We start from the raw sequence: 72,089 nt of genomic DNA, 5'->3' as shown, positions 1-72,089 counted from the left end.
TTGTTTAATTAACTTTTCAAGATTCCCTGACTCAAGGAGTTTCCATTGAGCATCAGCTTCCATCTCTCTTTCTCCACCCTTGTATGTGTTTAATATAAATTAATGCTGCTTATGCGTTAGCCTATCACTGTATATGCCTTACTTTAATGTCTTTCCATCAAGTTTTAAGGAAATTAAAAGAAGAGTCTTTTATCTCTGCACCCTCAGCTCCTAGCACATTGTATTGTTCATAATAAGGACTGTACATTGATTTGTCGGTCATCAACCTAGTTACTTATCTATCCATCTATTTATGCAATTGTGTATGTATTTATTTGTATACTTGTTTATTTATTGTTCGCAGATTTATTACAGGGTCAATTAGTTCATATAAGTACGTAAAATATATGATACATTTGTCAGTTATGTAAAAGGGAGTGAACAGAGAGACATCTTTACTGAAGATAACGTACATCCAAGTCTACCATACTGACTCATATACCCATTATGACAAATGAGATTTGTCTTTACACAATAACCATTATCCATAAGAAAATCAATATTATCAAGCTGCTCAGTGAGAACTCTCCTGGAGCTCAGAAGTACTGAAATCAATAAAGAACACCCTCTTCCATATGCTATGCTATGTTTTAACACAACCCCAGCTATTCTATGTTACCCAGCAGTTAGGTGAAGACACCTGAGTTCTGTTCAATGTAATAAGGAAAGAAGTGAAGTTTATCCAATCTAGGTACGGCCCCTAAAATACCTTTCATAGCACCTCCCATGCTCTCCCCTCTCCCTCTAGCCCAGATGGGGAGCATTCCGTCAGGGGATTTTGAGGCCCTCCTGGTGAGAAAGCCACTAGATAGGATGAGTCTACGTCTCTCAATCACCAGACAGAAGGCTGCCCAACTAGACTCAGATGAAAGACATAAATAAGCTTTTATTGTGTTAACTAAAAAATGTTTGTTTTTAATCTTATACCAATTACCCAATTTTAGCTAAAAAATAAAAATTAAAAAAAGGTCACATTCGATCCCTCAATGAGTGCCTTAGATTTTTGTTTTTATCATAATATTTGTCATACAGTAATGGCAAAATAATGCATTTTTTCTGGAGAACCAATAAAATCACCAAGTGCACTGATTTCTGGTGATCTAGTGCAGCCAAAGAATACTTCGAGCATATAGAAGAGTTGATGAACTGACTATATTTTTTAAGTAATCATCTCTTAGTAGTATGTCTCTTGGCTTGGCTTTTGATAAATATTCAGTGACTATGAAGTACTGGGGTACCCCTTAAGTTTAAATGAAAGAGTAAATTAATTCAGTACATCTCATTTTTCCCCCTGTGGCTCTCTAGTTAACAGAAAAAAAAGAAAATGATGGAAACAGAATAGAGGTAAAAAAATCTTCCACATATGAAGATGAAGCACCTGGTTGAAACAGAATTAAGAACAGAATTCAGGAGTGGTTTTCCTATACCTTAAAGCCGTAGCATTAATCCTTCTGCTAATTCTGATGCCAACTGTATCCATAGTGTAAACTCTGAAATGCCTTGAGGATATAAAGGGACCTTAAATAGAAATCTAGCTAGTGATTGGTGAAAATCAGGTTTCTCTTCTACTAGCAATCCTAATGGTATTATACACATTGAGATAATGGGTAATGGGTAAATATCCTAGAAACAGCAATATCCTTATGTAACTTTTGTCCAAGACACTTTAACAAAGTAACTTGTGTATTTTGGAGAACACTGATGACTTAAAACAAATATAGAGACACAATTCCCAAATAGCCACTGTAAATAGGTACAAATCAGGAATGAAATTATTGGTAGGAATCCTTTTATTAAAGATTAGTGATTCAGCTTAATATGGTTTCAGACTAAATTTTGTATTCTTAATCAAAACATTTTTACCACAACCATCACCTCTTTCACCAAAGTTAATGCTGCGATTCTCTCACTATTCTGATTTTCTCATGAGATTTTGAGTACGTGCTGCTTCCAGTTAATAATCTGGGTGTCATAGGAGGTTCTTCCCAGTGTTCCACCTGTTCCCTTTCTCCTGGAGAGGCAAAGGAGGGGCGGAGGCTTGTGGAAATAATAAAAAAGTAATGGAAAAATGAATGCCAATAAATAGTTGCTATGTTTCAAGTAAAGGATTGGGTCAATTTTCAGTTCACTGAATGTAAATTTCTTTAAATTAAAAAAAAAATCAGCTGCAAGGACTGTATGGAGTCCCAATAAAAAATGCAAGTTTACATGATGGGACCTGGGGTCCTGTCATCCTCTTCGTTTATCAAAATTGAACCCCCCCCCTCAAAACACACGCACACATACTACAGCTTTTTTTCTTTAAAAAATGCTATAGGTTCAATTACTTATCTAGGCCATATTTAAGTAGGGTGTATAAATTTGTGAAAGTAGTTTCCATAAATCATCCTTAGGGAGCAATCTTTTTACCGTCGCCTTACTGCCTTGCCTGAGGGAATAAAAACATATACAAGTCATTGTCCCCCCCTGTCCATTTAAAGTACCAGGTATGGCCATTACCTAACCAGCCTGCCTCTCATTTGCAGGCGTCTGGGCCTCCGTTTCATTAAGTTGTCAGTGTCAGGCTAAAAGGAACTGTTCCTTATCTGAGCTGATAGATAGCAGGGGAGCTCGTTCCCTTGTGTCTGCACCTTTCAGTGAGAGAGCAAGATTGGGAAGCAGATTTATAACAATACACGGATGCGCTTAATTAGAAAAGACAGTTTCAGAGCAATGACATGCCTCTCTCCCCCTCTGATGTACACTCCGCCGAGACATGTCAAATACACTGGACTAAAGCTTCCCAAGTTTGAAAGCACTTCCAACTTCTTTCTTTTGCTATTTTTGTTGTTGTTTTCATTTTCCCTTTGTTTGTTTGTTTGTTTCTATTTCCTCTGAATAAGGAACACCCTTTCTAGATTGCTGTGTCAGGAAGATTAAGATTATAAATGACAGTTTCCACTCCGACATTCCACCCCTAGTTACTAAAAGAGGAACAGTAACTATGTGTCTTAAAGGAAAGCTTTGCAAAAAGGCAAATCTCTCAGTCGCATCAGCAGAGCAGCCCACGTCTATCAAGGATGAAGCTGCAAGAAGGAAAACCCTTCGAAAATCATTCCAAAAGCCAACTTACTCACTTACTTGGAGGAAATGAAATTAAGTTCAGTCGCTTTCAGTTTTTCATCTTTAAAGGCAGCATAATGAAATAATGTGACGCATGATACATTGTACCTATTATTACCTGAGTCCACAAGTTCTGTCCAAGTATTAGGGTTATTCGATACTTAGACATGACGACACAGATTTTATTTAGCAGGTATATTTTCCTAAGTGAAATCAAACTAGGTAAATTTCTACTTGCTGTCCAGGAATTTTCTGGACTCCGCCATTCCCTCACTATATGGACCTTCTCAATAATATCCCAGAAAGAGTGCACACAACCCGTTTACCATTCCCACCATGGACACTATAAACTGAAAGGCAACACAGAGTCAGGGCATGTAGGTGGCTGTGGGACTGATAAGGACCTTCCTGTGATATCCATTGTAGATCCAATTTGTGTTGAAATAATGAAACAACTGTCACGAAGTCATCACGCCTGTCTCCCCACAACTTCTCTGTACTCTAAGCACATTCATTCCAAAACACTTATCTGAAGTCCACTGTGGCCTAAGGTTGTGGGAGGTGGTAGAACCACACCGGTGAGCAGCACCAAACTCCCCCCGCCCCGTAGAAACCATACAGTTTAATTTAGGGTGCCAAAATCTGTAGGTTATTACAAAATAAGGTGAAAATAATGTGGTTTGTAATATGATAATGATAACCACAGATCGATATGTGAATATATATATTAAATACCTCATTTTCTGCTAGAATATCTGGGAAACTTTCCTGAAAAAAGAATGCTGCTAAGTGACGAATAAAAATTAGGCAAGTGAAAAGGTAACGCCAAAAAGGAAAAAACAAAAGCATGGCTGGAACTCAAATCTAACGGGGCTGTCGGCTACTGTGCTAAGCACACTGCAGCGTTTCTGTGTTTATTCAGCACAGCAGTCTCATGCAGTAAGAATGCTTAAATCCTGTTCACACTGAGACTCAGAGATGGAAGCAGAGTATCGGCTGTCACACAGCTAATGAGTAAAATGTCCAGCTGAAGAATGCATTTCTCCCTCATTGGACTGTAATTTCGAGGAACAATGGAAACACTGAACCCGGCCTATACCCAATTTACGATGGTTAAATCAATAAAGATGTGAATGATTCCAAGGCCGTTCATTTATTGTTATGTTACGCTTTTATTCTGCTAGGCAGAGAAAACAGTTTGTGTAAATGCCTGCAGGCAAGGTAAAACGAGATTGATGCTTTTAGAGATCTGAAACTGCTTTAGCTCAACCCAAACTTTTATTTCTTATTTAAACGTTCCCAAATGTAACACAACACATTTTTTTGCTCTTAAATTTTATCTACATTGCATGGTAAGACAGAAGCCTGTTACGTATTATTAGGTGTCTCCCTGCAAATATGATTTAAAAAGAAAAAGTTAGATTTGAGTTTCAGGGGAGACATTTACTAGATGTGTGATCATCGAGAAATAAAAATATGAAAGCTTTCCCATGTGTAAAATGCCATAAAATGCTATCTCTCCTCCAGCTTATTGTAAGGTTTAAATTGAACTGCCTAGGTATAGTCTCCGTCACAGTAGCTGCCAATACTGAGCACTCAATAAATGTTAGTAACCTTCCCGTTGCCCAAGTTTTGAATTGAAGTTATTACTCTCCATGAGTTACTACTATTTTGTTATATCAATCTGTAAATCAGGTGTTTCCAGCCTATATAATCATTACTATAAAGTCCAAATTTTTGGTGGTAGAAAATTACATCAGATAGAGTTGTTTTTGTTGTTTTTTTAATCCTCACTTGAGGATATTTTTTCCCTTGCTTTTCAGAGAGAGTGGAAAGGAGGGGCGAGACTGAGAGAGAGAAACATCGATGTGAGAGGGACGCACAGATTGGCTGCCTCCCGCACTTGCCCTGAGGGCTGGGATCGAGCCTGCCACCGAGGCATGAGCCCTTGGCAGACTGAACCCGGGACCCTTCAATCCGCTGATGCTCTGATCACTGAGCAAACCGGCCGGGGCTAGAGTTGTTTTTTTATAGTATATAAAAGTTCACTTTGATATCAAGTTTTAGTCATGTGATTACTAGAAGGGAAGCTCCAAATTTTAGCTTATATTTGTTTTGAAAACAAAGACCACAAATAATAAACTATACATCCTCAGTAACCATTTACTTCAACAACTACACGTCCTGTTTAATTGGTCCCGGGCACTGTACATGGTGCCCACAGCACAGAACTCTAAGCGAGCCTGTAAGCTAGTAGGGGTTGTATAATAACTAGTGTTGTGTTGGAAAGAAATGACAGAGAGAGGGTGGGAAAGATATTTTGGAATTTGGAATCATGTTATTTAAATACGGATTCACTGTGGTTGTTTTGAAAGAGTAATAAATTGAATATGACTGAGGGTTCACACCTGAGAATAGGAAGAACGGTGGGTTCATTAATGGAGAGAGGGAACCGAGAAGACAAAAGGTTGCAGGGTTAATGATGAGCTTAGTTCTGTACGTACTGGACCATCCACATGAGATGGATGGTATACAAAATTACACATTTGTGATGTTAATTATACAAAAAGCCCATGTGGAGTTTCCTCCAGAGGTGAGAACCTCAATGCTGCTTGAAAAATGCTTAAGTGGCAAATGGGATTTCCATGGGAGAAAATAGATGATTAATTAATAGGTGGGTGGGTAGGTAGGTAGGTAGATGATGATAGATAGATAGATAGATAGATAGATAGATAGATGATAGATAGATAGATAGATAGATAGATAGATAGATAGATAGATGATAGATAGATAGATGATAGATAGATGATAGATGATATAGATGATAGATGATAGATGATGATAGATATAAATAGATAGATATATAGATGATAGATATATAGATAGATAGATGATAGATAGATGATAGATAGATAGATAGATAGATAGATAGATAGATAGATAGATAGATAGATAGATAGATAGATGATAGCTTTTTAAAAGCCAAAAGTAGAACAAAACCTGGAGGGACATTTATACTTTGAATGAAGGAGCCTAAAGAGAAGCCAGCAAAGGAAAAAAAGAAAGGAAGGGTGGAAGAAGGAGCAAAAACTAAAGTAATATTAGAATTAATTAAAGACTGTAGAGAATTCTAAGAAGTTAAAATCTAAAAAGGAACTATTAGATTTGGCCAATATATTTTTGTTCATTACATAGTACTCAGTTTTTACTGCTTATCTCATACTGTTTTAATTATTAAACATATCAATATGAGGAGCATTCAGAGATGTTTGCAAACAGCAAAGAGCGAATAATTCTCTTTATTAGGTATTATTTTCATACTTCCTAAGTAGATGGGCATCATTAAAGCAAATCTACTTACTTTCATTGATCTAACTTTTGGGAATTTTAGGGGAAACTTCAGGGAAAAGGGTATTTTACAGATATAGAATAATAAGTCTGCTTGGTAGTGTGAATCCACTGATATTTTTATATTAATTTATTATGGATTGAATCCTATTTTTATTAGAATTTTTTCAATTTAATATCTTAAGATGTGGTAGAATAAAAGAGTAGTAATATAGGTCAAAGTCAGGAGAAACAGTCAAAATTACGTTAATCATTATTAAAGCAATATCCACTTGAACCTTTAATACATCTCATAATTAAATTACATCTCGTATCCAATGAAGAATTTTTTCTGTTGTTGTTGTTTTAAAAAATCAAACTTTAGCCCGGCCAGGCATGGCTCAGCGGTTGAGCATCGACCTGGGATCCAGGCGATCGGGGTTCGATTCCCGGTCAGGGCACATGCCCGGGTTGCGGGCTCGGTCAATGACTCTCTCATCATTGATGTTTCTATCTCTCTCTCTCCCTCTCCTTCCCTCTCTCTGAAAGCAATAAAGATATAAAATAAATAAATAAAAATTTATAAATAAATAAAAATAAAAAATCAAACTTTATGCAACATTGGTCAACAATTACAAATGATCGCATTCTACTTTATTGCTTTGGCTGTTTAGCAAGATTTTTCTTCCCGTGAAACTTATGTTTTGCAAATCTTTCAAAAAATTTCCCAAACATGCTTTCTTTCAGGAAGTTTTAGTTTTTAATTTGTTGTCCGGTATTATTAATGCTTGAGGAATAATTCAGGTAAGCAGTTTAGAGGAATTTTTTAGCTAAGTATTTTTCAAAATGATGATTTATTTTAACTACAACCCTTTGGTTTATTTGGCAACCTTCACTGTTAGAAATTATGGTATTTTCCACTATGGAGAGGCAGGCCAACACCAAGTAAATAAATATATAGATAAAATAATTAGAAAGTGCTCTACAGGAACTAAATAAGGCAAAAAGGAGATGCTTTAGATGACATGCAACCAGCAGAGTCCTCTCAGGTGAGGTGATATCTACAATGAGATCCCAGTGTTGGGAGGGAACAGTCAATCAGAGGTTGAGGAAAGAATGTTGAAGGGGTAGACTAGCACGCAAAGAAGAAGCCCGGTGGCTTGAATTTCTTATCTGTTAGAGAGGGACCATGATAATCTTTACACACACATTTTGAGAATTAAATAACAGAAAACATATGCAGGACTAACTACACTTCTAGAAACACAGAAAACATTAAACAAAGGTTATAACACTCTCTCAATTAGAATTGCTAAAATAGGAAGTGAAAGCTGTATTCATGTCATGGGCACTGGTGTGATTTTAGATAGTGCTCTAGTTATGAAACCCAAGTCATCTGCACACTACAAGCTCTTAATTTCAGGCAAATTGCTTATTAAGAGCAGAGAATATCAGATTCCTCTTCTGGGTCAGTCCTGGGAGGTCAGCCTCCTAGTCAGGGAAGACAAGGGCAGAGACAATCTGGGGGAGTAAAAGAAAATAATCAGCATAAGGTCATTATCTCAGCTTTACAGATGAGGAGGTTGTGGAAAGAGATTTTATATAATAACCCAGTAGTAGAAGCAGAGTCTGAATCCAAAGTCCATGACAGATTATATGACTGCCTGTCATCACCTGCCTATTTGAACACATTAAATTCTCCTTACAGTAAAATTTAATGCTAAGAGCTACATAGATGACCCTGTATCCATTTAGGAAACTTAGAAAGTGTATCAGGCTTTAAGATAGCAGTTTACAACTTAGGATAGTGGCATGGAGGGGTGTCCCAGGGGACATTTGGCAATCTGTAGAGGCCTATCTGGTTGTCACAATGAGGGTGAGAAGGAGAAGAGTTACAGAAATGAGCATCCAGTGAGTAGAAGCCAAGGACACTGCTAAACATCTTATAATACTCAGGACAGCCTCCTACAACAAAGGATTATCCTGCTCAATATGTCACTAGTGTTGAGAAATCCAGAGTTACAATAATAAAGGGGTACATGTTCTATTAATAGTGGAGGAGGTGGTGTATAAAACAACAACAAAAAATTGTAAGTAATACTGAAAGGGGTGAGATAAAAAGATTCAGGAATACACAGAAAGCAGTTTCCTAAACCACAACAGATCAGCTTTTACTGTCTCTGGAAGCTCTAATCTATAAGAATGGCATGAGGGATGACCTCTATAAATAACTGCTTTTTGATGTAACTCACCCTTGGAAATATGATATTGCTTTTCAGACGCTGTAATATGGAAGAAGGAAGGAAGTTTTAAAAAGTAGAAATTTTGCAAACTCAGAGTTCTTATGCATAACTTTTGAAGTGTGTGATGACAGGTAGATGAAAGATCAATGAGCTCTCTTTCAGGAATGAGGGATAAAAATTCAGAATGTCTATACTAAATCTTATTGAATTTATGCTTCTGATTAGGAATTTGAAAATTTTAATAATTCAAAATCCTGCTTCCATCCTGCAGTGGCTTTCTGTCAGTTTTTCTGGTCATCCAAAAAATGGAAAGTTCTTCTGTGCCCTTACATTTAGGCAGGACATCTTTTGGTGGAATCCATCTGTTTTGAACACTGTGAGCTAGTAAGATGACAATGGGATGGATAGTGAGGGTTGATTGCCTCCACTAAAACTGTGAGTCATAATAACCTTTTTAGGTGTCTGACAGGAAGTAGGAAGAGCCTCAGTTAAAATGGACCACTGCTAACCTTGAACTGAGGCATGGTTAAGAGCGTGAGCTCTGGAGCCAGACTTCCTGGATTCAAATCCAAATGCAGCCTTTTACTCTCTGCTTGTCCTTGAGCAAGTGTCTTAGTAGAGCTCCACCTCATTCTCTTGAACACTAAAATGGGCATCAATAATAGTACTTGCTTCATAACATTTTGGTAAGGATTAACATTATATAATATGTGTAAGGTTACCAGAGGAGGGTCTAATATATTTTCATAAGTGTAGGAGTGAATAGTCAGCTAATGAAAAGTTGGTATTCCAACTTATTGCATTATAAAGTCACATACTCAAAACATGTCTCTTCATAGGGATGAATACAAAATAAAGCTATTGAGTATGTTATTTTAAAAACAGTTAAACAAAATCTGCTGGAATTTAACAACATATTTATTAACAATGCAAACAGAGAACGCTTTCTAACACATGGACCAAAAAGAAGGACCAACTGATTAGAAATACAGGGCCACTCAGAAGAATGACGCAACAGGTGAAAACAATGGCAAATTCTCATATGGGCTCCTCCTTTGTAAATTATCCTTACGTACACCCTGCAGAGTTCTTCCTTTGAATAGAGAACTTGGATTTGCCTAAATAACAACAATGTTCCTAGAGATGTGTTTTGAAAAGGGATAGGACCTTCCTCACTTACAGGTAGGCTAAGGTATGCTTTGGATTGGGAAAAAGAGAGCATTAAAATAGTTGTCTCCTGTTGCTTAAGCCAAGAAGCACATTGGGTGGAGAGGGTCACGGTCTCTTGTTTGCTCTTGAGTTGAGGAGCAATTTCGTGCTGTTTCTAGCTGAGCTGGGGGAATTGGCTATTTAGTGATTCAAACGCCATCAGTTATCTCTCATACCCTCTCCATGACTGGAGAGGGGCTTAGAAAGTTTGTGAATATCCTCCATCAGATCTAGATGCCTGGATCATGCACCTGCCTTTTATGACACAATTGGAGAAGAACAGAGAATTCATTATTTTTCTTTTGAAAGGAGTAACACTTCTTGGACACATTTACAGGGCATTGACTCTTTGGTCTGAGTTTTGCTGCTGGTAATGGAGAATAAATAAGGCCTTACCTAAAATTCAAAGATAAGGAAGTTGGCTAGCAGCAGGAGACTAGAAGGCAGACAGTTGAATTCTAAGAAGACTGGGTCAGCAAGTGCTGGAGAAGTCCTGTGGGGCCACTTTGCCAGAATCTTAGAATCACACAACCAGACTTCTGGATACGCTACAACAAGGCTATGTTTTCACTGAGTGGCTACCTAGTGGGTAGACTCATAGCTAGGATTAGTGCAAAGGGTTCTGACCACAGCACACTAAAGAAACCAGCACCAATAAGCAGAAGTTCTTTTAGTTCTGGTTTCCTCTGAAGTAGAAAGAAAATAGGAATGAGCAGTCACTCCATGATGAATATAGAACATCACAAAATCACTTTCCATCTGCTAGGTAAGTAGACAAATAACCATAAATCTTTCAAATGATAAAAAAAACAAAACCCAAATTGTAGTACATTTATCAAGAGAACTCTTTTGACATCTCCTACCAGAAACCTAAGAGGAGGTATTTGTTTAATTTTTAATGTCTTGGAGGTTTGTTTTTGTTTTGTTTCATTTTTGTAGTGAAATTAAAGGTAAGTTAACTTTTTTTTTAAAAAAGAAAAAAAATATTATTGATCAATGGAGAACTTTAAGTTTTTTCTAATTGTGGTATTCCCTAGGAAGGATGCTTTTAGAATGATGAAAATGTTCTTAGTTCATGGTTATATGATAATTATAAGCAATGCTACTACCTATTTCTGAAATAAAATATATTAAAAGTTTTACATTATTCCTTTATGTATACACAGTATTTTAAAGTCAGATTTATGAGGTTTAATTTACATAACTTTCACCCTTTTAAGTTTATAGTTCTACTAGTTTTAACAAACATACACAGTTGTGCTTCCTTAAAATTTTAATATGGTTTTCTGGAGTCTTTAGGGAGAAATTTGTCCATAAAAGACAAAATCTTAAATTCTCAACTTTTAAAAATTGACTTTGAAGCTTGCTTGAAAATACTTAAGAGCATTTCAAAACTAAACCTTTAAGAGATTGAATATACATATTCTGTTCTCTCATAAAACTGGGGTGAAGAAAAATACATATGTGCATACTAACATTAGAAATACTGTATTAGTGGCACCACAAGCATGACACTTAAAAATGGTCACTAATTATACTTTGACTTTAAAGTTCTAATCATTTTTAAACTTGTCATAGCACAGTTACAGATTATTAAACATTTTCATAATATGTCAATAATTTACTATCTTAATTTAATACACATAGACCTAAGAAAATTATCTCGCTTTAACTAAACATTGCTTAATTATTTCCCCAATATATTTAACTTGGTATGCTAAATATTCAGTGCTGTATTTATCACTTAAAATATGTCTTTCATAGCTTAATGGTCTTAAGAAAAGAACACACATTCTTCATTAAGATCCATAAATGATAAAATTGATAAATTTTCCCAATGTTTTAGGTTGGTTGCACAAGAAAATAATAATGATAATGATATGATGTCAGAATAACGTTATATATTATGGCAAACTAATAACCTCCAGGGAGCTCAACTTCCATGAAATTCATTTCATATCTCATCTATTATGGAGGATCTGTGAAAAATAGTTTACTATTCCCCTTCTGAGATATTTGGCAATGCAGGCCTGGCTCATGAAAGCAAAAAGATTAGATATTGTCATTTTCAAAGGGTAAAAGCTGTGAAAGCTGTTTTCTAATTTAGGAAATGTCTGAGTGATAAAAATCCCTTTATGCAAATAACATGGGAGGAACAAAACCCAGTCATTTTTCTCAGCTTTCAAAATAGATATATTCTTGTTTTAAGCAGTACACTTCTCAGAAGGGCTATCTCGTACAATACAGACAATCAGGGACATAGGCTCACATAGGGAATGTTTACTTCTTGAAAGCATCCACCTTTGGAGTTGCCGAGCCCTCCTCAAGAGAAGAGTCTTTCATCTTTGCACACTGAGGAAGTACTATCAGAATTTAAATCCATGTTGTAGCCAGAATTCTACTTGGTGGTGATGAGAGTCACATGGGACAAAGTAATTGTTTGTGTTTTATCATTTTACTTTCAGACTGTCATTTAGCTCCTATTGCCTATTATCAGAACTTATTGATGGCTCAAGGCCACCTGTGAAAAACCCTGAAACCCTGTGCAAAAATATCCCCTGAATGTGCACGTGTGCATGAGAAACAAGAGCTTTCATTGGTTTGTAACCAATATAATGCACATGCCTTGTAGCTGGTCCTTCAAGAGACCTGAGGTACTTGCCTGTTTCCTTTTTGGCCTCAATTGACATTTGTATCCTCTACAAAAGACGCCTTCCTGGAAATTGTCTTCCATCTTAATATTTCTGGTCTTCTGCTGGCACCCTTCTGCTTCTTCTCCACCTATACAAGTTATGCACAATGCTCTGGGTCCAATTGACACACAATTCCATGCATTAGTCTGTGACATTTCTAAGAATTGAACCTCTCTGTTCCTATAGCCTCATTTCCCAACTATGGCCCCATTTAACACTTGTCTTTTGCCTTACTCTCCTATGCAAGTCTCATCCCCCTTTGCTACGATGAATGCCTGCAAAGCTTTGTTTATTTTGTAACTCCAAAAGTCTAGTTCCAGCCTTGCACACAGTCACAGAGAAATCAAATTGTTTTCAGTTTATTTCAAAGCATCTACTCTTCATGCATTCCATGATGAAGGGGGGGAAAAAAGTAAAATAAAGACTCTTTAATCTGAGCAACCCTTGTTTACCAAGCTTTCTTAGATTGTTTTCTTTCTTCGTCAGTAATTCCTTTTACATTCTTCTGCTACTTCCTCCTTTGGGCAACACTATTGGAGAGTAAGTTTTCATGAAAGCCATTACTTTTTCCTATCTTCTAGTGTCTTGCATGCAGCAGCGCCATAACTTATTGGATGGAAACTTAAGGTTCGACAATGTTTGTTTGTTTTTTTCATTCACTGAATTCAAATTGTAACTACAAGATTGAACATGCCATAGTTTGGTTTTATTGATTTTTCTTTCAGAGTCTTAGCGGATGTGAAAATGAAAAGAAAATAGAGATTCTTACTCATTTGTTACTTTGCTATAACTTTCATGACCACAAAGTAACACAAGTCCAACTGTGTATTTATACATGTGCTATCACTATATTTCTGGGCTTTTATTTCTTAAGAGATTTGAAGACTATCATGCAAAAGCTACACTCTTACTGAGTAGGTAACTGTCCTTCTCTCCCCATGGTGCACATCCCCCAGACCAGCTCTTTCTCAATCTCATCACTTAATGCTGTGAACTTCCTCCCCCTCCACACACTCTTTCATTTCTTACCTCCTTTCCCTCTGTTGGAAGTTTTCTCTACCATCCTCTTTATTGTGGTCTCCTTCCATTTCATAGGTCATTAGCCTCAGATGTTTCATAGGATGATCTCTGAAATTTCTTGGCATAACTAATACTAGCGTCTCCCTTGATTTGTTGATTCTTTTACAAATCCCTTGAGTCTACAACCTAGTTTTCCTGTGTCTCAGGTACATTTGATTGGGAGGCAATCTTGATATTCTCTCAGATCCTACAGACACTTCTTCATCACTAATCTCCTACTTCTCACACACCCTTCTTCGTTGAGGCTTACTTCGTTCGACTATATTGCAAATTACTAGACTACTGTCTCTATTGTTTCTAGCTACAAAGATTCTAATTACTCCCTGTCATTCACTGAAATCTTTGTCACACTGGACCTTTGATTCTTTCCTAACCAAACTTCTTCCATTACTAGACACAATTTTATGTCTATATGGAGGTCCTCCTAGTACTATTTTTTTTATTAAATATTTTTATTGATTTCAGAGAGAGGAAGGGAGAGAGAGGTAGGAACATCAATGATGAGAGTCATTAATCGGCTTCTCCCACACGCCCCCTGCTGGGGGTTGAGCATGAAACCCAGGCATGTGCCCTCACCGAGAATCGAACTGGGATGCTCAACTGCTGAGCCATGTCAGCTGGGCCTCCTAGTACTAATTTTAAAGTTCCTTGAATTTCATTAATATCTACTCCAGTTTAAAAAGCTCTAGGATAGTATGGTTCTTGGAACCAGAACACTTACTATAAAATATTAATAAGATCTTGGCCATTTCACTGAGGATTCACATTTATTTTTAAATATGTTTTTATTGAGTTTTTTAGAGAGAGAGAGATGAAGGGAGGAGAGAGAGAGAAACATCTATGAGAGAAAACCATCTATCAGTTGCTTCCTACAGCCCCCCCACTAGGGATCAAACCTGCAACCCAGGTATGTGCCCTGACTGGTAATCAAACCAGTGACCTCTTGGTGCATGCGACCACGCTCGATCAACTGAGCCACACTGGCCAGGGAGAGGATTCACATTTATTAAATGGGGACATGTATACTTGCTCTGCCCAACTTTTAGTACTTGTGGGAGAATCAAAACACATAACATAAGTGACAATGCCTTGTATACCATGAAATAATCATGAACATAAAACAATATGACATTTAAAACTTTCCTTCAGTCCAGTGTTCACCACTGTGGAAGTATATGATATGATTTTGGGTGGTCCATGGAGAAACCTTGATTTTCATTTCAATGGTATGTAAGTTATTTGTTGAATTTACAACCTAGAGAGATTCTTTATGTCCAAATTAGAGATCTAATGTGAAAATAATGGTGCACCAGTACTGAAATGGCACTGCTGGAGGGGATTTGGCACACTCAGGAATTCTAAATATCAAAATATGAACAATGAAATCACCTTGAAAATCCCTCTCTTACCCAAGAAAGCAAACACAGCTTTTCTCTCAAAAAATATGGCAATATCTCAAAAGCCATACCTAATTGCCATTTGGCTGGTTATCGAATCCAAATTTAGCATGATTAGCAGTGAAAAAAATGCAAAATAAGAGGAGTAAAGGATGTGATTTTTAAATATATATATGATTTTACCTCCTTATATTTTAAAAAATATGGTAGAGATACACTTATTCCTTTATTCACTTATTGAACAAAATATATTCTGTATTTATTGTGTGCTGGGCATAATATCATTTGCTGGAGATTAAATGATATGCATAATCATTCATAATCCCAGCTCTCTTAAAACTTAGTAGTTAATGGGAGAGAGATTAGTCAGATTCACAAAATCAAATGAAAAAGCACTATTTTGACAAAACCTACAGTAGTGTGATTTGACTTGATCGGAGAAGACCTCTTTGAAAAAGGTATAAAAAATAAATCATTGTTTAGTAGGTATAGAGAGGAGAAAAGAGCATCTAGGTGAGGTAATGGTAAGTGCAAAGGTCTTGTAATGAGGAATCACAGGAAGTACTAAGGATTGAATGACATTTAGATTCCTGTAAAACAGAAAGTGAGGGAAAGCGCAATGAAAGAAGAAGCGAGGAGAACTAAGGTATGGACTATACAAGGTCTTATAAAAGTCCATGGTGGGAGAATATTGATTTAATCATTTTTATTTTATTTTAAAATAATAGATTGTTTTAATTAGGTATATATATTTTTTAATATATGGCAAGTGATTTGTTTTCCCATTTGCTTTCTCCAACCTCTGTTTATAGTAATAATATAAATTTTCCTTTTTAAATTTTTAAGTGAAAATACTGAGTCAGTTTACAGAAAATATAATTTTGTAAATAATACTATAGGCTGTGCTCAGATACACTAAACACCATAGAGGTGTTACCAAAATGACTACAATTTGGGAAATATCTCTTTAGTCTAATATATGAAATTTTGAAGGAAAGGATTGAGTTTGCAGAGATTGTTTATCATCAAGGTTGGAATTTTTATTACCATCAGTCAAATTTGTTGAAGGAAAATGAAACCATAACAGTAATGCTGACAGAATTTTAAAATGCTTGAGATCATTTGTAAATAGAACTTCTCCATTTCCACACACTTCGCTTATTTATGACATGAAACACTGGACCAGACATTGATCCCTTTGTGTTCTTAGAGACACCTTGTTTCATAACATGTATATTCCTATGGAAGTATCTGAACGATTCTAATCGCAGGGTCCTGGTTTACGGCAAACGTAAGTGGCAAGCTTGATCACTAAGTATGCTACCTCTAGAAGGTGAGAGTGTTCACAAACTTCTAGACTCTTCTTTACAGGATTAGTGGCTTGGAACAGAATTTCTCAGGCTCAATACAGATCATCCAAGGAAAGGAAAGAACAATACTGACAAGAGTCTGTTCTGAATTTAACCCTCTCCCCCATGCATTCTCAGTGTCTTTTTATATTATACTCGAATAATTTTTTATTTTTTTATTTTAATTTTAATTTAATTTTATTTATTTTAAATTTATATTTACTGTTGAAAGTACTTCAGATGTCCCCCTTTCCCTCCCCATTGATCCCCTCCACCCCACATCCACCCCACCCCCAGGCCTTCCCCATACCAATGTCTGTGTCCATGGCTTATGCATATAAGCATGTAAGTTCTTTGATTAATCTCTCCCCACCCACTCCCCCCTCCCCACCTTCCCTCTGAGATCCCTCCGTCTGTTCTATGCTTCTCTGTCTCTGGATCTATTTTGTTCATCAGTTTATTTTGTTTATTACATTCCACATATGAGTGAGATCATGCGGTACTTGTCTTTCTCTGACTGCTTATTTCGCTTAGCATAATACTCTCCAGTTATTTTTAAAAGCTGCGGCGTAATGATTCATTCTATGCCTGTGGTATCACTTGCTGAGTATTGACTGGGTGCAGGAATTGTATTAAATTCTGTACATTCATTAGCTCAGTAGTCACAGCAAAACTATGAGGTTGGGGTTTTATTATTCCTATTTTAAGATGAGATCATTGAGAATCAGTAAGTTTCCATAATTTGGCCAAGTCTGCATGACTAGTAAGCACCAGAGCCAGAACTGGAATGAAACCCAGGAAAATATAACTGTTAGTGTCTGTGCTCTTTACCAGTGTGAGATGCTGGCGAGCTCATCTGCACTCCATCCCCTCCCAACAAACACACAAACACACATATTTCCACAAACTCATGTATATACATATATATATACATATAAAAATACTCATATAGGCATTTACAAAAATATGAACATCTGGAAATAATAGAAACGGGTATCTTATAAACTCATGACCTCGGGTGATTCAATGAAATATATAAAGAAGGCATGTAACTGAAACTGAATATGCTTCAGATATCATTTATCATTTCACTCTCTTATATGCTGGTTACTCTGGGATCTATTCCCCACCAATTAATTACACAATATCAAGTGCTCATATTTCTACTGACCAAAACACAAATATGGGCACCAACAGTCTGAAAATTACTTGTCAGCATATAGATCAATAAAAGATTATAAATTCCTAGTACTTTCAGGTTGTTAGATTCAGGAAGGACAATTGCCAGAAAGCCACATTGCTTGGAACAATTTCTGAATTACTGGCACTGGATATCAATTTATTGATTAAAACAACAACAATAATCTGCAAGCTTAAGTGGCATCTGAAATAAAGAGTGATTTCTTGTGCTATTAATTGTGCAGGTAGATTTTTTTAATATAAAATTATTACCGTACATTTAATTATTTTTGTATAAAGTATCTTTTAGGGTGTTTCAGAAAAACTCTAAGGTTGCAGTGATGCTTTTTTTCTTTGTTACTAAATTGATTTTTTTCATGAAGTCTCTTTAATCAAACAATAAACCACAATACCATTATCACATGTTAAAAATAATTCCTTAATATTATAAAAATTTCCCAGTCGTTCAATGCTTTAAGTTTACTTTGTTTTCTTGAGAACAAAAAGGAGGGCTATAGTTTATGGTTAACTGAAATGTCTTTTAATGCGGAGTTTACTACTTCATCTCTTTAATATCTCTGAATATTTTGTGTTGAAGATTCGTATTATTTTTTTCTGTAGCGTTTCCCATATTCTGGGGTTTCCTGATTGCATCCTACCAGTGTCTTTAGCATGATCTCCTTTCCCTGTATGTCCTGTGCTTTGGCAATCTGAAGGATTGATCAGATTTCTTTCAGTGTTTTTGGCAAGCGTACTTTCTGAGTGGTGGTGTATATTTCCATGAGGCACATAATATCTCTCTCTTTGTCATATTGTCAATCATTGATGATCATTGCCTGTATCCTTTATTTCACTATGGATTGAAAAATGATGACATTCTAATTTTAAAATTCATCTTCTTTTATTGGCAAGAATTGTTCTTCAAAGGAGGAACATCCTCATTTCAACTCTGGTTAATTAGAAGTTATTTAGAAAAGGCAGAATAAACACTAATTCTTTCCCTTTATTTACAAGACATTTGGTTCTTCAGCATTTTTAAAAGTGACCAATAAAATTTTTGTTTGTTTTTTATTATCATTATGAATCCATGGATTTAAACATTTTTAATGTACGATAATTACATTACTGTAACACAGTGCAGTTATCCTTAACATTGCTCAAATGATTCCATCTTTGGCTAGCGGGGGTCTCTTCAGGTTTGCTCCTGAGTCCTAAAAACATTATCCTTCTAGGCTTGGCTGACGTTTTTGCTTACAGTTATGACAAGAGGGCTTGTCTTACACATTTCCTATCTCAAACCTGGAAGCAACCTTTTCTCCAAGGAACCCTAGATCCTTTCAAACAGCAAAATGGTATTGAAAGACCACAATGAGGACATTAAAGGAACTTATTCCTATTGGGTTTCTCATTGATTCTAGATATTTTCAGTGGCAAGAAATAGGAAATATATGCATGAATGAGTGTGTTTTTAAAGAAAGAAAATCCTCATTATTGGATGATATTTCTGTTTTTAAAATCTTTTTAAAATTTACTTCTGCTGTATAATTATAGAGTAAATTTACATAATTTCAAAGTTCAATATATAAGTAGGATATATGCAAATAAATTCAGCTCATATCCGTCTCACCTCCATCCTATTCTCTCCCTCCTCCACTGACCAGCTTTTTAAAATTCTGTGAATTATACCTTTGAGATAACCTGCCCCAGAGCCTATATAATTTTCTCCATGTCCTGATAGTCATTGCATGGACTCGGTACTCTTTCCACCTCCATCGTCTTACACATGGTGGTTTCCTTCCATCATTTACTCAAACAGTACAATACTGATGGGTATTTGAGTTTGCTCACTTTAAGTGCTTTTGTTGTTATTGCAAATAGTGCTAAAGTAAATAGCTTTATCTAAATAATTTATTTTGTATTATTATCATTCAATGACTTTATTTTTATAATAATCATTTTAAAGTAGGTAATTGGTCCACTTAATAAAGGAAGATAACTATTGGCTAGAAAATGAAGTGCTGAGAATATAATTTTAATTGATTGGCCCATTGATTGATTGAGCCAGTCAAATAATTGTAATGCATACTGATGAAAAAAAATTAAGACAGAAAAAAGGGTAACACCTCTTCACATTTAGTTTGTCAGAAGGTAAAATCTCAGATCAGTCACAAAGCCTGTGATAATGCACCCTGGGTATGATGTCCTTCCACATCTTCCCGAGCTGACACATCTCTGATTCTCTGATATCATGCCTCTGCTTTCATTATGTTCTTCTGCTTTGTCTTTTTTTCCCCTTACACCTGCCCCTTGCTCTTTTCTGTCACTTGGTGTCTGTAACACACCATTTAAGAGAAAAATTAATGTTTAATAATTTTAGGACTTGAGCTATAAAGTGAGGTATAATTTCACATTACCCAAGTAACTTGGCACAGGTTTAAGGTATTAAATAGTCCTTCAGGCACTCCCCCATAGTGATGGGATAAAGAAATCTTTTTAACTCTTTAAAACTCACCTGTCTGCTATCCCTGTTCACCTGGCCTAGCCTAGATAGCCTTCTCCCTTACACAATCCACTTTCCTCAAAGAACTATTGTGCTTAAGTACATATTTCATAGGGCCATATAGCTTCCCAATTTGCCTCAGAGAGTCCTTATTTGTCCCTTTTCATGACATTTTAAATTATTTAGAGTGTAACATTTGTATTGTGGCATCTATCACTGTTTCTCTTCGGGATTGCCTCTGAATTGACAGTTCATTTTTCAGGGAGAGTGAAGGTGACTTTTAAGGCTGAATCAAGGATCTGATTTTCATACTGTTAGAGTGCTCGCATGGAAATATGAGACATCATATATGAATCTGTGAGTCCTGACTTCTCCTTGGTCAAGCAGCAATTCATTTCTAGAGAATCACCAAAGGCAGGGTTTGTATCCAATTTAATCTTTTTTTTTTTTTAACAGAGCAACAAATAGGTATTGTTTAATTCTGGTGTTGTGTGGCTTTCCTCCTTCCAATATATGATCATTTATACATGATTTTTACTCCTATGTGAATCATAAGGAGATCAAGGATTGTAAGGTAGAAAAGTTGGACAGAAATGCTTTTACTCACCATGACGTCCCTCCATCTCACACCTGCTCCCTTTCCTTTCCTGCTCTCCTGTAGATGTTTGTGCCAGTCCCCTTCTGTTTCCTCACCAGGACCAGGGGCCGTTATGAGCCACTTCCATTGCTATACTCAAATGTAAAAACAGATATAAGTAACATCAATTTTGCTATCAAATCAGAAATCACTTGGCTTGTCTCAATATTTCATGCATGATACAGACATAATAGTATTCTTTATAGTCAAATTACTTGTTTTTTATTTACTTTTAAAAAATTGCTTGCTTTTAGAAAGAGTCTAATGAAATGATTCCCAACCTTGACTGCATTTTATAATTCCCTGGGGAACTTTTCAATAACCCAGGAAGCAAGACAAGCCAGTTATGTCAGGATCTCTGAGGATGTGATCCAGGCATCAATATTTTGTAAAGCTCTTCAGATGATTTCAATGTCTAACCAAGGGGAGAACCATTGAAAACATGCATTTCTCTAAGGCTCATACATTTGCAGTTGAGAATCACTACTGAGCAAGTAAGCCGTGGCTAATAAGGAAGTTTGTCATGACCCTGAGCAGAAAAGTTTTGTGAATCAGTGTCATTAGATCATTCATCAAAACCTCATTAACCAATCTATTACTTATAATTAAAAACTAGGTAAGGTAAAGGTAAAATACTATTTTGAAGAATAACATATAAACTGCTTCTATATTCTTTTTTTTTTTTTTAAGAAAGAGAGAGTTAAGTGCTAATATTTAAACTACCTTTTCAAGATACAGAATAAAAACCCTAGAAATAATATTCGGCTTACCCAAGGAATTTGACTAGTGTAGCATTCATAATAGTTATCCTCCAAATCCATTTAGACGCCGATATTCCATTTTATAAAGTTTCACTTTTATCCACATACAAACTTCTTTAATGGAAATTGCCCATATGCTATACAATGCATGGTTGACTTACTTTACATTTGCTTAACAGCCTTACTCCATGATTTAAGGGGACTTTTGAAAGGGCAAAACAGTCAAACAATATCCTAATAACATGATGGTTTTAAAAGGGCACTCAAAGGCAAAATGTGAATATGACATTTTAACATTGATTAGTAACATGAGTATAATGCAGATATTTCATCTAAAAACTATATTCAGAACATCAATTTTCTTAATGATATACACAGATTTCTCCTAAGCAAATGGTAAGATTTTATTTATAAGGAAAATGACTTTTTTACACATGAAGATTAAGGTAGCATTTGTGTATATTTATGTGTATGTCAGAATTTGAAAAGTAAAGTCACTTTCAATTCACATCATGAAAATACTAAAATTTATATATTTTTAATTTGTAAGAGGTGATAGCAGCTGCTTCATTATGCATTGTATGTGTTCAGGGACTTAACTCATATGCCTGGAAGCATATGCTTTTTGGAAAACATTTTAGTAAACATTTGGATGTTGTCATACTTATAACTCTGGAGAGAAAATACACTCTATTGTTTAAATTATATTTTAGATGTGGCTTATGTTATTATATTTCCTTTAAGAGTTATATTGATGTATGACTATTATATATAAGTAAATAATAAAAGTATATATGACTACACACATATCTATATGTATACATATGCATTCATATTAAAATCCTTATAGAGATATAAGCAAATATGTTTACTGTAATAGTTATATCCAATTCTTATTTCCTTTAGGATAGTAATGATTTAATCAACTGTTGAAATTGACTTAATGACATAGTCTGGTTTATAGATATAGGTTTAATTTAGTTACAATTTTTTTTTTAAAAAGATACCTGAAACATCACTAATACGATTCACAAAGACACAATCTGTTGCTTTTGAAGGTCTGTTTTGATACCAAATATGCTTGTGTTCCATAATTTTTTAACAATATTCTATACCCTAGACTTCTGCAATATGTGAAATTGAATTTAAGTACTTGGCATGTGTTCAGTTTCTGTGAAGTTCACATTTTCTGTAACGCATTAACAAGCAGAAATATTGCTAAAATCTCATTCAAGACTATGGACATAGGCAAGCATGACAAACAGGGTTTGTTGACCATGTTACAGCACAAGGCTATGAGGGGAGAGAATCTGTAAACAAAACCTCTTACTGGAGCAGAGCAAATACTAGGAGCCTCATCTAGAGCATTGGAAGAAGGTTCAGTGCCATGGGCAGAATATCAGGGGATCTGGCAGCAGACCACAAACTGTCACTCCATGAGCACTGGTAAGCATAACATGAGATCCTTGGGATGTTCATGGGGAGGCGATGGAAACAATGAGGATTCCAGGGGAGATTCGCAAAGGAGTGTCAACAGCACAGAATTTCACCAGATGATAAAAGGCAACAGCCAAGAAAAGTGTGGCCTACGACTGAGTAAGTTACATTTGGAATAATGGGAGAATGAAATTAGTAAAATTAAAGAGTGCCTGAAGGTAAACTATCAGAATTGGGACAGTAAGTGAGAATGATACATCAGGTATAAGGAAGAAATCTAATCAGAGCCAGGTCCAGGCTTAGGGTCAGACCCAATGGAGCATCAGTTATTGGTGAGAACCTACATTCATACATATTTCCTGACTCAGACAGAACAAGATTTGTTCCAGATACACTGGGGCAGAGTTCTGGGAATGCAAGGGGCGAAGTTCAAGTGGTCTGGGATGGGGAAGAAGAGAGATACAAAGATTGTGAACCAGATGGCATTTCATATGGATACCAGAATTCAAGAAATATGGATGCAACTTAAACAACCTGTAACCACCTTGCTGCAGAGTAAAGAGAAGTCAGGATTTGGGTCAGTGGCCTTCCTGTCAAAGGCTACGGGGGCACTGTAAGTACCTGAGATGTTCGTATTAGACCTGTAGCATACAGAAATAACTTCAAATGGTTTGTTCTAAGCTGTCAAGAAATTTTAGGTGCATAGAGTTTCTTGATGGAGTGTTATCACATACATCAAGATAAAATATGAAGAATTTGCACGCTCACTTTTATTTTGTCTAAGCAGCTTGGGGGTAATGCATTTTGTGCAGATTCAACTACACATTACCTATCCTCCAAACATGAATTACAACAAACGATAAGCATTAGAACACCTAAAGTGTTTTTCTCCATTCACATGATCACAAGTTTGAATTTCACATCCCAAACATTAATTTTATATTCTCCGGTGTTTCACTTGAGAAAAATGTGCATTTTGTTGGGCAGTATAGAATGGTAATATAAAATTAACACATTTATAAGAACTTTATCTTCTTAAGGAAAATGTCGTTTTTCTTAATGCCAAATATCAGATATATATATCAAAGATACATATATAAATGAAATTGTATGTTTGACTTATGGAATTCAAAGGAAAAGCATTATAATCAGGTTCAATAAGATTGGTTTCCATTTCTAAGAAAATATAAAGCTCAATAAATACAAATTTTTCAACAATGATATAACAAATGTTATAATTTTCCCCCAACTGTAATCATTGGAGTAAAGTTTTGCTTATTACAAAAACATAATTTTGTAAACCTTTCACAACCTAAATTTTTCATAAAAGTACAAATAAAAAACTTCATAGCTTTCACCACTTAATACAACTTTACCAGCTTTTAACAGCCTAATCATTCTTTTGTTGTTTCAAACAAAGAAGCCTTCTTGCATTTGAGCCAGATTGTTTTAAATGCGCTTCTTTTTCAAAATTAAGTTTTCTTTAAGAGAAGGTGCAGTTTTTATAATCATTTACAGAGTAACAAAAAAGGAGGCTTTCTTTTAACCTCTTTGTAGTTAAAATAAAGAACAAACTTCTGCTAGTTGTGATACACAAAAGTCATATATTATCACCTCATTCTAGCCCAACATAAACTTGTTAATAACTACAGTTTATGAATATTTATCATGAGACAAACTGCTTAAAGGGACAGTACAGCTTTAATTTTCAGGTAGCATTTCTAATAATAACTGATTAATCTAACTGTCTTTAAAAATATACACTTGCCTGAATTTGTCATACCTTTTGTCAATCTTTCCCTCCTTTCATTTCGAAATGCCTTAAAACAAACTTTACTGAAAATTACTCAAAACCCTTTCTGTAAGACAGAGTTCTGGTCTTGACCAAACCTTCTGCAGGATGCAAAATTAGAGCTGGAATCATTGAAGACAGTTGAAGTAACTATTGTTAACTGGTCATGATTCCTTAACTGAAAATATTAGAAGACCAAACATAGGCCTTTGAAATATGATCCAGTTTTGAAAGATGTGGCATGCTATTAGAAAGTGAAATAAAATTCCACATGCCAGAACCTCACTCAGCTCCTTCCAGGTGTTGGTTTGGGTCCTCAGACATTTTTCTGCTCCTTCACTTCTCATTTCTAGGGCTTTCCTGTGTGTGATCTATTTTCCTGAGAAAACTTTCCAGTGAGTTGAAAGCCTGAGAACTCTTAAATTCAGATGAATGATAATGCGCATTGTCAAAGAGGCAGTAAAATTGAGTCCTTGGTCCTGGCTGCTGAGCCTAGAGCCCCAGGAGTTAATTGTGTGAATGGTAATGAGACCAGGGAGGCAGCAGATGCTCGCGTGCCTTTACAATCCAAATCCCACCAACAAATTCCTCCCACAGAAACTTTGAGGGACATCCTGGCACCCTGGAGGTGGAGAGAGACCCAGCCATAGCCACATGCCACCTGCTAGACCTATTGTTTGTTTAAAAAAAAAAAAAGAAAAAGCCCATTACAATAACAAAGTTGTTTGCTGTCTTTTGCCTTGACTTTATGGCACTGGTTTTGCCATACTAGAGGAATGGGAGGAAAAGGAACATCTGATTCTTTATAGAGAAACATTTGTACCCAAACAGTTAATGACTTACATGGAAAGACTGACGTTCAGTATATGATGCATATTCTTCTGATAAACCTGCCTGTCTTTTCTCTTGTAACTCCTCCTAGGCTGTTGATTCTACAAGGCCATGTGGGTTTTGATGACATTGAGAAAAGGGGCCATTTTTATCCCTACAGAAAAAAAATCAAGAGGGAAAAGAGTTAGGATATAGAATTGCAATGAATATTCATTTCTTAACAAAAATAAAACCCCTTGACCTTTTGAATAGTCTTAATGATGTGTTTTTTACAGAGTTGGAATTGCCGCTCACTGATCACTTAGTTATTCTGATGTGTTAAATATTTACGACTAGGAAGGCCAGAATGCCCTGGTTTAGGAAGATGAATGATCAGAAAGGAGGCAAGCAGAAGTGACTCTCGCATACTGGGGGTTTAGGTTTGTGTGGCAGTGTTTTCCATATGGCTGTTTAGGACTCCCCAGGAGCACAGCAAAATGGCATGACTGTGACAAACTCTATTATATGCCAGTTACTTTCACTTTTGAGGATGCATATACCTACCTGCTTTGCTGAAAACCTGATATTATATTCCTTGTAGGGAAAAGTATATTATTTCTAGTATTGGAAAACCGGGTTTGGTTCAATGGCGACTGCAGGTATGGAAGATTTGTCACGTTTATGCTGCACTGGGACAGAGGCTCAATGTCTCTCTAGAGGTTAAACAAAAGCTGCTTAGGTTCTCACTTTCTGTTCAGCTGGTTGACCCTCATTAGTATAAAAGCAGTTAGTTAGGCTGGAATTTCTGAATTCATTGCAGACAACCTTTGATGATCTTGCATTAATAATGCAGAACCTAGATTGAAATATTTACATGCTTTCTAAGTTTATATCATTATTGTAAGTTCAGGTTTTGGCTGTATAAGCTCCACGGTACTGGATTATGCTGTTTGTAAAGACACAGGATCCTATAGTAAATAAAAAACTGTGTTCTTTTCATAATAATGAAATATGTGCTTTTGACTTACTGAGAAGTCAGATACGGAAGCATGTGGGAGCAATATGTAAATGCCAGGCAAGCTGTTTATACTGGGATACGCTCCTGCATAATAATCATAATCCAATTCTAGCAGAAACCTTTTGAATTTAAAACATTGCAGAGTTATAGCAAAACAGAAAGAACCGCAGCAAATGCTGTAGTTGCTGATTGTGAAAAAGCTCAAATACGTTAGTGTTTTTTTTTCCAAATCAGGGATTTTTATAAGTTTAACACTATCCAGCAAAATCCCTTTTAAACAATTTTATTGTGCTTTGGTGAACTGCTCTGGATAAAAACGGGGGGGGGGGGGCAGATTTGCCTTTTCATACTCCTATTGCAGAAAGAATTCCTTAAAACAGAAATGTGCAGCCATTTTGTCCAAGAAAATTTGTATTGGAGCTTGTGGAGAAAGTGGGTATCATTTTATGATTTCATTAAGTTAATGTTAGAAATTCCGTGCAGACTTAATGATGTTGCAGACTATATATGCGTCTTAAATTTTAAAGAAAAATCTCTGTTTTTATTTATTTGGATGATTACACTCAGTACTTTGGCTGCACAAGAAAAAGCACATTTGCTTGCCTTAAATTATGTTCGTTGCTTTGCCAGAAATGTTAGTGTCTTTCATTTAGTCTCACAACAGAAAGCAGAGTCTCTAGAAAAGTGTGTCAAAATGAATAATAAACTCCTGAGTACCCCATGTTAGCAGGATATCCAGGTGCACTTTTTATGTCTTCTTCCCAAATTTAGGATTCAAGACTTTATACAAAAAAAGCCCAACACCATTTGTGGAGAGCGACTTATTGCTGGGAAGACTGGAGATGGTCTGAACAGTGGTGCAACATCAAAGCTCTGCTGAGTGGGACGCAGGCATCTTTGATCTCAGGTCAGTATCTCTTGTGCTGCGTTAGGCCGCTCCCCTGTCCGTCCCTGGTTAGCTTTAGCTCAACCACGGAAATGTTTCTAATTATAACGTAAATAAGGATCTTAAGGTCTGCTCTCCTTTTCTCAGTTCCCTAGACTTTCTATTTGAACCTTTTAATCTAGGGATGATTTAATTGTGTTTCCTTCTGGATGAGCCTGGTCTCAGGGAAATATCACGTGGTAGGTGATATTTAGGGATCTAGGATATTTAGAGTCAGAAAAACATCACCTCTGCTTTTATCTCCTCTGTTTCCCCCAGATCTGCCTAAAAACCCTATTCCTGCAGAGCTCTGATAATTTTCAAGGATAACATCTAAAGGACAAAGCAGTGATGATCTTTGTGTTGTTTGGGATGCAAAATTTTCCCACGGCACAATTTCACCTTGATGTATACTCGAATCTTCCCCCACAGCTTCATAATTTTGGCGGGGAAAATTAAAAATGGGACAGAGTTTTTCAATTAATATCTAAGAAACAAGTAGTTATTACTATATAGGAAGTAGATTTTGGAGGCAGATATACAAATTCAATATCAGCTATATATCAGCCATGTGAAAATTTACTTACACTTTGTGGGTCTCTGTTTCTTTATCATAAAATGGTTCCAGGCATCATGTGGCAGAGAACATGTGCTCTCCACTTAACATCCACTCTCCACTCACTTCGTTAACTGAACCCCCAATTTTTGCACTTTGTATGAAGTGAAGGAGCTATTCCTATAACCCTGGGGTAAAACTTTATTAATCTAGGCCAGTCATGACAATTCCACTGTCCTTGCTAGAGACTGACGAATGGTCACGTGACACAAGTCTGACCAATGAGCTTCGGGTGGCTCTCAGTGGAAGGCCCCTAGAACACATTTTTTCTCCTGATGAGAAACCCATGCAAAGGGTAAGGCAGCACATTGAGGAGGGAGGAGCAGAAGGAAGAGAGAAACCCGGTTCACGGTGGCATTACCGAGCAGGGTGACGATCTAGTGCCAGAAACGCCCTATCTCTGTGCGTCTGGTGTCTTGAGATAAGAAACTCCTTCGTGGTGACACTTGCTGGGTTCTCTGACATGTATCCCATATGTTTCTAGCAATGATAAACACTTCATTATTAATGTTATAATAAGAATTAAATGAGAAAAAATATATAAAGCACTAGGCACGTAATGGCTTTCAATTAGCTATTACCTTTATTTTTATTGTTCTAAGACCTTAACATTTAATTGCTATGTGAGATGTTACTATTTTAGATTTTTTTTTTTATGAGTAACTCAATCTAAATGTAATACTCTTAAATTTGCCATTTTATTAAATTTTGGAGTGCATATTTGCTACAATGTTTTACTGCTCTGGGAGGAGATATTTTCTAAAATGTTCTATTTAAATGAGAAATTTTTGGAAATCAAATTCCTGTGGATAGAGAATACTACTATAATTGATTAGTTTATTTTAACTAAATTAATTATCCAAATTCAAAATAAGTATTAGGTACTAAAGAGGCACAATGCTGTCACAAATGGTAGTTTGCTAAGTGCCTTATAGAAAATAGACATTATTTTCAATGATGGGCTAGTAACTTTCCTCAGTTTTGTTTCAACTGAAACATTTTCTATCTAATTAATATATATTTATTATATAATGAAACTTACGTTTCCTTTATAGGTTGGTAATGGAATGGATACACATTTACAGAAACCAGCTATATAGCTACATATATGTTCTATTGCTCATTTATTCACTTTATTTTATGAAATTTTAGTTATTCTTGATAAAATTTGCTATTTGACAGAATACCTTGAACCTTTTATTTTCCTTGTAAAATTAAGTATCCCACAATTTGATAACACTTGTAGAGCTTACTGCTCTACATATTCTACACTGTTCTTCATTGAACATGTTTCAACTGGTGGATGAAACTGCAATTAACTGAGCTGTGCTTACTATTAGTAAATTCTTTGTACATAGTTGATGCTAATATTCAATAGACATTTATTTAAGCTTAACATACTATATTGTAACTTCCTTTCAAGAAGTTTTAACATAGTCTAAACTATCCTAAAATAGCATTGATTTGACTTTCATCATTTAAGTGAAGGCTCCTACTTCTAAGCCATGTTAGATTTTTTTTATCCTTTTAGAAATTTTATCTTAAGAGTAGACACCACTTTATGTATAGTGAGATACTTCTAGCTGGGAAAAAAATGTTTGAATAAACTAGATATTGGTTAGAAGTATACAGAAGTATTATACATGAAATGGATTTTAACATGAACACAAAAGATTCAAGCATCGGCAATAGACTTTTTGTCACACTTCAATTTCTTTTCTATGCCCTGAGCTAGAAATAGTTAAGGATAAATGAACAATGTATTGAAGATCTGCTTTACTGTACCACTGAAAGAAATACTGGCATGAAGAAAACATAGAGCAAACTTGTCATTTACGTATATGGACAGATGCAAAACACTCAACCGGATATTCTTAAGCATACACATATGTACAAATTCACATACACATAATGACTATGAAAATATTTTTGCCTGAGGATATAGCTCTTCAAAAAGAATTAGATCTCTTTCTGAGAAGTATTCCCCTCCCCAGTGAAAACTGCACTGCCTAGGGCTATAACTGATACAAAACAGGGATCCAGAGAGAAGCTTAATTTCCCTCCCCTTTCTACGAATTTAACGAAATAGAGAAGTTTTTTATATCACTTCTACTTATATTCTCAAATGAATGGTATCTAAGCCCCTGGCCCTTACTATGATACTCTTCACCTTGTGCCAATTGTCTAACCTTCCCCGAGGAGCAAAATCTCACAGCATATAAGGTGTGAGTCCCATCGTGTTAGGATTTCCAGCATTCAGACAATAGACTGCTCTTCTCAGCAAGGAGGATCTTACTGAAATGCAGAATCTCCTTGAGTAGGTCTGGGGTGCTGCCTGAAAGTGATTTCTGACAAGCTTCCAGATAATGCCCACGCCTGCTGCTCTATGGACCATACACTGTAGCAATGCTTGTAACTAAGAACTGAGACTCAACTCACTTGAGGCCTTCCCGCCTCTCCGAGTCTCTCAAATCTCCTCAGCAGCCACTTTTGGAACGCAACTTGTAGACTTTGTTTTCTGCATCAGGATACCGCCCCAAGGAGAAGGAATTTAAGTGACTATAATAGTTCAGATGATTAATGCTGAGAACAACTTTGCTGCCATCTGGTTTAACTTTGTGATCTGGTCTCAGATTTAGACTAGGCTCCCAGTAGGTGCCCATTTTCAGAACATTGGCTCTCAGGTGCCAGTCTTATTCTCTCCATTTTAATCGCCAATTCCATAACCTGCCTGGCTCGAAAGGCCTGAAGTACTACAATGCATAGCAGCTCACCTGCATCCCTCGCAGAGGGACTCAGTTGATTGCCTATTGCCAGACCCAAAGTCAGCAGCTGGAACCTGGGGTACTACCTTTGACAGGGCAGCCCAAATACTGGCTGCTCACTCAGCCAAAATTGACCCAGCGCCTGTCACTGTATGCCATGGGCTCCAACTCTTCCTGGACCCCAGGGATACTGCCTCCTGGCACCTGCACAACTATGCCCCCAGCTACGTTGCCCTCCTGTGGGCATTTATCCCGTCTAGTTTTGATCAGAATTCTACTAAAGTCTGTTTCTGTTCTACAAGTCTAAGATAGTTTAGGATCCATTCTCATTTCCCAACCCTTGATCTTATGTTGATAATGTTGTTCCAATAAAGGGGTCATATTGTTCAGTGACTTTTCATTATTCTATTCTTGAATGGATTAGCAAATGGAATACAGGGAGGACAACATACAGGGATGTAATATGATTGATAAAAGGTCTAATATTGCTTTTTTAAAAAAAGGAAATCTTATTTGACAAGTTTTATCTTTTCTTGTCCTTGCCAAGATACTACATCAAATTATATCCTTTTATCTTCTCAGTATAGTGTGACATGGTATTAAAAAAATGCTTATCTCACACTATGTGAGAAGAGGAAAATACTAGATGTATATCCTACACCAAATATGATATAATTGAGCACCTGGTAGATCCCTTCACTGTGTTATTAGGTAGGCTCTTGTGGTTTAGGTGGATCTGATAAATCTTTTCAAATTTTCTTCAGTGAACCAGCAAGTTTTCAGGATCCTAATTGATCAGTGCTACTAGTTTTGTCAATTGTATCAAAGGTGAGCTTCATAAATCAAAACTAGAGAGAGCTTCATCTTCGCAGCATTAAATTATATAAGAATCTAAACTGAAAGTTTAAAAAGTGAAAAGGACTGTGAATGTAATCGTTATTTTCTTCAATGGATAGTAGGGAGAAAACAGACACACAGGGGCCCAGGAAAGGAAACCAGCCTCTGTTGTATGTTTATGCTGGGTCAGCTCTGTGGAAAGCCCCCAACTACAGGCCAACCTCGCTTTAGCACACGTTGCCTTATTGCACTTTGCAGATAGTCTATTTTTTCACAAATTGAAGGTTTGTGGCAACCCTGTGTCATATTAGCACCATTTTTCCAACAGGCTCAGATGATGGTTAGCATTTTTTAGCAATAAATTATTTTTTAATTAAGGTATGTATATTTTTTAAACATAATACTCTTGCACATTTAATAGACTACAGTATACTGGAAACATAACTTTTATATGCGCTGGGAAACCACAAAATTTGTGTGACTCGTTTTATTACAATATTCACATTATTGTGGTTGTCTGGAACTGAACCCACATGATTTCCGAGGTATACCTGTATTTAAATCTTACAAGAATTTGTAGAAAGGAATTATTACTATTCCCAGAGGATGAGACAGACTCAGAGAAGTTAAATAATTTGTTCAAGATTACACAGCTACCAATTGGTGGTACCTGCATTCACACGTGTGTTAGACTCATAAAGAAAGTCAAGCTTTTTATCTTAAACAGTTCCAGAGTGTTAGGATTCCTTAACATTACCAACCTTTGTCTGATAAAACTTTGGCTCTTATATAATTTCCCAAGATATATAGTGATTATTTAGGCTTGTATGGACATGTGGTGCCAAGCAGGACCATGAGTTCCTCCTACAGGGCATTTCACAGCAAATGCTATGAAGAGACTGTAATGTGATGTCAGTGTACAAGGAGACTGTGACATCCCATATTATTCTTTTGTTGATGGGAAAGATATGATATGGTCAGATCAAAGTGAATATTTATTCTACCTATTACATATTTCATATGCTCTAATAACTAAGAATTTGAAAACAAAATCTACACGTTTTTTAAAAAAAATTGTTGACTTTAATTTTGTATTTCACTACCAAAAAAGACACTATTCTGTACCTCTTGGAGAGACACTTACACTTTGCTATCTTGACTTACATTTCCCTTCCTCTTCAATAGGAAGAAACACATTAAAGATTTAGAATTATAAAGCTTCATTTTCTTTAAAACAAAAGTAATAAAAATAAATGGCATAATAAAAGCATTATTGGAGGTGACAGGATGTATTGCAAATGCCAGCTGGTATCTTTTCTCTAGGTTTAGCAATTGTCAGCCAATTTAGGCTTAAGTGGTAAAAGTTGCTTTGTGGATAAAAAGAACAGGGTGGAAGTAGCCAAGATTCTCCTCCAGGAGCTTAGGAGCACTTTGTTCTGGTTCCTAACATCACTCAGAATGCCATAGTCCTCAAGAGGTAGAACCATCTCCATCCCATAGGTGGATGAACTTGAAGGACCATTGAATCAACTCTCCTTCACTGGGTATCTGTTTGAGGAGCTGTTTGAGAGGCTCTACCACATCTCCCTGACTTCGTAAAATTCCAGACGAAGCAGAAAGTTCAATCAAATCACCATTAGTTGACAACCCACAGGAGTTTTTTTGGTTTCCCTCTCCTAATAGAAATACTTTCACAAATATCAAACAATATGGAAGAGAGATTTTTCAGAACTTTCTTTTCAGGGCTACCAAATAAGGATATTTTGAATTGCTAGAACTAATCAATAATGCAAAGGGAAGATGTATTTCCTATTATGTACTTTTTGGAAACAAGCTTGAAAAAAAGAGTATTGGTATATGCTAAGGACAAATCAAAAGCACAGTATTGTCAAGCAGACACGTAATTTCTCAGGGAGAGATTGGCAACATAAACATCTAATGATATTTGATGATGATGATATTGTGAGTGAAAAATGCCATCCTCCGTGAAAAGATTCCAAGTTCTTCAAAGACTTGCTCATAGAAAGACATTCTTTATGAATATATATTAAGGTACAACCTATTTTAAATATTTCAGTAAGTTAATCAGAAGCTCTTTCACATTGATTAATTCTATTCCAGCTCACTGTCAGAAACAAAAATTTTTTAAAAATTATTTTCACTTTGTAAGCATTAGGAAAAATGCTCTCTGCATTAAGGTAATCAAGTCCATTTTGGAGGAGTAGATATATCAAATCCACAAAGAAAACTCTCCTAGAACTAATGGTATTAGATTACCTTTGAATTCTCACCCCAACTCTGAATAGTCACTAATTCCTTTCTTTGCTCTTTTGGTGTTTGCAAAGAGGTTCACTAAAGCCTGAATTGATATAATTATTGGCTCAGATTGTTAGAGATCTGGGCCAGATGGCTTTGAGTTTCTGAAGTTCCAGTTGCTAGTGGTAGCTTCCCTAGTTGCCTATAGGGTTTGGGGATCAGCAATTTGAAAGGGCTACAAACTTGTAAAACAGTATTATTCATGGGGGCAGGATGTTCATCAGCGTGACCCAGTACTAAATACATTCATTATAGGCATTTCTATTCTGCACAATTGGCCACACAGCACTGGTTTCTGGAGGGAGGAAAAGACAATGGCTTATAAAATGCTTTTGAATGCCTAAAAAGAAGGAGAGCTCATGCTGAGACTCCTCTGCTTTCTTTTTTGGAAAGAATCTTCTTAGTGACTTTAGTTGGGCTCTGCTGAGACTAAGCAAAGTGGAAAAATCAGAAAATTACTTTTTTTATATGTTTCTGGGGGGCAAAATAGAGAGTGGGAGAAAAAAATGGAAAACAGTGGCAGTGAGGTTATGTGAAAGAGCAAATATGCAAGTGGATGAAGGCAGCTGAGTAATAATGCAAGAGGTATGGGGAAAAAGCAGCAAGAATAGAGCCACGATGATAAACTTAAAAGGAACTGCAGTGCAGAAAGAGCATCATAAATAATCATATTTTCAAATAAGAATACCATCTCCGTTTCTGTGACCTGGGTAGAGCACAGCCTCCCGTGATATTTCCTAGCATTCTGATGCACACAAAATGCAATTTTCAGCTCAGGTATTTTATTTTCCAGTGTAAACAAGCTTTGGGGGTTTTAAAAATACATATCAGAAAAGCGTTTTCATAAATAATACATATATTATAACAATTGACTTGTAAACTACTGAGTCCCACCATGTATACATAGTATCTTTTGGTAGAAACTGGCATGCTGAAGCATGAAATGTCTTTTACCCAAGATGAGCAGGATTTTGTGTTTCTCTTTTTTGAAGTGCAGGACAAAGAAATAAAATAGCCAATTTTGCCCAAACTCAAGGAAAGAAGTGATGTAAGGTACAAGTATATTGTTAATGAGTTTGAAATCCTAAGGTGTTCCTTTAAATCTTGCTAATTAAGAGAAATCAAGAATAAAAAATAACCCTCTTCTTATCTCCAAAGAACAAAGATGAAAGAAAAAAACAGAGAATGAAACATCTTCATCGGTTCTGTTCCTGAAACACAGCCCCAAGGAAATCTGCCTGTGCTCACCGAGGGAGGAAGACCCGAGTATTTACAGAGGGGGAGGGGAAGGCGGCGGGCTCAGAAGCCTAATTAGAAGCAAGTTTGCAAATTTTATTAAATCCCTCCACCCACCAAATGCACGGAGAGGTATTTTAACTCAAACCGGTACTTAAAGGCTATGAAAAGCAAGATGATTACATGTTTGTGGAAGGAGAAAAGGGCAATTAAGAAAACCAGACCAATTTACAATGCCAGAGAAATACAGGCGACCAGAAGTTGATTTAAAGTTGTTTCTTTTTTTTTTCTTCTTCTGTAATTTGTCTCCCCTTTGTCGCGGCACGCTCGGGGAAAGTGAATGCAGGGGATGGATGCGCGGAGGGAGGGGGGAGGGGGAGGGGAGCGAGGGGGAGGGGCGGGCGGTCCAGGAGCTGCTTCCCACCCTCCTCGCCCTCCCGCCCCCGCCTCCCTCCTCCCGGGGCTCCCTCCCTCTCCCCCCCTCCCGGGCCTCCCGCCCTCGCTTTGGGGGACCCCCTCAGCTTTTGATTTGGAAGCACGCTGATTGGCTGGAAGCGGTTCAACACACGCCGGGCAGGAGCGCTTTGTCTGAGTTGGAGTGAAGTTGTACAGATTTTCGGCTGGAGTCAGCAATCACGGGTGTTTAGTCTGCAGCCGAGCGGGGGACGGGAGGCAGGCTCGCCCTGGCAGGCGCCGCCGCCGCCCTGGATGGATCCCGACGACACGCGGCGAGCCCCGCGGAGGTGACGCTCGGGGTCCGGCCGCGAGAGCGCGCAGCCCGCCCGCCCGCCCGCCCGCCGGCGCCGCGAGCGCGGGGACCCGTCCACGCCGCCGTCTCCGGGAGCCGCGACACGGTGTGTATATGAAACAAAAGTTTGCGAGCCGTAAATTGCTACTGTGTGATTAGGAGCCGCTTTCAAGTTTCCAGCGCCAAATGTAGCTTAGCTTTAAGTTGCCAAAGCAAGTTGGGGGAATGGCTTGGCGGGCGTGACCGGCTTTGTGCGCGGACCCGCGGGGAGCGACCTGGGCGCCAGATGAAGGCTAAGATGCACTTTAGACTTGTCTTTGCACTCCTGCTGCCGTCTCTCATCCCCGCGGCACTGGGCAAGAACTTGAGGTACAGGATCTATGAGGAGCAGAGGGTCGGATCGGTGATTACAAACCTCTCGGAGGATGTGGCTGATGTCTTAGCGGTGCTGCCCAACCCTCGCGTGCGTTTTCGAGCCATGCAGAGGGGCAATTCTCCTCTGCTCGTGGTCAATGAGGACACCGGGGAGATCAGCATAGGGGCGAAAATTGACCGGGAGCAACTGTGCCAGAAAAACTTGAACTGTACCATAGAATTTGATGTGATCACTCTCCCCACTGAGCATCTGCAGCTTTTCCATATTGAAGTCGAAGTGCTGGATATTAATGACAATGCTCCCCAGTTTTCCAGATCTCTCATTCCTATCGAGATTTCAGAGAGCGCGGCGGTTGGGACTCGCATCCCTCTGGACAGTGCCTTTGATCCAGATGTGGGGGAAAATTCCCTCCACACGTACTCTCTCTCCGCCAATGATTTTTTCAGTATTGAGGTCCGGACCAGGACGGATGGAGCCAAGTATGCAGAACTCATAGTGGTCAGAGAGCTGGATCGGGAGCTGAAGTCGGGCTATGAGCTTCAGCTCACTGCCTCAGACATGGGGGTGCCTCAGAGGTCGGGCTCGTCCATCCTAAAAATCAGCATTTCGGACTCTAACGACAACAGCCCTGCTTTTGAGCAGCAGTCTTACATAATACAACTATTAGAAAACTCCCCCGTTGGCACTCTGCTCCTGGATCTGAATGCCACTGATCCAGATGAGGGCGCCAATGGGAAAATTGTATATTCCTTCAGCAGTCATGTGTCTCCCAAAATTATAGAGACTTTTAAAATTGATTCCGAAAGAGGACATTTGACTCTTTTCAAGCAAGTGGATTATGAAATCACCAAATCCTATGAGATTGACGTTCAGGCTCAAGATTTGGGTCCGAATTCTATCCCAGCTCATTGCAAAATTATAATTAAGGTTGTGGATGTCAATGACAATAAACCTGAAATTAACATAAACCTCATGTCCCCTGGAAAAGAAGAAATCTCTTATATTTTCGAAGGGGATCCTGTTGAATCATTTGTTGCATTGGTCAGGGTTCAGGACAAGGACTCTGGGCTGAATGGAGAAGTAGTTTGCAAGCTTCACGGGCATGGTCACTTTAAACTTCAGCAGAGTTATGAAAACAACTATTTAATCTTGACGAACGCCACACTGGATAGAGAGAAGAGATCTGAATACAGTTTGACTGTAATTGCTGAGGACAAGGGGACACCCAGTCTCTCTACAGTAAAACATTTTACTGTTCAAATCGGTGATATAAATGACAATCCACCCCACTTCCAGAGAAGTCGATATGAATTAGCAATCTCAGAGAATAACTCGCCAGGGGCATTTATTACCACTGTTACAGCCACAGATCCTGATCTGGGAGAAAATGGGCAAGTTACATACACTATTTTGGAGAGTTTTATCCTGGGAAATTCCATAAATACATATGTTACCATTGACCCATCTAATGGAGGCATCTATGCCCTCAGAAACTTTGATCATGAAGAAGTGAGTCAGATAACTTTTGTGGTTGAAGCGAGAGATGGAGGAAGCCCGAAGCAACTTGTAAGCAATACTACAGTTGTGCTCACCATCATTGATGAAAATGACAATGTCCCTGTGGTCATAGGGCCTGCACTGCGCAATAATACTGCAGAAATCGCTATCCCCAAAGGGGCTGAGAGTGGCTTTCATGTCACAAGAATAAGGGCAATTGACAGAGACTCTGGTGTGAATGCTGAACTCAGCTGCTCCATAGTAGCAGGGAATGAGGAGAATATCTTTATAATTGATCCACGAACATGTGACATCCATACCAATGTGAGCATGGAATCTGTTCCCTACACAGAATGGGAGCTCTCTGTTATCATCCAGGACAAAGGCAATCCTCAGCTGCATACCAAAGTCCTTCTGAAGTGTATGATCTTTGAATATGCAGAGTCAGTGACAAGTACAACAAAGACCCCAGCAAGCCAGGAATCTTTGGATGTTTCCATGATTATAATTATTTCCTTGGGAGCAATTTGTGCAGTGTTGTTGGTTATTATGGTGCTGTTTGCAACTAGGTGTAACCGAGAAAAGAAAGACACAAGATCCTACAACTGCAGGGTAGCAGAATCAACTTACCAGCACCACCCAAAAAGACCTTCCAGGCAGATTCACAAAGGGGACATTACATTGGTGCCCACCATGAATGGCACTCTACCCATCAGATCTCATCACAGGTCATCTCCATCTTCATCTCCTACCTTAGAAAGAGGGCAAATGGGCAGCCGGCAGAGTCACAACAGTCACCAGTCCCTCAACAGTTTGGTGACAATCTCATCGAACCACGTGCCAGAGAATTTCTCATTAGAACTCACCCATGCCACTCCAGCTGTTGAGGTAAGATCATACCCTGCACCAATTCACTGACAAAGTAGCTGTTAGTATACAGAAGCTGTGTGTTAGTCCTGAAATGTTTCCATTAAGAAGTAACAATACTAACAATATGCAAATTAAGTAGGATACAAGTTACATTATGCATATGTAGTAAGTATATACACCTGAGCATACTGTTTTAAGTTTTTCTTAAAGAATTTACTTGCATGTGCTATGTATAATATTGAAAAATAAATGTGCAGCTCACAAAGGACTATCTGATTAGAATTCCCATACTTCCAAGATTGAGATACTGGAAGCCAAAAATAAAGAGGCTTGCTTTATTTGTCATAGGTGTGGTCTGTATTTAAAAAAAAAAAAGAAAAGCCCAAACAAACAAAAACCTGAAGCCTCCAGAATCCTATCTAAATGCATGATATATTTGTTCAGCTTTTGAAAAATTTCTGATGTTATTTTAACTACATGTGTTAGAATGTTATATTTTAGAGCATTTTCTATGCATTTTTATAACTGATCACTTTAAATTGGGACTATAAAATAAAGGAAATTGACCTGTTATTTACAAAAGTCCTCTTTCAAAAAGAAGAAAAAAATCAGTTGTATTAAGATCATTCAAATCTCTCTGGGATGCATTCATATTGGGTGGCTAGCTGTATAGTGTGCCACAGCTCAGCACATGTAAATGTCTAAAAGAGAGAGAACATGTTCATTGTTTTTCCTTGCTGAAAGCTTGTGAGTATTTGGGGTTTGTTTCCAGGAATCAGTTCTGTCTGTTTGGTTTCCAGCAGGTCTCCCAGCTTCTTTCAATGCTTCACCAGGGGCAATATCAGCCAAGGCCAAGTTTCCGAGGAAACAAATATTCTAGGAGCTATAGGTATGAATACCCTTGTGTTGCCTATTAAGTGTCGAATAGCATGGACGCTAAACAATAAAAACTATACACTCCCTGATTTATCTTTCTAGATATGCCCTTCAAGACATGGACAAATTTAGCTTGAAAGACAGTGGCCGTGGTGACAGTGAAGCAGGAGACAGTGATTATGATTTAGGGCGAGATTCTCCAATAGATAGGCTGCTGGGCGAAGGATTCAGCGACCTGTTTCTTACAGACGGAAGAATCCCAGCAGGTAAGGGGGAGGTGGCAGATAAATCCTTATTTTCAGATCTATTGCACCGGTGAGCAATTTCTCCCACCCTTCTATTCTCCTTGCCCTTTGCACTGAGTGTCTGTAATCTGCACACCATTAGCAGTGAACATAGGCTGAAACACTGTAAAGTTATTTTCTTAAAATTCATATGGAGAGGGCTTACCGAGACAAGAAGGCAGGCAGAGGAAGATGGAAAACCACAGCAGTGGAAAACCACTGCTTTCCTCCCCCTCCTGCCCCATCCCGCACTGCCATAGGACACTCTTGAGCAACTCTTTATAAAATTGCCGGGTGGTTGTTTTCATTCACACAGCCTGTTTTGGTGCGCGGTGGTGCACTGGACTATAATTTGGAGGACACATTTCCTGTGATGGGAACCAACTCACAAAATCAGTGATTAAAATATACCAGGAAATGGTATGCTTTACTTACTAAAAATAGGAGAGAGACTACATCTTCGCAGGTGGTATGCACAGAATACTTCTCACCAGCTTTCAGGTTACGTCTGCGGCAGGGTGGAAGAGAAACGGGTGTCCAAGAGGGGAATCTGTAAGTGTGTAGCTGGATGGAGGAGATCCGAGTAAGTCATGAGCCACTTTTTCCTTAGAATCCCTGCTCTCTAATTGTGCAGCAGAAACTCTCTGAACCAACTGGGTAAATACTGACTGTGACTGAAGACTGTAATATTCAATCAACTCTTAGGAACACACAAATGTTCCTTTGGCTACTTATGTTTCTAAATTCTACTGAATGTTGATCTAGTGACTGCTCTTTGGTTAATGAAAGGCAAAAGAAAACTATATTACCCATCTTGAGTCCCATCAAACAACTATTTTCTAAGTACAGATCAGTAAGAGAGTTTTGGAACTAGGCCTGAGGGAGCTTCAGAGAGGTGCAGAAATTCAGGCAAAATCAGTAAACAGAAACTCTAGCTCTCATGGTTATAGTAGCAGTGGTGGCAGTTGCTGCAGGAGTGTTAGCACTAGTCACAGCCGTCGCAGCAGCAGTTGCCAGTGACGTCCCAATGCTTGCTCCAGGCCCATGAGGTATTCTACACTTGCACTGCTCTTCCCAACACTTGGACAAAGGAATTAGTTATGGGTGGTAGTAACAGTATATATATGCTTATAAATGTTTAAAAATGTGTCCCAAATCAGGTAATTTGTACATGGTAGAGGTGAGATTTGAGTCAATTCCCATACTCTTAAATACTAATCTATCAAGAGTAGTATGAAGGAACAAGATTTGCATTTTTTTAAAAATACATTGAAAAGTATATTTATTCTTATATTTTAAAGTCTTACTACCCTCCATGAAACTATTTGTTTTTTTTAAAAAATATATCTTTATTGATTTCAGAGAGAGGAAGGGAGAGGGAGAGGGAGAGATAGAAGCATTAATGATGAGAGAGTCATTGATTGGCTGCGTCCTGCATGCCCCCTACTGGGGATGGAGCCCAAAAGCCAGGCATGTGCCCTGACCGGGAATTGAACCTTGATCTCCTGGATCATAGGTTGATGCTCAACCACTGAGCCATGCTGGCTGGGCTCCATTAAACTATTAAATGCTGCTTAATTGCTATTACATTAATAGATACTGAATTTCTGGCAGGATGAATGTGTGGAAAGGACTTGAAGTTACATTAAGGGCTACAGTGTACATGAGAGCCCATGTCTGCAGTCATGCACGGTGTCTTTGTATATTTTCTTTAACTCATAGATTTCCTTGACCAATTTTAAAAGAAAGCTCTGGAAATATAGTGGGATATATATGGCTTGAGACAACTTGCTGAAAGAGAATCAGTTTAATGGGAGTAACGTCAATATTTCATTGTGCTATTTTTTTAATTACATGAAGTCTATTCATTGAAATTTTAATTTAGCAGCATAGTTAAAAAGAGAATAACTACCCCTACATACATAACCTTGCCATTTGTGGGCCTAACTGCTGCCCAAAGTCCTTCTAAATTCTGAAATTATGTAATTCTAATAGTTAATCATGGTCTAACTTTTTTAAAAAGATCAAGAGTTTTCTTTCACTCTTTTCTGTATTTTCAAAGTTATTAACACCAGATATGTTCATGGTAGGAGAGTTATCTAGTGCTTGAGTTAAGAAAATGAAATTAAAGTAAATTAAAGAATAAAGTCACTGGGGAAACAATGGGTAGTTATAAAGCCTAGATATTAGTGAGTCTTCTTTAGTGAGTGACTTCAGACCTCCTTTAAGTTACACTTCTTTTCAAAGTTAGAGGCCCACTTTATATTATCTTTAACAATACCACTTAATACATACACAACTTTTAAGGAACAATTCCATAGTTACACAATCATACTAATCCAGGTGTGTAGTGTAAGAGCTATATGGCTGGTGTATGGTATTGTATGACAACCGATTGTGTTACAGTAGATACATTTCTGCATGACTAGCTACCTGCCTCCCTGTGGGTGTGGCGATAAGTATTTTGCAGGCATAGAGCAGCAAGATATCACCAATGGTCCATTTAAGTTTTACTCATGTTTGGCTAGTATAGAAAGAGATGTGCATATTAAGTATCTATACAGAGATAACCATCCTTTAATTATGACCATCATTCTGATGATACTTCACCAATTTTCTAGTTAATTATTCACCCTGGCAACTTCTGCCAGCACATTAAGGTAAAATACTTGTGCTTTGTAAACTTATATTCCCAGGAAACATCTCAAGTAGAAAGAAAAAAAAAAGTCCACATCTGAATGCCATTAACTGAAATCAGTGCAGTTTCGACAGCATGTGTATTTTTAGGACTTAAGTATCTTTTTCCAACTATTTTTCTGCATTAAACTGTGATCAAATATAGATTGGGTTATGCTGCACTGCCTGCCAACAGGGTCATTTCTGGTCATTCATTCTATTAATTCCTGCAGACATATCCCGCATTCTGAGCAGTAAAATCAGCACACATTTTTGTCTGTTAGCTCATGTTTGTCAACGTACTTTCTTCCTTACTCACTCAACTTTGAACTATAGTACTATACATATTCCTGCAAAATCTCCACTTTCCCAGTGTATTAGCTGCACCGGGGTGACTCATAAAGGCCTTTGATTTGTTTCTTGTGATGCTCCTTCCTGGTCGAGCTCATTCCACTCTTCATCAGTCCGTGCCCAATGATTATTTCATTGAAACATTCCTCTTTAATTCCGAATTCTCTTCGTTCTTATGGCCCGTATGCCATGGCTGAGTTCCTGTGCAAGCCTATGAACTGATGTTCTTTCTCTGGTAACTCCTCGCTTTGCTAACTCTTCATAGCGCTTGAACGACTTCTTCACAACATTTTAATTTACATTTTTTGGTTCAAAATCAAGACTTGACTTTTGTTACCCAGCAACATCTGATGAAACCTACTTATCTTGGGATTCTAATTCCAATGAAATACACTCCTAGCTTATTGACTCTCAATTTTGGCTTTTTTGTGTCTTTTGCATCTCTTTGTATAACACACCAATCCTTCACTCCTGGGCTTTTCTACCTAAAAGACTGGCTCCTCTTCACTTTGTCTATCATCTCTCAAATTTTGCTTCAGGTTTCTAGTGACATCAGCCTCCATGTCCACTATTTTCTCTTTTCTTGACATGCTCCCAGCATCATATAGGTTGGCGTGCTAACTGGGCATTTAGGGCCTCATTTGCTACCCTTGGCTCAGAACTAGATATGAAACCATTTGAAGGCAGGGAGCTATCATAGCACTTCACATGGGAGAGGTCTTAAGGCATAACTGTTTGATTACCCATTAGTGGCTTGGGAGAAGTTTGGCACACGCTCTCCTTCTAATATTTGATGATTACTTCCTGCCCTACCTATAAGGTTCATACAGCACAGTGCCAAAATTGACAGTAGTGGGAAAGAAGAGATCTCTGTTTCCCTCACATCTTTCCCTTCCCAGGGGAACAGAACCCCCTGGCAGAGCTTTCAAGGAGAGACAGAGAGAGCAGCCACTTGCACCACTTGCCAGCAAGTCCCATTCATTGGACGTGGTATGAAACCTCTAAGGCACCGAATTACACGCGCAATGAAAATGTTTCAAATAGTTGAGTCTCCAGGGAAAATATTGAAAATGTCAGTGAAACAGAAATGCCCTCTTCTGCACCCTGCTCTTCCATCTGCGTTATTTTTTTTGCCAACTCTCTCTCCATGAGTCTTTCTTTATCAATTTTTCATATTTTCTGAATTTTTAAATTTTTGCGTAATTTATTATTTTAGAATTAAAGCCCCAGTTATTTACTGTGAAGTTGTAAAAGAGCATTTCCTGTTTTAAAAAATCCCTATGACCAGCACTATTTTGGAATATGAACTATTTTAATCACCCAGATTGTATTTTTGGCTATATGTTCATTATATTTGGGTCTCTAGAAATTTGATCATGCTCAGGATTCTTAGAAGCCTATGTCATTTTTTTCCCTTTTCTCTCTCCTTTGTCATTAAACATTAAAATAAAACAAAGTCAATCAAACAACTAAGTCCTTCCCACAGAGTTAAAGGCCAGAAAATAAATGAAAGGTGTCATCAGGTCCGTTCCTCATCCTTGTAACAGGATGTAAGACAATATAGACAGGTCTCCTTTCCATTTTCAGAGACCTGAGGAATTAAGGAAAAAAAAAAATCATTACCACTCTGATAGTTATTTCACTGCTTAGAAAACCTCATTGTTATTAAAGTTTTCCAGTTACTTTCAACTTCTTTTGGTTTTGTCCACATTAATTGATGAACAATAGTTGGGATTTCCACGTTGTAATAATGCATGAAGTCAGCACATTTAAACATGCTTTTATTCTTAACTCATCCTTCCTCACTTAAACTTAACCTCTCTTCATAGCAAAATTACACAAGGATTCTCAATGCCTGCCCTTTCTCTTAGTCCACAGTGGTTCCTCTGCAATCAGTATTCACACTATCTCTGCATTTTCTCTACTTCCTTTGTATTTTTAGCTTTTCTAACAATCATGTTTTCTCACTCACAGTACTTGCTTTTATTCTTCTGGGTAAATATCCAGAAGTGGGGATTGCTGGGTAATATGGCAGTCCTAGTTTTAATTTTTTGAGGAACCTCTCTACGGTTTTCCATAGTGGCTGCACCATTTTTGCATTTCCCACACAGTGTGCAAGGGTTCAATTTCTCCTCAACCTCGCCAATACTTGCTATTTTAAAATATATATATATAACAGTTACCCCGACAGGTTTGAGGTGATATGTCGTTGTGGTTCTGAGTTGCATTTCCATGATGATTAGAAAATATGTAGTGAATGCTTATTCTCTGCAAACACTTTACCCAGTGCTGAGGATACAGCAATAAACACAACACACGACTTGCTTCCTCTGACAAGGTATTTGGCATTGTTCAAGTGTCATCCTTTTTAGCAATAATTTCATAGAAAGAGAGGTGTTTCTTAAGTAGCCAGATCTATAGAATCAGCTCTAAATATGTAGGTATGGCTGATATCAATCCAGTTTTCATTCACACCCAAGATAATTACTTAACTTTTCTGCATTCAGTCATTTGCTCTAAAATGAAAACTGTGATATTAAAGAGACCTTACTGTCACTGAAAGAGATGGGTGATTTTTTGGAGTGTAGTTTACATCTTCGTATGTCCCGGTTGTTATGTAGTTTAGTTATTGCATTTTCTAAACTTGGAGATTTCTGTCTTCTTTATTTTCCTGCTTTTCTCATATCATCTAGCATTTCCATGAGTGTGTCCGCTCACATTCCAATAGGGCGTCATAACAGCTGGAAGAACTGACCGATGGACTTTTCATTTTTTGATGACTTTTCCATCTGTTTGAATTTCAAACCAGATGCCTGGTAGTTGAGGACGATTTGCACTGCTATTTTAAACAACACGTCCACAGATAATCCAGAATACCTCTATGGGACACTAACCAGTGCAACGACCCGAGAGCTTCCCATATTCTCGGTGCTTACATTAAAAGGAAAGTAGGTCAGATAGGCCTCACCAGCTAGAAAGCTACTCTTAGGCATTCCTCAAGGATTACCGGGCAGCATTATCAAGTTACGGATTTCACCTTCCAGCTCTGGTGGTATTTAGAATCTATGTTCAGCTAAATATTTCATCACCCACCCTTGACCTCTTTTTCAGCCAGACTGTAAAGTTATCAATCCATTTCCTCATTAGCTGAACAGAAATGATATCTCTGAGAAGTATGAGTCAACAATCTCTTTCCCTTATATGATGAATAGTAACACACATACACACACATGCACACACACACACATACACGCACACACACATACACGCACACACACGCACACACACATATACATGCACACACATACACACGCACACACATACACACATACATACACATGCGCACACACACACACACACACATGCACGCACGCAAGCACGCGAGCGCCCCGAGCGCATAAAACTAACATTCAAATCAAAGCCGGAACTGCAGTTCGCCTAACGTGTCAAATAACAGGTTCGCTCCCATCGCAGCGTTCCACGTTCCCTAAAATAAAACGCACCCCCCCCCCCCCCTTGAGCCCCGCTGAGGTACTCACAGGCGCCCGTTGCTTCCCTGGGCGCAGCCATGCGGCTGTGCACGGAGGAGTGCAGGGTGCTGGGCCACTCGGACCAGTGCTGGATGCCGCCGCTGCCCTCGCCGCCGGCCGACTACCGGAGCAACCTGTTCATCCCGGGCGAGGAGTTCCCCGCGCAGCCGCCGCCGCCGCCGCCGCACCCGCACCCAGCCCTGGACGACGACGCGCCGCCCGCCGAGCCGGGCGAGAAGAAGAAGAGCTTCTCCACCTTCGGGAAGGGCTCCCCGAGCGAGGACGCGTCGGCCGACCGAGGCCCGGCGTCGCTGCTCTCGGAGATGAGCAGCGTGTTCCAGCGCCTGCTGCCGCCCGCGCCGGACGCCTACGCGGAGGGCGGCGAGGCCGAGCGCGCCGGCTCCCTGGAGCGCAGGAAGGCGCCGCCCAAGGCCGCGGCGGGCGCGCACTTCCCCGGCCCCGCGCCCGGCCCCGCCGGCGCGCTCGGGCCCCACGCCAGCGGGCAGCCCGCCGCCAAGTGGCTGCCGGCCATGGAGGAGATCCCCGAGAACTACGAGGAAGACGATTTCGACAACGTGCTCAACCACCTCAGCGACGGCAAGCACGAGCTCATGGACGCCAGCGAGCTGGTGGCCGAGATCAACAAGCTGCTGCAGGACGTGCGCCAGAGCTAGGAGGCCGGCCGGCGCTTCGCTTTCCGCACATGGATGCATTTCCGTCTGTCTGTCTGTCGACGGAGGTAGGGGACAGAGGGAACCCGGAGAGAACCGGCACTGCCAAATAGTTGCATTTATCATAAATGTGTCTGTGTATATTGAATATGAAATACTGTATTTTCGTATGTACACAATGCAAGTGTGATTATTTCAATCTGTATTTTAAAAATACATTTGTACCTTATATTTATGTGTAATTTAACAGACAAATTTTATTTTTTTACTCCCATGACAAACATGTCTTTCCTACTCACGTAGAATGTAGCAGCCACTGCTCACTTCTGACGCCCGAGTCAGCCGCGAAGTCCAAGGGCACCGCTTAGGTCAGTGACGCTGGGGAAGAAATTGTTATGCTGTAGGAACCACCCCGCGCAAGCATTATAGAATTCTTACTTCTTTTAAGCGATCCAGCTTTTTTCCCTTACTTTTTTTTTTATTAAGCGTCAATAAAAATGTTAAACTATTTTATTATTGTGGTTGTTATTTTTACTGCTCTCTGCTAGTTCTGATAGTTCAACCCTTACAGCGAAATTGAAACAGGAGGTGAAATGTTATTTCAGAATCGGCCACTCTCTTTCACTGATGAAAATAGGCCCAGAGTCAATTTTTCCTAACTCCCAGGCCCCTGCTATTCCAGGAGATCACACTGGCCTCTTCTTGAGAATATTTTTCCTAAAGTATCATTGTCTATTTATAATCAAAGTAAACAATGGATTTCATTCCATCCTTGTAACAGGAGGTGTGCTCCAAGGAAATGGGATCTATCCGTTAAATGGATAACAGTATGCATTCTAACAGCATGAAGTATTAATGGCAAAGACAATTATGTCAGTATCCCTCCTGGGGTAGTAAATATAATCGATTTTTGCTGAAACGGCTCTATTTGAATCTTCCCCTCTCCTCTCACAATACTTGAACATTTTTATCTTTGCAATGTTTTGTTTTGTTGGTTGTTTTTTTTTTGTTTTTTTTTTGCTATAAGTATTCGCTTTTAGCTTTCGTCTCCCGTGCATGATTTCATATTTTTGCTTTTGTATTTAGTATAACAACATTTATAAAATTACATTTTTGCTATTGCAGTTCTGTTTTATTTGTTGTGTGACAAGTGGCAAATTATTTATTGTGCTGTTATCTCTCTGTGCGGAATGCTTTGGTAACGGAGATCGTGATTATGACTGTTCTCATGTATGACCAGGCTTCTATTAGTGTTATTTCTATGAATACACTATCTTGATTGTACTCTCCAGAAAATATGACTGTCAATGAAAATAAAAGAAATTAAAGTAAAGCTAAAGAACTGTCCATAAATCAGAGTCCTATTCCTATAGAGACGTTCAAAAGCTTTGTATGAAGCGCACTCTTCATGAGAACATACTTCAGTGTTAGGTTTGGAATGATAAAGAGGGGACATTCGGCTGGCTGGGCAAACGAGAAAAACACAATGGAAAGGAACGCATTTGAGACTTGTAATGGAAATGAAGAGTCTACAATATTCCCAGGAGATTAAATAAATGCATTTGAAGTATAAAGAAAATGGATTAACCAAGTAGTAATTGCTTGACTATTTTTTAAATTAAAAAGAAAATAACTTTCTCAGAACATCTGGTATTAAGTTGTGTTGGGGGGAAAAAACATACCCTTACAATGTTTCTACGGGGAAGAAAGAAAATTTCCTCTACCTTCTAAATTATTTCAGCTGGCCTAATAATGAAATCTATATGAGGTCGCATAACAGGAGAAAAATGACCAAAGTTCATGACATTCGTATGCATGGGGTCCCCATATACACGAGAGGCTGAGAAACAGGGAAAGGGAGGCATATATGACATTCTGAGCTACAGGGGAGCGTCAGAGGTCATTACAGGACACTAAGAGGAACAGATGTGCTGTAAGTAGTAGTTGGCCCTGCCGTTTAGAAAGATCAAAAAATAGGTTATATCTGATCATCTCTTACTAGGGGAAAGGCCCCTAATTCAAATTATTCTAGGTAGTTGGGAGTTTGGGTGGGGGAAACAGAAGTTTCTCCTGAGTTCACAGGGTCTCCGTTGCCTTTAGCTGAAAATAACCCCTATTCTGAAACTCTGCCTTTCCAAGGGATGAAAATATTATCCCCGGTTTACTAGTGGGAACTGAGATACCAGGGAAGTAGAATAACCTGACAGTTATCTCAGATTTCTTAATTCTCAAGTGATGACCAATCACATCCAATAGATGTGTTAGGTCTTTCAAAAGACACAATGTTCCTTTAGAGGAGGGGCCACGATTTCAAGTGAAATTTCAGTTTATCTTTCAGGAGATTACACACACAAATGCTAACCACACTTAAAGACAGTCGGCCTTTCAAATTCACTCTTTTAGCCCATAGTATCATTTAAAAAAAGACTTTCATAATTTTACTGTTCTTACAGCACCATCAGTAATTTAGGAGGCAAAATTGGAAATCAATGTTTATGTGAAGCACATAAAATACAGTATCATTTCAACACAAAAACTCGGTGTACTGTTCGAACAGTAAGCACTCCATGTCTCAAACTACTACCTGCTTGTCCATCCTTCTACGCTGCTTATTATGACTCTCCATGCCCGCAGATTAAGCGATATTAGTGTGAGAGTTTTGCTTTTCGCTCCTGTTCCTTTCACAGGTGATATCGCCTCAGCGAAAGCCGGGATGTTTGTGCTATCATCGCAACCTAACCTCTCTTCAAGTCTGCATCTCCTCTTCTTTGAGATCATGTCCTTCCTCGGATTCAAACAACCAAAATGTACTAAATCAAAGAGACTCTTGTTTCCATTCGTTAGCTCTTAATCCCCTTGGCCCCATTAGGTTCCTTTAAATGTTCTTCAGTGATGATCATTTATTAAGGGAATCATCTTCCACAAACGTAATTCAACACTAAATCTGTTGCTTAGCCAATCTTCCTTTTAAATGCTTATTTGTAGGATGATTAGAATTTGCTTTCTTCGAGTTCTTACAAGTTATTAACATTGCTACTCTTTTATCATTTCTTTCTTTCTTGGTATTTAGCAGATGGGGCTTATAACTTTGTTAATCATTTAAATTCTTCTACCTCCTGTCACAGATATATCAAATTTACCACTTAGCAATACTTAACTATTAAGGCAAATGACTCCAACTGTCCTGTTGGAGTCACTGAAAAAGTCTTCATTGGTGGAAATCAGCTTAGCTTCTCTGTTTCATTTTTTTTTGATACTGACTAATGTCAGAAAACATTCAAACTGAGTATAAATTATTGACATATTAAAATTTAAAAAATTGTGAATCTATTAAATATCAGTTGTATGGGTGAAAAAAATGCATTGCCTGACATAGCATCTTTCAATCCTGCACGAATTCATAGAACTGACCCAGGACAATTCAGGCAATTTGCTAAACTACTGAAAAGATTTGTTTCTGTTCCAATTCAATGTATCTGGAGTTCGCCGTATCACATCACAGTATCAAAGATTAGAGACACAATGAACTCTGAACAGGCAATAAATATTGCCATATAAAATTAAATTCAAACCATACAAAAGCATTAACAATTTACGTTGAGTTTTAAAAACAGTGTAGACATTTCAAAAGAGGCAGCGGATTGACTTCCTTAATTGCAGGTTAAATTTATAAAACAAAGCTATTTTATATATATAAGATGTCTTATATGTTGTAAAAGTATAAGACCTCACACTGATTGTAATTATTTAATATATTAGGATGTCTCTAGCTGTGAATGATAAAAATAATTCAGTGGCGACATAAAGTTTAATTTAATAAAGTAGGCTATTTGGGCCACTGAAGATTCTTCTCATTCACTTTAGTTTATAGAAGAAAGAGTAAGTCATTGTTTTGAAATAACTGAATAATATCTAAAGTGCTACATTGCAATTATAAAAACGTTATTGCCCAAATTGTGCTTTCATTCTTCATGTGTGCAACTGGGCTCATAGTGAAATATACACACACTGTATGCCAGAGATAATAGGACCTTTAATATAATATAAACCAAAAAATTATTGAACAGATAGACACAGTATAATAGATCTGAACGCAAGTGTCTATACTTCTTATTAATTTATATTTTTATTATATTCTAGCTTATACAACTTGTGGAGCTGTTAAAAGAATTATATGGAGAGCTGGCATTGCAAAAATTGCTATCAAAATTTACATACTTCCTGACTTATAAAATTGCAATACCACATGCTACCCTGCTACTTTAAAATAATAGTTTTCTATTTCCTTTTATGACTTCTGCAAGTTGCTCCTAATTCTTGTTTGTTTTTTCAGATTTTTATCTCTTCAATTTATTTATTTTATGGTAGTCCTCCTTGGTCATTTATCCTACTGTCCACATTTTATAGCAATCTTCTCCAAGTTTTTGCATGCATATAGTACTTTATATAACTGCCTAGATTTTTATCACTTTATGGTGTATTTTCTTTGATATTAGTATAACAGGGATAATATTTTTGAGATATGAAGCTAATATCTTTTCAATCTGAATTTCTTTTGTTCTGTGTTTTAAATTAAAAGTTTTTGAGTGCCTAGGGAGATGCCAGTGTAGAAAGCTTGACTTATTGAGGGAAGAAATTGTGTGTTTTCCCCCTAAATATATGTATTTTTATTTTTTCCCCATCACCATTTATCCCTTCTATGCTTTCTTCCACCTCCACCCCCTGCTGCAGCCACCACACCTTTGTCCATGTCGATGAGTTCTCTTTCCTTTTTGCTCAGCCCCTCTACACCCACCCAGAACCACATCTCACTAGAGCTCCCTGTCTGCTCTCTCTCTGAGTCTGTCTCTATTTTGCTTGGTAGTTCAGTTTGTTCATTAAATTCCACATATGAGTGAAATCATATGGTAACTTGTTTTTCTCTGACTGGCTTGTTTCACTTAGCATAATGTTCTCCAGGTCCATCCATGCTGTTGTAAAGGGTGACATTTTCTTCGTTTTTACAGCAGAGTGTAAATGTACCACAGCTTTTTTATCCACTCATCTACTGATAGACATTTGGGCCACTTCCAAATCTTGGCTATTGTAAATAATGCTGCAATGAACATAGGGGTGCATATATTCTTTTGAATTGGTGTTCCAGGTTTCTTTGGATAAATTCCCAGAAGTGGATCACTGGATCATAAGGCGGTTCCATTTTTAATTTTTTGAGGTAACTCCATACCGCTTTCCAGAGTGGCTGCACCAGTCTGCCTTCCCACCAACAACAGTGCCTGAGAGGTCCTTTTTCTCCACATCCTTGCCAACACTTGCTATTTGTTGATTTATTGATGATAGTGATTCCAATAGCTGTTTTTATGTCAGTACCATGCTGTTTTGATTACTATGGCCTTGTGGGATAGCCTGATATCAGGTAGGGTGATTCCTCCAACTTTGTTCTTTCTTAAGATTGCTGTTGCTGTTTGGGGTCTTTTCGCTTCCATACAAATTTTTGAAACATTTGACCTACTTCTGTAAAATACTCCATTGGTATCTTGATAGGAATTGCATTGAATGTGTAGACTGCTTTGGGTAGTATGGACATTTTGATGATGTTAATTCTTCCTATCCATGAACATAGTATATGTGCCCACTTATTTGTATCCTGTTCAATTTCTTTCTTCAGTGTCATGTACTAAATATATGTATTTCTAAATTAATGTATTAAGGGTTGGGTTGGGAAAGGTGAGGTTGATATTTTACTATAAGCCAAAGAGAAATGCAAGAAAATGAATATTAAATAAGAAAGGGCTGTTGCCACAAAAAAAGAAAGATAACTTAGGTAATTGTTGAGAGCATAAAGCACCAGAGGTAAATGAATTGGGAAGGGTAAAATATCAGATGCCAATGTCTTCCTTATTCCTATCTCTGATGACCTCTGCAAGAAGCTGAGAACAAAGCAATACTTTGAGGGAAGATGTTTCTCCTTTCCCTGACCCTCCCTGCACAGGAGTGCAGACATGGAAGGAAGTGGTGCCAAGGTGTGTGTGGCTCTGGAATGGCATCTCGCCTCCTCAATGCCATTGGATGGCCTGTAGAAGATTCAGACTTTTTCCTAGCCCAAATGGGGAGGGGTTGATATTATAAACTGTATTAAATTTCAAAGTGCTTTCATCTAAATAAAGACAGGCTTTCTAAAAAGCCCCAGGTACATTCTTGTTTCATTAAAAGATACATTCCACAGCTTAAAATAACTAACCACAAAATATTCTAGACAGAGGAAGCACAGACTTTTCCTTTGGAAGTAGACCTTTGTGTTAGAAAGAGTTTTAGGTTCCAATAATCTACACAACTTCCAGTAAATCTTGTTACATGGGATGTAACATATCCAAAAAAATGCAATTAGGAATGTTTCATGAATCCTAACCAGAAAAATATTTTGCCAGTCCCTGCCTTATAATTTGCATCTCTTCTGCAAACTCATGCCCAGAGGCTGTCAGTGTAGATTTTGTGAACAACCTGTACAGAGTTTCAGTAACTGCTGAGAGTGTATGGTTGCAAATACACAAGAATGCCACCTGGGAATGAACAAAGCATCATTGTAGGAAAAGTCTACAAGGAACCAACCACAACAACTAACTTAGTCCTTCACTACTTTTCCCCCTTCCCTCTCTCCTCACTTTCTCCTTGGTGGCATCTGAGTAGAGGGGCAACATATAAAACATTCCTTAATTCAACAAATATTTGTTGTGCACTGGCTATCGGACACTATTGCAGGCACTATTTTAGGTGTTTGAGATACACTGATGAACAAAACAGACAAAAAAGTGATGAAGGCCACTCCACACCTATTAGAGCAGCCAACATCCTGAGCAATGACAACACCAAATACTGTCAAGGATGTGGAGCAACAGGAACTCTCATTCAGTGCTGGTGGAGGACAGTTCATCAGTTTCTTACAAAACTCAAGATATTCTTACCATACCATCCAGTGATTGTGCTCATAGGCCTTTACCCAAAGGAGCTGAAAACATACGTCTACACAAAAACCTGCACACAGATGTTTAGAGTAGCATTATTCGTAGTTATCAAAACTTGGAAGCAACCAAGATGTCATTTAGTAAGTGAATGGATAAATAAACTGTGGTACATTCAGACAACAGAATGCTATTCACAGCTTAAAAAAAAAAAAAAAAGCAGCTATCAAGCCATGGAAAGACATGGACAAAACATAAATGTATACTACTAAGTGAAAGAAGCCAAACTGAAAAAGCTACATACTATGTGATTCCAACTACATGCCATTCTGGAAAATACAAAACTATGGAGACAGTAAAAATTCAATGGTTGTAAGGGCTCAGGCGACGGTAGGGAAGAATAGGCAGAGCATGGAGAATTTTTACGGCAGTGAAAATAGTCCGTATAACACTCTAAAGATGGACACATGTCATGATACATTTGTCTAAACCCATAGCATGTATAACACTGACTGAACCCTAATGTAAACTGTGGACTTTCAGTGATTATGATGTGTCAATGTAAATTCATCAACTGTAACAAATGTATTATTCTGGGGAGGACTGTTGTTAATAGGGAAAGTGTTGCATGTGTGGGTTCAAGCGGGTATATGGGAAATCTCTGTACCTTCCTTTCAATTCTTCTGTAAATCTAATACTGCTCTAAAATAATGAAGTTGGGGGGGGGAGAGAGAGCACTCGAGGAAAGCCAGCAGGGAGAAAGCACCAGGCCATAATTGTCAAGACAGAAGAGGCCATGCAGAATAATAGCAGGGCAGGCAGACAGTTCACATCAGGTGTAATGAGCAACAGGAGGGCAGAAATGACAGAGGCTTGCTTTGATCACCAATACATCCCCAGTGCCTAAAACAGTAGCCGGCCCCTGATAGGTGCTCAGTAAATAGTTCTTGAATGCATAGATGACTGCATGTTTCTTCTTGAACTCACATGCTTCCCAGGAAGAAATACTGAAAAAATAAAACTACAATATTACCATAGAAAACTGAGTTAGAACCCAAACATGCTTAGTATTAACCCCCATGGAACTAAGATAGCATTAAATAAAAAAAGAAAATCAATGTATTTTTGTTAGCAGTTGGAATTGGAAATTAAGAGAAACGGAGACCAGACCAGCTGGTATGGCTCAGTGGTTGAGAGTCAACCCATGAACCAAGAGGTCCTGGGTTCGATTCACAGGTCAGGGCACATGCCCTGGTTGCGGGCTCGATCCCCAGCAGAGGGTGTGCAAGAAGCAGCCGATAGACTACTCTTTCTCAAATTCTGATAAATACCAGAAAAGTGTTTCTCTGATCCTGGAAGTAGGGAGTGGAGAGGGTAGAGATTATCTACAAAGCAGGGTAAAGCAAGATTTTAGGGCTTGATTGGGGGTGGTACATTATTTTTGTAAAAACTCATCAAATGTATATTTAATATCGTATATTTTACTGTTTGTAAATTATACCTCAATAAAATTGAAAAAATTCACGATTTTAAAATATGGCTAAGAAGCAAAACTAGAGGAGATGATGAGGGCTTCTCACTGAATCAAACTGGATGTCTTACTCCTTAAGTCAATTCTGAGAACGTCCCCAGCAGAGCATTCTATAGGGTGTTGCATTGGCAGTGACTCAGTTCTGTGATCTAGCCGTTGTCTTCCCGTTAGAACGTTAGGTCTTTTAGGGAAGAAAGCATCTAATTAGGTCTAATCATCTAAATCTCTACACCTTTGGCTATGACAGGGCAGCAATGTGAAGAAATCACTGTGAACACTGGAGAGCAAACTTAATTAAGGAGTTTTCCCATATTTAGAAAAAAACACCTTCCGATTTTTTTATTTATTTTTTTGACAGAAACCCAAATTGTCACTCAGGGGAGAAACCCGTGTGCATGACCAGGCTAGAAAACATTGTGGGAAAGTATGTGAGTGTATATAGTGCAATATATATAATCTAGGTCACAGAATTCTTACCAAGTCTCCTGCAAGCACTTTTGGAATATTTAATATCAGCTATAACATAAGAAAAATCTGAGACTCACCCAGAACTATCACTTGAAGATTTTTAAGCAGCAACAAGACGGTTGCTCCAAAATTGCAATAATGAAACAGCCAGAAAGCTTTCAGAATGAGCAACACACCCCAGCCTGCCGGTCTAGAGCTTTCGCTGTGAGTCAGGCGTCCCTCCAGCCCACAGGGCACTAGTGGATACACAAAATGAACAGAGGCCTCTCACCACTGAGAAGTGTTTGCAGAATCATTGCTAAAGGCTCATGATCGACAGCATTAGCTCTCTTAAGAAAATAAGCAGATAAACAAATGGCAAAGCCAAACAAAACAAAGCAAAATCATAATCTCCTCCTTTGTATGTATTCCTCACTTTTATCACAATGTGTCCAGTCTGATAAAAGCAAAGACAGGCCATATATCAGACTCACGTACCAGACGAAGGACATATTACAAATGATGAACAGACTATCTGCCCTTCCACGGAAAGATTCTCTCAACTCCATAATTTACTTTAATGTGAAGGGATGCTAGCTACTCATTTAGCATGAAAAATCTCCATTGATATTTAGCTCTCTGAGTTTCAATGAGAACATTCAAATCCAAAAGAACCTACTACATAACTGCTTATAGTCTTGGTGGTGGTTTAGACCTTGACCCAGGATAATCCATTTTATTCCATGATAGAAAAGCTTTTCTTAAAGAAATTAATTTTTATTCGGAGTGTTTTTCAATTTTCATTTTTTGCTCACATACCTTCCAAAAGTTAAGCACTCTTCAGGATATCATATCCTGAATATTACCCCCTCCCATCAGAAGAAAATGTGATTTAATCTCATCTCTCCTTAAGTCTTCACACTGGTCTCATTTTTATTTGGATCTAGTTCAGGCAAAGAGCTACCGCTGATAATGTTCTCCTTCAATTTGTATAATATTTTTTTTTTTATAGAGTTCTCAACTGTGTTTTTCATTTAAAAAATCTTTTGACTAAAAACATTAAAAAAAAATCATATGCTATCAAGCAATTGATTAGTTTCAGATTAAAAAAAGAAAACATAACAATAACAAAAATATCAATGCTTATAGTGCATAAGAGTACATAAATTGCCTTTTTTATAGTATGTTATTTTAATTTTTGTATGTTTAAAATGATAGGGCTAGAGAAACATAATTCTCTCTTTTTCTGTCTATTTTTAGGACATTTCTGGCTATTTTATTCCTATTTTTAACTTTGAAAACAATTTGTCTAGTTTCCAAAAATATACTGTTGCCATTTTTACTAGGATCACATTAATTTATAGATTAATTTCAGGGAGAACTGACATTCTCATGCTGTTGCATTTTCTTTTCCAAGAATGTGTCTTTCCGTAGGATGAAAGCCTATTTTTGTGTTTCTCAGTGGCATGTGCAGTTTTCTTCAAAGATTTTATATGTTTCTTGTTAAGTTTTGTATTTTACCTCTTGGTATTGTATTCTAATAGTTATTGTCCACATTAGAAATTTCAGAGCATGATAAGAGAGGCTAGGCTCCACTTTATCATTTTTCTCATCTGTTTTTCAAAATGAGACACAGACTAGAAGAGTTTGAAAAGCACTGACTTAAAGAATGTTGTTTTCCAAGGCTAATTGCTTTTTGAGAACACTACACATTTTGTAAGCAGCATTATGTTGAAGGAATTAATAACATATATTATGAATATTCCTATTTTTTTGCCTAAAGAAAATGGGTAGCGCTTAATGAATTTAGCCTTTAGAATTGGACAGGAAATGTCTGAAGAATACAAATTGCATAATAGTAGAGAAAAGGGTGGTTGGCAATTATTGTTAAAACCTTTGCCTCCCTGCTCTCGTATTTTAATGCTAAGGCATCTGGAAAATTTAACCTTTTCTCCGAGGGCAATATTTTGTCTTGATATTCTGGATCCCTGAAGCTTTGTGAAAAGATCACTATCCATTAATCTCGTTTCAGTGAATTTTCAAGGAACACACGTCTCAAATTTATGCTTCAGACCAGCCCCAGGACATCAGTCCTTTTAGGTTTGCACGTCTAGGGGGCTGTACTTCATCACTCGAACACAGGCTCCGTGTTACTTATCTGAACATGTTTGTTTTCTAAGTGGGTTTGTTTTCTTCTGGCATCAATACCAAGGCAAAAGGTTGACTTGGCATGCACTATTCATTATTTTTAACTTTCCGCAGTTAAAAAAAATTATTAAGATATATGCCAAAGTAGCTCTAGCAAAAACCAAAACAAAACAAAATGTTGCCTTTAGCTGGTATAGTAATATATGGTTAATGCTTTTTCTTCCCATTTGCAAGATCCACAATGGAAACCTTAGCTTTTTAATTTTCTTTCAGGTGTAGAATAAAAATGGCAAGAGGTTATTTCAGGCCAGAATTTTGGAAACTAATTTGAATTAGCATAAAGTTAACATTTCCTAAATGGTTATTTCAGAAAGTAGACCATTAACCTTTAGAAAAGACAAAAAAAGAAAAGAAAAGAAATATACTGGAATTTTGCTCTAGTATTATTGGCTTCAGACAGAACTTGGAATGGAAAGCATATCTCTTGGACTTACTAAAAAACAGTACTGTTTATCAAAAACGAATAAAACTTCGTAATAAAACACTCCTCCCTATAAGTTAACCCTACTTACTACAATGTATTTAAAAAGTATTTTCTAGCCCTGGCCTGTGTGCTAAGTGGTTAGAGCATTCGCTCTTGTATAGAAGGGTCAGGTTCGATTCCCGGCCATGTACCTGGGTTGCAGGTTTGATACCCAGCCCCCAGAGGGAGGCAACCAATCCACAACCAATCCATGTGTCTCTCTTACATTAATGTTTCTCTCTCCCTCCCCTCCCTTCTAAAAATCAATGGAAAAAATAATATCCTCAGGTAAGGATTAACAACAACAACAAAAGTATTTTCTAGAGTTATGAGATAAAGTGGAATAAAAAGTTAAAGATAGGTCTTTTTCAAGTTAAATTAGAATATTTCTAGAAGAAGTTGTGGAGTCTGATGAAAGGGATAGAATATAAAGAAAAAGTATAAAATGTAGGTAATTCGCAAATTTATAGAGAATGATAAACACTTCTAAAATTAAAATTAAAAGATTCTTCCATCAAAGAATCATATAGAAGAAATACAGATCATATGGAGCCTTGTAAACATGACCTAAATAATCTGCCTTTAAACTGAACTCAGACCCACGTATATCAATGAGAATGGTGCAGCATCGCAATGTTAGCGAATAGCAAACACTGGTTGAGATGGTAAGGGGTGTTCATGGGATGGGAAATTTAGAGGCCATCCTTTGGGATCTGGGGTCTTGGCTGAGAGTTAGGGATTAACATGTCCAAGAGGGAACTGGCCTCTTGCAGAATATTTGGGAACTAAAATCTGTTCTGTTGAAACCAGCTGTAGACTGAAGGGCTTATACAATCCATTCCAGTAAATGCCAAGGTGATGGAGCAGGGCTGAAAGCCACCGGTGCAGCACATCACAGAGCTGCAAGCTCAAGGCCTGGCTGTCACTCCTGATCAAGCTGGTGGGACTGCTGGAGCTTCCTCTAATATGAAGCTGTGTAAGCCCCCAGCCCAGTGGGCCGAACCTCTCTTCCAAAACCTGAATTCTAGTTCCACTATTACCCACAGCCTTAGAATATGACGGGTAACAGGAAAACTGCAATTGTTGCTCCTGCCTCCTGATTTTCCCCAATAATAGTATTCCAGGTCTCATGCACCTAGTTCTTCTTTGCTTAACAGTCATTTTGGACAAGTAAGGTGGTATGCTAGTGCCTCCCATAAATGAAATGAGAACTTGTCAATATGTGAGATACCATTACTAAGATGTTGCAATAGTTACTGCTTATTGCCATGTTTTCATTCCTACGTTTTAAACTCTTACAACAAGGAACTGCTTTATTCACTGAGGAAAGTTATTCATTTTTACATCATGTCACCATGTAAACTGTTGTGGACAGGCTTCGAGGTGGCTCCCAATTATCTCTGCTTTCTTTCTTTTTTTCTTTTTTTTAAAAAATATATCTTTATTGATTTCACACAGAGGAAAGGAGAGGGAGAGAGATAGAAACATCAATGATGAGAGAGTCATTGATTGAGCCCACAACCCGGGCATGTGCCCTGACCGGGAATCGAACCCTGATCACCTGGATCCCAGGTAGATGCTCAACCGCTGAGCCACGCTCAGCCAGGCTATCTCTGCTTTCTGTTGTGTTTGGATTTGTATGATCCCTTCTCCTTCAGGGTAGGTGGGGTCTGTGACTTATTGCTACCCAATGGAATATGAGAAAGATCATGGAATATTTTTTCCCTAATTATGTTACCTGACATTGCATCTTCCATCTTGCTAGTGGACACTTTCTATCAGCTCTTGCTGGCTTTGATGAAGTAAGCTGCAATACAGAGAAGCCTAAGTGGCGGGGAACCGAGGAGGCCCTCCAGGTAACAGAAAGGAAGGAGCTGAGAAGCTCAACTGCACAGCACACAATGGCCTGAATCTTGCTGGAAACCACTTAATGCTTAGAAATGGACCCTCCTCGAGCATCAGATGAGAGCCAGCCCTGGCTGGCACTCTGAGTGGCAAATCAGAGCACCCAGGAAAGCCATACCTACACTCCTGACCCACACAGGTTATGACAATTTATTGTGCAACAATAGCTAACTCATACAACTATGCATATTTAGTCACACTAACTTAGTGGGTGCAAATGAATAGCCAAATAAAAATATTTGTCATTCAGTAAGATTAGACACATATTTTTTCCCCCATTCATTTAAACCAAGCAAAGAGCATGGGTTCAGCCATCTGTTGGAAAATCAAATGAATTTCCTAATATTAATACTGAGCCTTATTCCTACCAACTGCAGGAATAGTTAGAAATCGATGACGCTAGTTATAGGTCCTTTCTCAATATTCTATAGTCAGTTACTACCTCTCAGTTTAAAGTTGCCTGGCATTTAAAAAACTACTCCCCATTAAAATAAGTAAATAAACGCATAACACACTTTCAGAGGTCCCTCTCCTTTCCCCGGGTATGCAGAATCAAAAGAAGAGTCACTGGTTTTGCTCGCACACAGATTATGCAGAAGTACGTACTTTTAACTTGGTGGAAAGGAATTGAGGAGTAGCAGAAGCAGAAGTTAAACTAACCATAATCAGAACTAACTATGCCTAGCCCAAACTGGGAAAAGAACAAACACGAATGTACTCCTTGCCTCGCCCCTTCATCTATCTGGATGATTCTGGACTCAACTTGAAAATTAAGGCCATAGTATATTATTAAATAACTTTAAGTAAAAAATAAAATAATAAAATAAAGGAACAGAATCATCCATGGAGTAATAAATTTCTTGGGTCACAAATTATGTCTTCCTTATGAGGGTGCCAAATATTGTACTTTCTGGCAGATCGATTCCGTATTTACATTCTTCATTCTTAATTTTATTTCTACAAGTTTCATGCTTTAAATATTTTATCTTTGCTGTCCCCCAAATTTATACTGAATAAATTAAGGAGACAGCATCCATGCTCATTCCAGATCCCTTAGAATCAACTTTATCATGTCTGTGTACCTCTCCTCTGGCTTCATTGCGCTGGTCCATTCTGAAGACTTCCCTGGCACTGCTATAATTACGTTGTCAAGTACAGAAAGATCCAGAAGTGCCTGGCAGTTTATACCCCTTCAAGATGACTGACTGGTGCAAGAGCACGAGAGGCCAGATCTCTTGCTTCAGCTAAAAATCAATTCTTCAGTGCACATAGAGCCACGTGGCTTCTCTGCAGGGTCAGGCTGAGGCTGAGGCTGAGGCACGGCCTGAAGCCTGGCTTCTTCTGCCCCCGTGTCCTGCCTCTTCCTCTCCTTTTGTGGGTTTTCCTGGGACAATTTCCTTAATAAATTACTTGCTCACAAATATACCTGTTGGGCTCCGTTTCTGGGGAACTTGACCTAGGACACAAACCATGATTAAAATATTCTACTTTGGCCGAGTCTGTTGCCATGCCTCTGGATTTAGGTATGTATTTCTGTAGGGTCAAAGGAGGAGCTGGATTTCTATCAAATTAGAATATAAGCTCTGTAATAGCCGGGATTTTGACTGTCTCCTTTATCACCATGTCCTAAGAGGCTACCACAGGCCTGGTACATAGATGATGCTAAATAAATAATTCTTGAATGTATTAAAGGCCATATTTAATAGAAAACTGATCAAAAAAGTAAACTAATAAGTTAAAAGACAAACTAATGTGTAATATGGAAAACAGTGCACGGTGACATATTCCTCCGTTAATTATCTAATCATGTATAATAACTTATCCCAGAATTTAGTAGCTTAAAGCAACAACGGTCCTTTTATTACTTCTAGTGGTTCTGTGGTTCAAGAACTTGTAACAGTAGGAATGGCTTATTTGTCTGGGAGAAAACTGAAATACCTGGGGCTGGTATTATCTGAAGGCTCTTTAGATAATATGTCTGACAGTTGATGGCAACCTGAAAGGAAGAGAGTGAGGCAGGGAGGGGTGGAGAGAGAGAGAGAGAGAGAAAGAGAGATCTGATAGTAGAAGCTGTATTGCCTTTACGACTTAACTTCAAAACTCACAGAGCATCACTCCTGCCACATTGGTTGAAACAGAAGTTCCTCTCAGACTCAGGGGAGGTAACACTGACCCCACCTCTTGATGGGACTTATTAATGCCACATTGCACATCTGAGGGTATGCAATGAGATACATATGGGTTAAGCTGTCTTTGGGGCAAAAATGTTTGCCACATTTCCTCTATAAAGAGTAAATTTCCTCCCTCCCTCCCTCCCTCCCTCCCTCCCTCCCTCCCTCCCTCCCTCCCTCCCTCCCTCCTTCCCTCCCTCCCTTCTTTCCTCTCTCTTCTTTTCTTTTTCTTATTTATTTGCTTATTTTAGAAAATATAAAGAGAAAGAACACTGGCTTCAAAATCAAGCTGGAGATTGATTTCTTTTTCTAGAATTTCTAATTTATTCTGTAAAAGTTCCTTTCTCCGTCTGTAATAAAATGGCACTCTCAGCTCTGGATTCTAATATATTTCAGTATTATCCATAGTTAATTCTCAAGGTAAAGTTTAATAAAGGTATTGTAACCTCAAGCTTTATGACTTTTGGAAATCTGAGTGTATAAAGAGGGCTAAGATTTTTTTTTGTGTGCAGCTCATCTTCCAGTTGCCTTACATGAAAGACTACAAAACAGAGGTGTTAACTTAAAAGAGGAGGGGCTGTGAAGTCGGCTTGCTTGGATTCAAACCACGGCTCCTCGCCTGTGTAATTCAGACGAATCCCTTTACATCTCTGTGTCCTTACTCACTGATCGGGAAAAGTGGCATAATAGTACTTAATTTATGGAGTTGTTGTCAGGAGAAAGTAAGTTCAAAAACAGTGTTCTGCACATAATGAAATTCAACATATAGTAGCTATTGCCGTTATTATTGTTACCAGTAAACTGTTAAGTTGAGTAAATAGTATTGGGAAAGACAGGCAAGTAGCCCTTACAAGAGAAAATGTAGCATGACTATTAAATTCATATATTGCACAATTTAACAGTGACAGTAGTTGCACTGCCCCCCCCCCCAAATTGGCCACATCCTAACCTCTGGAACCTGTAAATGTGAACTAAAGAGTCTTTGCAGATGTAGTTAAGCGAAGGATTTTGATATAAGATTATCTTAGATTATTTGCGCGGACCCTAAACCTAACGACACGTCCTTGTAAGAGGCTGACGGGAAGAAGCCACAGAGTGAGGTAAAGGCCATGCGAAGACGACAGACACCGGAGCTCTGCAGCTAGAAGCCAGGAGTCACCAGAAGATGGAAGACGCAAGAAAGGACTCTTGCCTGGAGCCTTTGCAGGGAGCACAGCCTGTGGACACGCTGATTCTGGACGTCTGGTTTCCAAACCGACCAGAAGTGTTTGGTGAGCGAAGCCACCAAGTTCGTGTGATTTGTCGCAGTGACCCCAGGGAACGAATGCGGAGCAGACGCGGCGGTCCCTCGGTTTAGTGCACAGGGTGCATTTCTTTCTGTTCTCTCCTTTGTGCCCAAGATAAAACTGATGGCAGCCAACAGCTAACATTCAATTTCACAGACTAGTAGCTGTATCTGCTAAATGTTTTTTATTAAACTGCTATGTGTGGCTATCATTGGGCCCAATTGAAAAACTAGAACTTGGGTTATTTGTTTGGCCCACAACACAGCCTCTAAATTGTTCTTGGTTCAGTAAGTCAACAATTACAGGCACTGAAGCAGGTACGCGGCGGTGAGAAATGCAGGCCGCTGTGAATGTGACCTACTTAAGATCTTAATACCCCTAGAGAACTGACGCTTTTATTCCAAGATTTTTATTTCTCCATAAGAAAGCCAAACATTTGGAAATATGTTTTTAAATGGTTCTTAATCATTCTTTCCTTCCCCAAATAAATTGTTCTGTTAAGAATATATGACATCTTTAGTTTGAAATTAGCTATTAATGTTGCTAGAAAATGTGTTTCAGAAGCCTGGTTGGATGGATCATCTTTCATATTAATATTCTTAATACATATATATTACTCCCCGAATGTTCAAATTTAGAAGAAAAATCAATGCACGTCTCTCCTACACTCACGCAACTTGTAGTTTAATTTACCTAGATGCATTATTTACAGAGGTTATTTGTAGAGTTAGGAATTCTGTTTTCTACAGCTCTGACCAATTTGCCTTTACATAAAAATAAAGTTACAAAGCCGACGCCACTGCAGAAAGCCTCTCTGTGAAAATGAATACGGAGGCATTACAGCAGCTCCCTCAAGCTACCTTATATCTTAAAAGCTACTCTCTGGCACAGGCTCTAGAAGAGCATATTTCCAAATCTTTCTCCTGACCAACTTTAATTGTGGGAAGTGTCCACGTGCAACCCTGTGAAAGCATTCTAAATCATATTTAGAAATAAATATGCGGCCATAAGTCCTCAGGGTTGCTTTCAATTCATTATCATAAATTGTCAGCTAATGCTTGATCTGTTTTCTTTACATCCATAATTTCTGTGCTATATCAACAATAAAGAGAGTGGGAATGTTTTCTGCAATAATCACAGTACAAGGACACATTATATATTTCAGTAAATATTTGTTAAGTGATTAAAAAAATTCATGTAGCTGCGTCCATAGTGCACTTCAAAATAATTTAACATCGATGTGTGAATATGAATTTTAAATTTTGACTCAAAATATGAGGTTTAACCAAACAAGTGAAGATACCATTTTTATACAAGACATTATTTTTAAAAATTGTAACAACATCACCTAAAAGTAAGCATACTCTTAGATGGTGTGGACAGGCTTATGGTGTTTTTCTTTTCTTTCCACTTTTAATTATATTTTACTTTTTTTTTTTTGTAATTATAGTATTTTAGTCAGTGAAAAAAAAAAGACTTTTTTTAAAAAAAAATAAGAATCTGTTGTGTAATTCAATTAGATTTGATATTAAAACTTTACAAATTTTATAACATTTCAACATAAAGAAGTAGGATAACATCCTTTTCAATAATGCTAATTGAAAACTCATGTTACTCTCTTATACTTTTCAAATTAATAATATACTCTCATTTTTGTTTTTTAATCAAAGGATTCTTTTTTCTTAAAACCATAGTCATATTTCTTACTTTTAACATTATTAGAAAAAATATCCATGCTTAGTGTTAGATTAGTATAAACTGAGCTTCCATTTTACAAAATGTAAGTGTTCATATTGGGTCCTCTTATAATACAATCTCAGAAATAATTTATACCCAAGAATAAACTTTATTTGGGAGGAGAATGGACACTAAAATCAGTTAGGAAACATGATGTTAACCAAATTAATAAGGTTCATTTCTTTCATACTTAAAATTGGGAATGCCATCAAAGTGTGTGTGTTTTTTTAAGATAATCTCTTGGATGATATTTTGGAGATGGATGCTGGTGATGGTTGCAGAACAATGTGAATATACTTAATACCACTGAATTAGACACTTAAAATGCTTAAAATAGCAAAACGTTATGTACATTTTATCACAATAAAAAAAGAGAGAGCATATCCCTGTCTCCTTTTATTCATCCGAAAGAAAAAAATCACTATTAACAATAACTGCAGTCTCTTCTTAATGGACCACCATTAGACTGCCCTCAGGGGGTTATAATGTATGAGCAACGCAGAATAAATGGTTAGGAGCAGAGTTTTACACAATTACTGCATTAACTTTTCTTACTTTTTGAAACATATGTTCTCTGAAAATATGATGCAATTTATAGATCGTGTTCTCAGAAAAATGCACAAGTTCATAATAACTTAATATTCAATTTCAATTAATATTTGATTTCCTCAGGGGATGTTTGAATCTATCCATGAACGTTTGTGTTCAGAATTCTTTTGAAAGGAGACAAAATGTGTCAGACCAGTAAGACGTGATTGCTGTATGATTGTGTATGATGCATTTAAAACTCTAAAACTAATGTGTCAGTCAAAAGGGGTTAATCAACCTTAGATGGTAATGAAAGGTGAGTTACCTAAGGAAGTGCTAACACTCAAAGAAATCACTCTGACTCAAGAATTTAGGCTCCCCTTTGTTGTGAGGGATGTGTGGGGCATTCTAAACCAAAACATTTGTATTACGTAAGCGACTTTACTTTTGCTCTGGGATCTACATTCAACAAGCAACTTCCTGGCTTTGAACAGGTTCCTCATGCGGAATGCCTGCATGGCACTAACGGACTTGCCAGATGATGTGACCAATTCCATTCCCTTGGAAATTTGCAGTTCTGGAAGTCAACATACAAATCTTATCCTCGTAGTTCTTGCCAGTCTTATAACACAGAGATTAATAAAGATTCATATCAGATTGAAAGTTGAGCTAATGTGTTCTTCAAAACACCTTTAAGCTTCTTTTTACTCAAAGCCGCTTCTTGTTCCTGAACCATAGGCTCTAGAACACTCAGAAAAATGCGAAAATTGTTAGGTTTTCTTTAAAACTATTATTAGGAAACATATTATGAACTCTCTAGCAAGATTTTATTCTACATTATGGACTAGAAGTTCTATGTAAAGTCATGTCGGAAACATAATTTGGCATAAGAAATAAACTTCTTAGCTTGCTTTCTTTAAAAAAGAAATCTGTATTATAAAGGACCTATATATTTAGTGTAAAAATTCAAAATATTAATATTGAGGACAAGGAATCTAATAAGCTATTGTCTAGAGGCAGAAGAATGCTGCAGATGAGCTCACGGGCTCTGGAGTTAGTCTATGTTTGACCAAGAACAAATTACTTCTCCTCTCTGTGCTGTTTCCTCATGGAGATAATAACATTATTTGCCACATACAGTTATGAGTAACTGCACATATAAAGTGCTTAGGATAATTTTCATAATATAAGTACACAAGTACTCAATAATTGCCTATTAACTGGTCATCATGCAGTTTTGGAATTTATCCAAAAGTATGCCACTGTACAGAAGAAAACCCATAAAATCTACTAGAGATTTTACAACTGTAATTTTAGTTATGTTTTTCAACTTATATTTTACTATATCATGACTGTTTACTTATAAAAATCTAGCAAAATTCCAAAGAGATCAAAATTGCTTTTCTATAAGATGTCAGATTTACCATAAATTTGAAATTTTTCAGGTTTTAAATTATTTTTCCAAATTCAGACACACTTTAAAATATAAAGTCACTAATAAATCAATATTTTAAGAGTTGTTTATGTTCTCAGAACTTTTTAATGATATTTCTGTTATCGTTAAATTTTGAAATGGGAGTGGGATGGTTACCACTCCTCCCCCCCTTCCATCTTGGAACCAGATTACACAGTTTGTATCCTGTTTTAAAATCTTTTAAAAACAAAAATCCTTTTGTCAAGTCATGTGCAACATGGTTCTTTAACATTCTACACCTGCTCTGGTTGCTGGTTTAGATAGCTTATGATGAAAAGAAAAGAAATGCCTTTGGCATATACAAGAAAAACAAAAGGAAGAATGAAAGAGAGAAAAGACAGAAAAAGAGAGCGAGAGAGATCCTGAGCTCACAAACAGGCTATTGTTCAGAGCTGGACCTTAAGGAGGAACTGCTATTAGGTATATTTCATAATTTGCAAAGACAGGCCGATTTGGGCCCCCTCGCCTGGTGGGATCAATCCTGTCAGTCCATTTATTTGCAATCCCCTGTGATTTCTGTATCCCACAACCCTTTTGCATGAAAATGAACCATAAAGGCAGTCAAAACACCTGCTCTACTGACAAGACCGATTAACGCTTTGATTTATCCCCTAAGTGTGAGCTAGTCTGCCGCTACAAGGGCCTTGGGTTGGCATATCATTCATCAGACTTTGAAAGTCTTCTATGTCCCAGAGTTTCAGCTGTGAATGTCTTTTGTATATGCTTGAAAGTTCTGTTAACCCCCAGAACACTCAGTGCAGCAGGAAGCCAACATGTTTAATCAATATTGGTTCAGGTGTCTTAAGTTATTACGTGACTGTAAATTATTGGACTGATTTGACAGGCTTCTGGTATACCTTAGGACTGCATTTCTCAGCACCCCACTTAGCCCAATAACCCAGGAAAAGAAAGTAGAGAGGCTTGCTGTAGTTTACTTTAAATTTTTTTTTTTTTTATAGTCTTCCAAAGGTGACACTTGTCATTTTTTATGTGTGTCATAAACAGGTTGGCTTGAGAGGGATGTTTACATCGCTGAAACAAGGCATGGTATCCTTTCTACCTCTGGACTCAGGGCAATAACTCAGCCATTAAACTGGGCAGCATGTGGATATTACAGGATATATTTGTAGAATTCAGTAAGATAAGCTAGTCTTAAACCAAAATCCATAAATATGCCTGAATTCAGAAGATGTTACGTGGCAAGATACCTCCTTCCACTTTTCATACCTGAAAGAGCAAATCTATTTTGTCTTTCCCAATTGAACTGTTTATATACATCTCTTTTAATGAGACTTGGGAAACACGTTTTCCCCCCATTTAACTCCAAAACCTTTCCAGTCTTTTTTAGGAATTTGGCACTTGAAGCCATATCACTTCAGCTTGACTAAATGGGAAAGATTATTTCATGAATGCTCTACAAATCAGAGTGCTTTATTTGCTGTAAAAGATAAGCCTCCTGTATAACGCTGGTGCAGAATGACACAGCCCTTAGAATACAGCTAGGGAGAAGGCTGTTTCCCGCTGGAAGAGGGAAGAAAGCTAGAGGAGAAATAATTGTAAGCCTTATTAAAGAAATTAATATCCGGGAGGATACAACTCTGAATATTGGTAATGCAAAGTCAACATAACAAGAGCAAAACTATATTTGTTGATATTTTTCTCTATTCCAAGAACACACCAAAAGCCCATTAAGCTATGATAAAACTGAGGATAAAAGTCACCGATTTGCCACAACTAAGTGGAAGATCAGGATTGCAAAGCCAGTCAAGCTCCAAAGCTAACGTTCTTTTCACAGTACCCCAGAGCAATGAATCGTTTAGGCCTAGACATGTGCCTTTGGAGATGTCAAGTAATTATAGTTCAGAAACCATCTGTACTTTTCAGCTTTTATACAGTGCTAGTGTTCATAGTTTCAAAACCTGCTTCAGCTGGTTCTATTCCTGCAAATGTGTGTTTCTGCTGAGAATCTGGCTCCACTCCAAGAACATGCACAGATAAAACCAAAGGTCTGGGTACAGTCTTAGCTTTAAGTCAGTTCAAAGGCCTGAGGGCACATCCAATTTGTTCTGTATTTATGTTTAGTTAAAATGACCTGGTTTAAAGTGCCCTGCAGCTTCCTAGCAGGGCATACTTTGTGAGGATTAATAAGTCAAAAAAATAAAAATGGAAAAAAACAACACTTTTCCTTCTTTTTTGCTTTGTTTCAAATTGAATTATCAGCAGACAAATAACAGAGGTTTTCTACAAAATCATTAGCGGGATTCCTTTGTAGCTAAATCAAGGAGAAATACTTTTAACTAAAAGCAGAAGTTTGGCTGAATTTATGAATCTCTGCATTTGAAAATCTAAAGAAAATTTGATAGAAAAGAAACTGGAGTTAATCAAAATCTGGTGACGTTAATGAAACCAAAGTAGGAGTATTAGCAGATCAGTCGAGATGAAAGAGCCAAATAAAATCTCTTTGAGGGTAGGAGGGTGTAGCCATAGATGCTATGAACTTGAACTCAAACACTAAACAGTCCGGACGTGATTCCCAGCTGCACTCTTACTATTATTTATGAAACCTTGACCTAGTTTTCGAACTACTCTGATCCTCAACGTTCTTTTCTAAAAACAAGGATTCTAATATGATCTACTTTAATTAATTTTAATAGATGCAAGGTGACTGTCTCAGAAGAAACAGCAAAATTTAGCTATTATTGTGACAAATACAAGTTAATGCTTTGTGAGTAATGTAAGAGATTGTAGCCCCATTTTTAAAGATGAAGAACAGAGTTACCTTTCTCTGATGCTGAACAAACTCAACATGTACAAAATCCAACTAAGGGACTCACTTCCAGCCTCACCGAGCCACAGACACTTATCTCACTGAAAAACACAGCCAAAAAACCCAACTGTGCCACCCTGGACCCACTGCTATTGACTGAAAGCTTCTGCATCTTACCCATTACCACTCTATGTTGCATTCTTAAAGAGCGTGTCCTCCCCCTGATCGAGTCACCATTACATTTCACCCGGGTGACATGTGAAACACACCTCCACCGGCTCATCCATACCTGGTGCTGTCCTTTTACAGTCCACTCTCCACTGCACAGTTACAGTCATTAATTTAAAAATCCTATCAGCTGCCTGCCCTGGCTGGCGGGCTCAGTTGGGTAGAACGCTGTCCCCTGCACCGAGGGGTCGCGGGTTTGATTCCCGGTCAGGGCTCATTCCCAGGCTGCAGGTGCCATCCCTGTGAAGGGAGGCAGCCAATCAATGTTTCTGTCTCACATCAATGTTTCTCTCTCTCCCTCTCTGAAAGAGACGAAAGACACATCCTTGGTTGAGGATTTAAAAAAACACTTATTTGCTGATCAAAATACTCTATGCCTTGCAATTCCTAGTATGAAAGCGGTATTGTTAACCCAGCCTGAGAGACTACCTGGTCTAAGTTTAACAACCTCTTTAGCTTGATTTTTGGCTCAGTCTTTCTTTGCTCATAGTAGAATTATTTAGATTTCTGTGCCTACTCCGCTCCTTTTGCAGCATGTGCTCCATCTGCCAGCTACGCTCTCCACTCCTCTCCTACTAGATTTCTTAGTAAGTCGGGTCAGCATTCCCTGACTTCTTTGGTGACATCAAGTTTCCATACGTACCTTTCCTATGCAACAATTGCGAAAGGGCAAGTTGGGGTTTATGTGAGAGGTGATTGCCTGTTTTTTTCTTAACAACCTGACTGCGGTGCCGTGAAGGTACCAGCAGCGTTTCTTCTGTCCGCTGCTGCATCCCCAGAGCCTGACAGAGGACCTGACGGGTAGTTCATGCTCAGCAAATATTTGTCGAAAACAAATTAGTAAAAGAAACAGCAGACTCCACCCGCCCTCCCCCAAAAAAGCTATAAATGAAGAAATTCAGAATTCGAAAATGTGGGAAAAGAAAGGAGAAAGAAATAAAAAAAATTCTCTCTTTTTTAAACAACTGATGCAGAAGGTATTTCTCTCACTATCTTTTTTTCATTGTAAAGTGAAATACATTGTACTATGTTACTGTCCTCTGAGTACAAATGTGAATTTCTAAAACTGTAACACTCAAGATTTTACTATTTATTAATGCTGGATAAGAAAGTTGATACTATTTTGATGTTCCATTTCTGATCACACAGGTTCTACACCTATAATGTATGGGCATAAATATTAGCATACTTTCACAGGAAGACAGGTTTTAATATGCCCTTGATCTTAGTTTTCAGTGTTT

General features: G+C 37.9%; 1 protein-coding gene across 3 annotated transcripts; it reads left to right on the top strand.

Moving 5' to 3' along the window:
• Positions 1-35,834: 35,834 nt before the first annotated feature.
• On the top strand, positions 35,835-48,480 carry PCDH18 (protocadherin 18). Of its 3 annotated transcripts, none has more exons than XM_081135687.1 (4): positions 35,835-38,777; positions 39,563-39,648; positions 39,738-39,901; positions 46,513-48,480. In XM_081135687.1, the coding sequence occupies exons 1-4, from the start codon at positions 36,303-36,305 to the stop codon at positions 47,148-47,150; spliced, it is 3,363 nt and encodes a 1,120-aa protein (XP_080991813.1). In that variant the 5' UTR covers positions 35,835-36,302; the 3' UTR covers positions 47,151-48,480. The 3 variants fall into 3 exon arrangements, with proteins under 3 accessions (XP_080991813.1, XP_080991812.1, XP_080991814.1); XM_081135686.1 differs by having other exon boundaries at positions 39,560-39,648; XM_081135688.1 differs by lacking the exon at positions 46,513-48,480 and adding an exon at positions 44,404-44,639 and having other exon boundaries at positions 35,837-38,777; positions 39,560-39,648.
• The last annotated feature ends 23,609 nt before the right edge of the window (positions 48,481-72,089 follow it).

This window comes from Miniopterus schreibersii, assembly GCF_964146895.1.
Source record: "Miniopterus schreibersii genome assembly, chromosome: 4".
In the NCBI taxonomy this organism is placed as follows: domain Eukaryota; kingdom Metazoa; phylum Chordata; class Mammalia; order Chiroptera; family Miniopteridae; genus Miniopterus; species Miniopterus schreibersii.
This window is presented reverse-complemented; position numbering and strand designations above follow the sequence as displayed.

Coding starts and splice junctions, on each gene's coding strand:
- PCDH18 (XM_081135686.1), top strand. CDS start 36,303: ATGAAGGCTAAGATGCACTTTAGACTTGTCTTTGCACTCCTGCTGCCG. Junction 38,778..39,559: donor ATGCCACTCCAGCTGTTGAG/GTAAGATCATAC, acceptor TTTGGTTTCCAG/CAGGTCTCCCAGCTTCTTTC. Junction 39,902..46,512: donor AGACGGAAGAATCCCAGCAG/GTAAGGGGGAGG, acceptor CCCTGGGCGCAG/CCATGCGGCTGTGCACGGAG.